Genomic DNA, 71,214 nt, shown 5'->3' on the forward strand with positions numbered 1-71,214 from the left:
CTCTCGACCCATATCCGACGCTTGCGCGCGATCCTAAGCCGGGTCTCATATACTGAAGTCAGCTCGAACCAAAACTTATACCTTAGCGACTGCGCCGTCGACGCAATTCTAACGCCGTGACTCACGCACCGAACCGATACCCAGGTCAGAAGATGTGGGCCCACGTTCATTTCGAGAAAAACGCTTGCGTTGCGAACTTCGAGGGAATCTCTATGACCTATCCCATCAATCAATCAATCATGTCAAGTACAAGCCATACCCCAAGTGCAACAATCCATCCCTTCCCATTCCCAAAGTCAACTCTCTCTCTCTCTCTCTCTCTCTCTCTCTCTCTCTCTCTCTCTCTCTCTCTCCACCCATTACTTCCTTACAACCTCATCACTCCACCCATCACCCATCACACCTCACCCCATCCCTTTACACTCATCACTTCCCTCTCTCTCATTCACTCTCTTCACTCCCAAGCAACAACATCCCACGTCCAAATCCCCTCTCTCCCAAAGCCAAGTGTGGCCCACCTTCTTACACTCTCATCTCTCATCCCCACCATCAAAATCCCATCAACCTCCATTAAAAGTGAAAACAAGGAGCTAAGGAGGCTAAGGTATCAAGGAGGAGTGCAAGAGGTGGGTGATCGACCGTTTAATTCCATTTTTAGGTCCCACTTATTGTGGGACCCACTTGATGTATGCATCGTATTTGAGAGGGCCCAATAGTGGCGGGGTCCCTCCCCTTCACGTGTATTTCTCTCTCTCTCTCTCTATATGATGATGATGATGAAGGGATGTGTGGCCCATCTAGTGTATGTGTGTCCCACCATGGAGTATATATTCTTAATCCATTTACCTTCATGTGGGACCCGTCATTTGGATGTGTTGGATTTACACCATCCAGCCCATTAGTGGACCCGGACAGAAGGAAAACACAAGTATCAGGTGATCCAAACAGGTGGGCCACGTACATGTGGGACCCACCATGATGCTTATGTTACATCCATGTCGTCCAGCGTCTAGGCTAACATGGAGTGCGTGTACTGACATGGGTGTGTACTAACAAGCTAACAAAAAAAAACTTAGATTTTTAAGCTTTTTGGGTAGGCCATTCAAGTAGGTCCCACCTTGATGTATAAATCAAATCCAAGCCGCCCATCCTTTTCCTCATATCATTTTAGGCATTAAGCCGAAATTTGAGACCTATCCGATTCTCGGGCGAGCCATACCATAGGAAATAGTGGTATTACTGTTAAAACCCACATTGATTCTTCTATTCGTCAAAAATACGTCGCATATTGGTCTCATTTGGTCAATCAGGGGCTGTAGAATACAATGGCCAGGTTGGATTTTTCAGATGCTGGCCTTATACGTGAAAAACTAGAGAATTTCAAAAAAATAAAAAAAAAAATGCAACAACTGATGCTGCTGCTGCTAGAAGGCACGCAGGCAGCACCTGCGCGCTTACGGACGAATGGATTGGGCTGGGACCACGAGTGCCAACCATGGACCCCACTATGATGTGTTAGAACATCAACACCGTGCAATCTGATGGCCCCCTTTGACCATGGGCCACCCCAAAAATCAGCCATGTACACAACTCAGGTGGCCCACATGACAGGGAACAATGTTGGGTTAAACGTCTGCCATTGAAACCCTTTTTGGGTCACGAAAGTTTTGTATCAATATGAAATTTGTTTTTCCACTTCACCTGGGTCCGTGTGACCTCTGAACAGATTGGGTGGAAAATAAACATTATGGTGGGCCCCACGTGGGACCCACTGATGTATGAGGTGTATCCACACCTTTCATCAATGTGGAACCCCACCATGAGGCATGTGATTTATCTATGCCGTCCACTTCTATGGGACCCACCATGATGCATGTGTTTCATCCAAACCGTCTAATCATTTTGGAGATTAGTTTAAGGCCTGTGATGGAATGAAAATTATATATAAGACAGATCTAGGATCAGGTAGACCACATTATAGAAAACAGTGGGTTTGAACGTCCACCATTAAACCCTTAGGAATTCTAATGGTGAAAATCCTTATCACCACTTATATTTGAGTGTGGCCCATTTGATATACATCTGGCCCATGTGGTGTGGCCTACTTACCATATTTATGGCCCATTGTTGAGGCCCATCTTGATTTGTATGAGGCCCGTTGTCGAGGCCGCCTTAAAAGATATGAGGCCCATGTTATAAGGCCCGTTGTGACGTATGCAAGGCCCATGCGATTAGGCCCGACTTGATGTATTTGTGGCCCGCCCACTGAGGCCTACTTTGATATATATGAGACCCATGGTATGAAGCCCATTTGACGTATTGGAGGCCCATGGGTCGAGGCCCAATAGGATGAACATAAGGTCCATTGTAGTGTGATTCCACCATGGTATATGTGTTGACAATTATAACGGGCTATGCCTTAGGAGTAATGATGGTTTGATATCCACATTGTAAAAATAATGTTGGTTAAATATCTGTATTATGACTCTCCCTAGGGCCCATTGATAGGCTCATACTTGTAGTGTGTAGTCTGTCTAGGCCCATCATCGTTATGAACAGAGCCCATCACCACATAACTTGTTTAGTATAGATCCATGATTCATGCTCATACGCATCATATGTATGCTTGATATGAGGAGTGACTGGTCATAGCATATGCCTTCTGGCAGATTGTTTAAGGGCTCCCTGATAGGTGGAGTTGCCCTTCATGAACGCGCGGTACGCGCAGGACTGTTGCATGACTGGTAGTGTGATTCATGCACTTCATATTTGTATGACATGATTACTATATGCTCTAGCGACATCAGGGTTATGACCTCTACAGACACATCATGGATGGCAGGATCGGATATTGAAAATATTCTTACTAAGCATCGGGGTGCCATAGATGTCCCTGGGTGAAAATTTCTAAACCCGATGGTACTAGAGGATGACTCCAACGTCGAGACGGAGTAGATATATGAGTGCACAAGGGCCAAATACCAGGAGGCCACGTCTCTCACTGTGTCGTGGTAGGTTGGAAAGAGGTGTGGCCTTACTCGCCCGAGATTAGGGGACAATACTAGGCTGAGTTTGACTATCTGGTGAATGGATCCGCTATCGACGTGCCGGATAGGTATTGGCAGACTATTGGCCAGACGGATAGTGAGGTTTCTTACGCTCACTTGGACTGTGCGGCTAGGAGAGCGATAATGCCATTTAGAGTGTATTAAACCCCGGTGATTATCTAGAATGAGAACTGTACTGATATATGATGAGGATTGACATGCTTGAACCATATCTCGCATCGCATGGTCTTGACATAGCCGATAACATTTATATCTTGCATCGCATAGTCTTGGTACGGCTGATTGCATTTATGTACTCATCAGCATGATTTCGCATTTCTCTGACCTTGCATTCTGAGCATGCTTATATTGCGCATACACTTACACCACCCTCTAAGCTTTCTATAAGCTTATGCACGATTGATGCGTGCAGGTGAGGCCAGGACGCAACCGTAGCCTTGTCGTAGTTGGAGTATGCAGCCGAGCTTTTGGAGTTTCTGTTATTATCATTTTCTTGTATTTCCCTTCATACATACTGTATTCAAAGTTTTTGATCATAGTGGATTTTGTGATGGTGTTCTTGTGGTTATTGTTCGTGGGTTATACTTATGGTTATGCTTATACTGAATCAAAATCATGCTTGAAATCCTCCTTATAAGATCACAGGATCGGAACCTGGTGTATAGATGCCGGGAGCCGAGAATGGGATACTACGGAGGCTGCCGGCGCCGGATTCGGCTATCGAAAATTTTGTGAGCCCGGTTTCTGAGTTTGGGGTGTTACAACCTCGGATTGATAAACCTCCAACCTGAAACTCGAAATTAGTCATCTCATATTCTACGAGCCGTATTTTTGAGGTACAGCGGCCCACCAACTCGATTATGTCAACTTATAGTGCAGGAGAGCTTCAATGGATGGTGTTCTTCCAAGCCGAGCCTCTCTACTTCCTATCCACTTAGCATATCAATAATATACTTACTCATGGGCTCGGGTCGTCGAGTAAGATCCGAACCATGAGGTCGGCTGAGATGGAAACCTGGTCAACAAGAGCAGTAACGCATGACTAGAGTTATGCCCGACGCACGATCTCTAGGTAACTACCAACTATCGCACCCGCGTAATCCTCGCATGATGGCTATAATCATGCCAAAATTACTGGACACATTCATTACGACCCTCAAGTATAAATTCAGGTCATTTCTAAGTAAGGTACGCAATATCTCACACTAGCACTCTACGCCACTTGGACCGAGTTTCCTTAGCTTGACTTAGGCATTGGAAAGTCCTTTGCTTGAGCCAAGGTCTCCTTTGTCTCCTTTTTGTGCAGGTCCAGGGTTCGCTCCGAGCACGTAGGGGTTGGTGTAGGGTGATCCAGATTATTGCATCAACATCTACCTTTCTTTTCGATTTTCGCATAATAATCTATTTCACTTTGATTTGTCAAATCTCTTGATTCCAAACTAAATTTAGATCTGTACTAAAATAAGTTTTTAAGCTTCTTCCATGATTTAAATGAAAAAAGAAGAAGAGACATGAGTGATTTTATTTTTATTTTTTTGAATTCAAAATATGGCTTTTATAAGCGCGTTGGCCCCGTATCAATGCCGAGACGTTCCATATCAGCTAATATGAGCCGATGGAGGTTGATATGGGTCAAACGTATCGCATATCGGCTCATGCCAATATATATACGATATGGCTAATATCGACCGATGCAATATGGATATTCATATATATACTCACTGCATGCATTGCATTAGCATTTCAAATGGATACATTTGTAAATTTCATCAAAATTTCTACTGACATATCATTGTAGAGTTCAAATTTGCAAATTTCATCATTTTTTCTGCTGACAGATCAACATAAAGTTCAGTCACTTCAAAGACATTCCCAAATCGGAGGCATGAGGGACTGGCTGATGCTTCTTCTTTCTTTGACTAATTTCAGAATTTTGATCTATAAAGGAGAGATGACAGAGACCATACATCTTCCCAGGGAAAGATCCGAGCCCAGCATTCGAGTTGGGCGACGGAACAACACCTCAGCAGAGCTATTTGCCAGGACAATGACCTCTAGCATTTAACTACAATATCTGAACGTCATGCCGGCCTCTTTTAAGTGGAAAAAAAATCTGTACATCTCCTCATCTCACAATCCGATCAAGAGTTCCATTTACATGCTGCTAATGTGGTTAAACCCATCATCACAATTTAGATACAACCACTGTCAAGTCCAACTCTTTAGGCTGGTTTAAAAATTGGATCCCCCCTTGCGGGAAGCCCTATCTGTCGATCGTTGGATTGGCACCATGTCACTGTCCCAAGCTGCCTGTTATAGCTGAAGAAGAACAAAACCAAATGCTTGTCAGAATGCCATTCAGAAAGCCTTTGGAAGCCATGACTGCAGTTCCACAGCCGAAAAGCCATGCGCGTAACGCCCTTGACAAGCTGAGAGATGCTGAGATATGGGGTACATTATGCTAGATACCTCCAGTGATAAAACGCTTCCTGGGTGTAACTTGAGGAACTGCAAGCCATACAATGCGAAAGCAAAATGTACTCCCTCTGACAGATTGCTGGTCCTGCTTAAGTAATCATGAACACAAAACAGTCAGAAAATGAAGCATGGAGTCTCTAGCATGAGACTTTTGCATGCCTAAAAAAGAAGTTAAAATACCACCAGAGCCGTACCTTGAAAGATATTACAACAGATCATGTTTGACACTTAGGCTGTGAATCAATCTCCAGTCCATTTCGAATCTGGTTTGCAACACCTCTAATCCATAACAAAGGCTTTGCAAGTTCAGAAAGATCTCAAAGTAGGCTCACTGTCCATTCAATAGCATTGGAAGTAGACAAATGGTTTTGTTGTTGTTGTTGTTGTTTTCGGGTAGGAGGATGGAGATGTGACTGGAACTTTATGTGATCGTCATGTACCACTCAACCTGAAAGGAGAATTTTATAGGATAGTTATAAGACCAGCCATGCTTTGAAGGACAGAACGTTGGCCACCTAAGGAACGACATGTTCATAAGATGAGTGTAGTAGAAATGAGGATGTTGAGATCATTGTTTGAAGTATACCTAATATTATCGAAATATCCCCAATATTATCCATATCTCTAGTTTGGCGATACCGATAACACTGGTAGTATCAGAAATTTCAAGTATTGGCAATGTATCACTAAGTATCACCGATGTGCCTATATTGCCCATGCATCGCCAATATTTTCTACTTTGTAAATTCCAGTGTTGCTTGTATCACCAATGTATCGGCTATATTTCAATAATATCGCCAATGTATTGATATCACCAAAGATCTGTTTATTATAAAAAAAAAAAAGAAAAAAGAAATCCATTAAATTTTTTTTTGGTGGGCACACAATTGTATATAATGTTCAATTTGTCGATGATAATATTGTGATATTGTCAATATCATAACACAGGCAATATCAAGACCACAATCTTTCGTTTCCTTTCTAGTTGTTGATGATTTCCCGGCGAAATATCGTGTGTTGTCGATATTCTGAAATATCGATGGAAGATTGGATAGATAGAAGCGATGGTTGGACTGATTTCTTACAACAACACATTCTTTTAGGCCCCCATTAAATGGAAACGTTTTATATATGTTTTTTTTTTTTTGCAAATTTTTATTCCTAAATATGCAAATGTGTATTTTATCATCTCTTGAAATTTTATTGAAAAATCCCACCATTTTCCCCATGTTTCCTCGCATTTCCAGTTATCGGCGATATCGATATTGTTTCCATATCCCCGGCCAGCCAAACTAATGCAGTACCCCTCTTGGGAGTAGGGCCTAACGACACCCCATTTAAAACACCCCACCCCTCGAACATCTCTCTCTCTCTCTCTCTCTCTCTCTCTCTCTTTCTCTCTCTCTCTAAATGCAGTCTTGAAGTGGAAGAAGAGTAATAGTTTATTTCCCCTTTTTTGTGGTATCTCTTGATCTTTGAGAGTGAGTGAGTCCTCTTGTATTTAGGTGAGTGAATCCACAACCTTGGGTGAGTGAATCCCCAAACCATATATAGTGTATTGTCATCTCCATTTTCAATCAAAGCAATCAATCTTCCCTTCTTCTCTATTTCTTACTTGTGCTGTGTCCGTTTTTGCCTTTCTTGTGTGTTGGATCGGCATCATTTTGTATAAGAGCAAGTCAATTTTCATGGTGCAAAGATGAGGCCAACGCCGTCATATGGTTCCACTCAAAGATGTCCATGTGCGTGCTGAAATGGAGGAATTGAAACAAGCCAACAACCACCTTCAACGTATGATGGAGGAGGTTTTGTGTAGGCTCCCCGATCAATGCCTTGCAAATGCACCAATGGAACCTCCTACACGTATGAGACCACCATTCAATGTCTCCAATATGTTAGATAACGACTCTTCAAGTTCTACGAAAGCTTTGTCATGACAAGCTTTGTTGCAATCAGGCAATGGAACGACTACACATGCTCTGGAAAATGCCAATAAGAGCATTCGGGTGGATGTTCCCGACTTTGATGGTAAACTCGATCTTGAATATTATTGTGATTGGGTCGTTTCTTTGAGTGGAAAGAATTGTTGGAAGAAAGGAAAGTCAATTTAGTTTCTACAAAACTCAAAAGGTCATGCTTTAGTTTGGTGGTAACAATACCAAGCCGTGAACGAAGGGGAACTCAATGAATTAATACATGGACCGAAATGAAATTAAAGTTAGGTGATAAATTCCTCCCTCACATGCCATAGTATAGTGTCATCCACGTATTGAAGATGGGTGATTGGTGGCACTCCACCTCCACTTTGAAGCCTCTGATTAGTGCCACTTCTTGGCCTTTGTCCAGCATCTTGCTCAATGCTATCATCACTACTAGAAACAAAAATGGAGAAAGTAGATCGCCTAGTCTTAAGTCTCTTGACGCCTTGAAGAAGCCTTTTGGAGATCCATTAACTAACACTGAAAACCTTGCAGAGCTCACATACTCTTTAATCCAACCTCTACTTTTTTGCTTGCAACCCAACCTTCCCCGCATCTAAATATCCCCAATCTACATTGTCAAAACCTTTTTCAATATCTAACTTGCAGCCAATTCCTCTCTTCCCTTCCTTGTGCCTCGAGTCTAGGCATTCATGCGCAATGAGGGCACTATCAAGTATGTCTTCCCCAAACAAATGCTCCTTATATGGCTTTATGTAGAATTGCTCGAAATTGTGTGGTGAGAAACTTTGCTAGTGTTTTGTACGGCCCTCCAATCAAGCTAATCGGGTGATAATACCGAAGACTCCCCACCCCTTCTTTCTTTGGGATAAGAGTAATAAACAAGGCTATTTTTGGAGAAAGGTGACCTCTCCTCCAAAATTCAAAAAGAAAACTAAATAGATCCTCCTTAATTAGTTCCCAAAAAAATTTGGGGAAAAAAAAGAAGCTAAGGGGAATCCATCAAGGCCTGAAGCTTTATAACAACCCCCTGGCAGATTCCACGGCCGCTTTCACCTCTGCTATCGATATTGGCTGCTCCAAGCATTCTGCGCATCCAATTGCGATAGCTGACTCAACAATAAATTATCCAACCGTGGCCTTTTCCAACCTTCATCTGATATAAGATTTTCGTAGAATTGCACAATGGCATTAATAACCAAAAAAGATTAATGTGTGGAATTAGCCCAAAGAAACCCAGTGGAGTTGCACCAAATGGGTCCTAGAGTCATCACACCACTAGTGTTTTGGATCCCCTCACAGGAAACAAGCATAAACTACTAAAATAACTCAGTCAATCAATAATCAAGTGTATCATGCCCCATACATACAGCCTTGAGCCTTTACATAGCTCTCTACCATCTGTATAATCTCCTAGAAATGAGTTTCTAGATCCTTCTTACTTGTTTAGACCAAATTGGTGCACATAGAGTAGTCTAATCCTACTTAAATTGCTAGTATTCTAATTAAAGAAGCTGAAAACTGCAAATAAAGAATCCAAATTCAACTTCAAGACTCTACATATCAGCTGTATAACGCTTTGTATACAGCCATAGAACTTTTCTGTACAGTTGTTATACAACTCTTAAACTAAGATAGCGACTGAAAATAGGGCACTAAAAATCACCCAGTTGGGTTTGTGGGTCCCACACACCAGTTACATTCCATAAATGATGGTTATGTTATGTGTGTGGTCAGGTGGGGTCCATCTTGGCTTTATTTGATACATGTGTGATCTGTGGGTGCCAATCTTAATCGGATTCCTTCTGGTGCCTAATTTGTGACCTTATCTGATGGCTTGAATGGCCCTGAGTCCCTGACTCATTATAAATAGTATATAATGATAACAAAAAATAAGAACAACATATATTGAGAAATTTTCTTAGTGGCAGTTTTGATGGCTAGTAGACACATCCGTGATCCATCAGATAACAATTTGTAGGAACTTGGGATCATCTGATCGAAGAAAGCATTTACAACTGCCAACATAAAATAAACTTTAATATGAACAGACACATGGGTATGAAAGGATAACAAGAAACGTACCGGGTTTCCCTTACTGAACTGATTGTATGTGGTCCTCATCAATCTTTCCTACAGCCTCAAGTATTGATGAGTAGGTGATGAGGTCATATTCAAATCCATTTAGGCTCATCTCTTTCATCAGCTTGGCAGCCTCTTCAAACATACCAGCACGGCTGAGAGCGCCAAGAACTGTGTTATAAGAGACAGCATCCGGTTTAGTCTTCAAGTGCTTCATTTTTGAGAGCATCTCCATGGCCCGTATTGGGCCACCCACCCTTGCCAATCCGTTCAAGATAATGTTATGGGAATTTATATCTGGGGCACATCCCTGTTCTTGCATTGCTCGAAGCAAGGAATGAGCTTCATCTATCATTCCAGCTCTCACCATCCCAGACATGAGAGCGTTGTAAGCATAGACATCCGGATTGCAACTGAGTTTCTTCATTTCATCAAAAAGATCCATAGCATCACTAAGACGCCCACATTTACCAAAATGTCTTATCATCACGGCATACACCCGAGAACTTGAAGATCCACAGTTTTCTTTTAGTTCCTGAAACAATTCATTTGCAGCTTCATAACGTTTTGCCTTTCCAAGAGCATCAATTAGGCTGCAGTAGGCAGCTGGGCAAGGAGGAAAACCCTTCTCATCCATCTCCTCAAGCAGCACCAATGCTTTCTCCACTTTATTGGTCTTGCAAAAACCATCAATGAGAATGGAGTAAGTATAGGCACTCGGAACAATCCCATTTTCTTTCATTTTCTCAAACCAGCGAGCTGCCTCTGACGCATGAGATTTTGATTCAAAGAGAGCTTTGATTACACTGTTATATGTCACCACATTGGGCACGCATTGAAGAGATCCCATTTCCTCAAACAGGTTGAGGGCATCACCCAAGCGACCCACCTTTCCTAAAATGTTGATTAAATTGTTCATAAGCACAACATCTGGTCTACAACCTTCCTTTTGCATATCAAGAAAGATTCCGTAAGCCTCTTCAACTCTTCCAGCTTTACCGAGCCCTTTAATCAACTCCGTGTACGTAAAAACACTTGGGGTACATTGCTTATCTTTCATTTGGTGAAACAAACCCAATGCCTTCTCAATCTTTCCCGACTTGAAAAATATACCCATCAAAGTGGTGTAGATCTTTGCCGTTGGTTGCATCCCATTTTCCTCCATCTCATCAAATAGCCTCACAGAAGAATCTTCACGACCCAGTTTCCCGAATGCCACAATCAGTGCACTGTAGGTTATGGTGTCAGGGAAGCAGTTACTTTCATTGCACATCTCATTATAAAGTTCATAGACCTTCTCATAATGACCCTCTTGCATCAACATCATTATCATGCAATTGTAAGTGTTTGCAGACGGTTTGCACTTTCGAGCCTTTATCTGGTAGAAGATTGAACATGCCTTATTCACCATCTTTGCCTTCCCTAAAACCCTAACAATCTCTGATAATTCGGTAGAGCTGATGACGCACGGGCTACGAACCATGTCTTGAATCGTCTTCCACATCTCGCCCATCAATCCAGCTTCTTCAAGGCAATGGATCAAGGCCATGTAAGTGGTTGAATTGTGCTCAAAATTCCTCTTCTTTCCGGCCCACTTGAAGAACTGGATTTTCACACCAATTTCAACATCGACCTTCATGACCTCGCGAACAAGTCGATGATCCACCTTCAACATCAGCACTTCCAGGGCCTTTTCTGCATCAGGACCCCACTTGAATATCTTCAAGATTCTCATGAACCTTTCATCCAGTGCACGGATCGAGCGATCATTTCTTGAAAGCTTTGGATTTCCAGGCGAGTTGTCAGAGAGGTTATCTTTGAGACTTGGAATTTGGAACATCCTTACAATTTCATTCTCTGCATAGTTCAGGACAATCAAAATTCAGCAAGACCTCATAATAACACAAACCAATGCAAATAATCAAAAACCTCTTATGGAATAATAATTACCCTCTTGCTTTGAACTTTAAATTGTATTACAAAATGCTTAGCCCAAATTGCATGTGCCAGCCTTTAATACAGGTGATTCCACCTTCCCCAATCGAGATGGCTTGGATTGTCCCCGCAAAAAAAAAAAAAAAGAAAAAAAGAAAAAAGAAAAAAGATCTTTGAAATTGTGTAATGATTACTTTCAAACTATTCGTTTAGACAGTAGTGTGTGTGTGTGTGTGCGCGCGCGTATAAACAGAGGTTGTTCTTTGCTTGATTTCTAGATTTTTCTTACAATTTCAATTATTCCATACATTTAGGGCCTGTTTGGATGCCTGTAACTTTTTTAAGTTGTAAGAAAGTTACATGTAACTTACAGGTGTAAGTAAGTTACAGGTAATCCTGTTTGGATATAAGTTGTAACTTACTTACAGGTAACTTACTTTTTGTGTTTGGATAACTTGTAACTTTATTACAGGTAATAAGTTCCATATTCACGCTAAGTAGAGCTTGAAATAGGGAATCGTTAAAAAATCAAATTTACACGTAAAAAAGATTGGATAAAATTATTCCATTTTATCAAGCCCATGTAAATGAATAGTTTGGTTGATTCTTAGGCTAAACAAATCAACAAGTGGGCCATAAAAGTGGGCTCACGTTTTCAAAATGCGTGTAATGTAGGGAAAAAAAAAACTTGAGGTAAGATATCCAAGCAAAAATTTCCCACAGGAGTGACTCTTGTTGACAAGGATCAGTTAAAGAGAAATCACAAGCATAGGAAGCTGCTTCCACCAAATTCTGCATTAGCAGTTAAAATCTCAAAGTGGGACATCATTAAAATGGACCAATATCAAGGGACTGTTAAAAATCAGATATCTTAACACTTCGATGTACCCTCGATTTCTCACCATTTGACAACAAGCAAGAATCCAGATGCAAATGGAACTTAGGACTGTTTGAGAATGGATATGTTAACAATGCAGTGGGCACTCAATTTCAAAACACCTAAAGACATGCAGGAATCTCAATGCAAATATAAATTGGGAGTGTTTAAAAAACCATATGTTAAAACAGATTTGGGACCTACATGGGGACAAGTTGCACTGACACAACAAGCCCCACTTATACAAAATGAACAATGGAATGTGGGGCCCCACTATGATGTATTTGTTTTATCCCCACCATCTATCCATTATTCTAGATCATTTTAAGAAATCAACCCAAAAATAGGGTACATCAAAATCTCAGGTGGACCAAATCACTAGAAACAGTGTTGATTGAAGGCCCACCATTAAATACTTTTGGTAGGCCACTAATGTTTTGGATCAAACTGATATTTGTTTTGTTCCCTTCATCCAGGTCTTTCTGACCTAATCAACAGGTTGGATGTGAAACAAACATTATAGTGGCCCAAGGAGTTTTTCAATGGTGGACTTTCAATCATTACTATTTTGTGTGGTGTGGTCCACTTGAGATTTAGATATGCCTCATTTTTGGAATCAAGCCCTAAAACAATCCAAAATAATGAATGGACGGCATGGATAAAACAAATACAGGATGGTGGACCCCACAGACCATCGGACATTACCCACGCCTCTAGCCAAACTGCCTCCATCAAACCCTGATGGAAAAAAAAAAAAGAAAAAAGGAAAGAAAGAAAGGGATTTTCTAACCCTGTTGAAGCTGGATCGGAGAGGGAGAAGGAGACTGGGAGAGGGAGAATGAGACTGAGAGAGGGAAACGGAGGCCTTCACTCCGTCTGAGAAGGTAGGTACGCTCCTTCAATGCAAGTGCGATTCTTCCCAACGATTTTCATTTCAAAATTTCCAACCGTTACCTGTATCTTTGATACAGGTAACTTGAAAAACGACTCAAGTGCCTATAAGATTTTCGCCTCTTTCTCTTGTAACAAAGTCACAGGTCGAGAGAAAGTTACCTGTGACTTTCCTCCCCCAAACACCAACTGCAACAAAGTTACATATTAGAAAAGTTACAGGCATCCCAACAGACCCTTATTTAAGATAACAAGAGCTCCAGATCTTCTCCCATCCACAGGAAAGACCACCAGATGAATGGTCTGGATCACCGGAATGCAGGCCCCACCTGTATATGCTAACCCAAACTGAAACATCACTAGTTTGGGCTAAACTGCTGGCAGCTCAGGTTGAGCACTGCATGATCCAACCAACAGTGCTAGGATTTCTGGAACAGCCAAAAGGATTTCTGTGGAATTTTCACAAAATTGCAAAATTCACAAAAATTGAACCCCGAACAAGACTTGTCCTTTGTTTCATAGAATTAGATTCTTCTTCTGAATTCAAAACCTAAACTTGAAAAATATATATATATTAAAAAGATAAAAATATATATTTTTCTTGTGGAATTAGATTCTCTTCTTCTTCTTCTTCTTCTTCTTTTTAAAATAAAAAAAAATCAGTTCCTTGACAATTCCTTGTGGAATTCGATTCTCCCTCCGAAATTTCAATCAAAATGTAGAGATTAGAGCAAGCAAAGAAAACTAAGAAAAATTATGTCCAAACTCTTAAATGTTTTCATCAAATTTAAAGTGAATCCTCCCATTAGAATATTCAAGGGCAAACGGAAACTAAAAGAAAATCATCCCAATCTCTCTGTATTTCAAGCGGAAACAGCTCTCATTAGTCCCCCTCGTGATTTTTCGACCAAAATACAGAAATTATATATAAAAAATGTAATTCAAAAGTACAAGAAAACCTAACCCGATATCGGCATGAAATCAAGTTAGAAGCTTCGAATCATTAAAAATAATAATAATAATAAAAATCATGCATTTCCGGCTAGGCAGACGATTGTCAAAGAAACAGAAGAGAAAGCTCTGAAATTCATGCAACGAAGAAGGAGATGAAAGAAATGCCTTTCACCTGTTTGTGGAAATCTCCCATAGAGATGAGGCGAGGATGAGAGCGCACGCTTGAAAAGGCACGACCTCAGAACCATATTCCCAATGCCAAAAGCATTCGGAATCTAAAACGCCGCTTGGAATGTCTTCTGAAGAAGGAAGACTCTTTCCTTAGGCTGCATGCAGAGAGTCGACAGTGACAGCAGCAAACCTTCGCTTCTGTTTCCTCGGACAAAATCAGAGGCGGACTGCTTGCAACCCGGACTCGACTTCGGTAGTGACCCCTCGAGCACCCACCTCGGTACAGGCCGGTGCAGGAAAAGCTCTGTGGGCCCCACCATGATGTATGTGTCTTATCCCCGCCGTCCACCCATTTTCACATCTCATTTTACAGCATTATTCCCAAAAAAAGAAAAAATGCAGATCCAAATCTCAGGTGGACCACACCAAAGGAAAAAGAGTTGAGTGAACGCCCACCATTAAAACTTCCTACGGTCCACTGTAATGTTTATTTGCCTTCCTATCTGTTGATTAGTTCACACAGACATGGATGAAGGAAAAGCACAAATATCGGCTCGATCCAAACTTTTGAAGCCACCAAGAGGTTTTTAACGGTGGGTGTTCGATCACCACTGTTTTGATGTAGCGTGGTCGACCTGAGATTTGGATCTACTTCATTTTTGGACTAGAGCCCTAGAATGAGATGAAAGAACAGGTTTACGGTGCGGATATAAAATACATACATCAAAGTGGACCTCACAGTGATGGATCCGTTGAATCCGCGCCATTTGGAGTGTTTGCGTATTAAGCTCCATACTCATTACTAAGCCAGAGTATGAAATAAGAGGGTGGCAAGGGGTGCGTACTACGCAGCATGCGCATCAAAGAAAGCCCGGGCAACAGAAAATCTTTGTTTCTGAAACGGATAGCTAGAAAAACAAGAGCGGAGGAGTCTGGGACTCTCTCTCTCTCTCTCTCTCTCTCTCTCTCTCTCTAGGGTTTCTGAGAAACGTCTCTCTCTCTCTCTCTCTCTCTCTCTCTCTCTCTCTCTCTCGATCTATCTATAAATTTCAGAAATGCTCGGTGGATCTTTCTCCATCTTATTTTCCTCTTCTTCCTTCCCATCCATTTCCAACACAGACTCTCCAATTTCATTTTCTCCTTCCAAAACCAGATGCTTCAACCCCTCCTTTCGAAATCCTGGATTTCCCAAACCCCTTTCTCTTTCTCCTTCTCCTTCTCCTCTCTCTACATCTGCCCGCTCTTCGAAGGCCGGAGCTATATCTATCGACGATGGCGGCCCTGACCAGTTCCTTGACAACAATTCGATCGCAGATTTCATGAGATTCGAAACGAAAAACGCCGATACTAGCCATGGAGAGTTGCAGACGGCTGTTGTCAGCTACCGGAAGCGGTTCCCGTGGTCCCTTCTCCATCCTTTCCTTCAGGTACCGCCCCCGACTCTCAGCCATTGATATTTCTTCCAGTTCTCAAGAATTGATTGTGATTAGTTTGGGATTCTGTTTCTGCAGGTCGATTTGGTTTCAACGATTCATATCGCAGATAAAGAGTATGTTTGTGTACTTATCCAAAAATTTGGAATTTTTATGGTTTGATTCTTCTTTCTTAGGGCACGTTTGGATGCTTGGAAAACTTTGGATGCTTGTAAGGTTTTCCATTTCTAAGTAAGTTACTTACAGGAGAAAGAAAGTTACAGGTAGTCCTGTTTGGATACTTAATGATAACTTAGTTCTTGTGTCTGGGTAACCTGTAAGTCCTGTAAGTTAGTTACAGGTAAGAAGCTGTATATTCACACCAACCAGAACTTGGAGTACGGAATCGTTTAAAAATCAGATTGACATATAAGAAAGCTTGGATAAAAATATATTATTTTGTTGAGCCCGTCTAGATGAATACTTGAGTTGATTCTTAAACTAAACTAATCATCAGTTGGGCTATAAAAGTGGCTCCACATATTCAAAATAAATGTAACGTAGAAGAAATTAAAAGAAGATGGAAGTGAAGAGAAATATGAACCATTTGATCAATGCAAGCATCATGCACGTATGACATTTGAGAATGGGTTGTAACAGTTACTTGCACACATTTCAGAATGGGCTATCATGCAAGCATCACTTCCCATCTGACAAATATGAACCATTTGATCAATGGCCATTAATTTGAGCAGTCAACATAATTTTCACAAAAGTGGTCCAATTGATATATGATCCATTCATTTATTTAAAAATAATAATAATTAAAGTTATATCTCAAATAGATCTAGAAAATTGGCAACCAAGAAAAACATAAACTCTCCTCAAAGAAAAATTACTTCTAATCAGAATGGAGGGTCAAAAATTAGTCCAATATGTTTAAGACACTATGGGCCATATGATGAGTAGATTGTCATGTTTTTTGGGCCCAAGCCCTGAAATCAGCTAGCAAAACTGATGGACACCATGGATCGAGACTTCAATAGATGACAATGGGTCCCACTGTCATGGCTTCACTGAATCGGACCACCCCATTTTCAATGGACACGGATTGTCTGCAACAATTACGTGGGGCCCACTGTGATGTTTGTGAGAAATATATCCCGTCCATCCGTTTTGCCAAATCATGTTAAGACATGGGCCCAAAATTAGGCAGATCCAAAACTCGAGTGGGTCGTAGGATAGGAAACATATTCAAATGAATGTGCATTGTTGAAAGATTCTTGGGATCATAGAAGTATTGGATCGGGCTAATATTTATGTGTTCGCGGTTCATCCCAATATGAATGACTTATGAACGGTATGGATGGCATAAAAATATCACGGTGGAAACTAGGGAGGTTTCAATGGTAGGCTTTTCCCTATCCACTTTCTCTTGTTATACGACCCACTTTAGTTTTGGATTTGCCTCATTTTTTGGCCCATCTCCTAATATGATCTGGAAAAATAGATGGACAGGTTAGATTTCTCACAAACATCACGGTGGGCCCCATTTAGCTTCCTATTTTAGGAACTTCCTGCGATAGCTAGGGTACAACCCCGTCCAATTTTAGATCAAAGTAAAGGAGGCGGGGGTTTTAAAATCCTAGCTGGAGAGAGAGAGAGAGACACCAACGAGCCGTCACTCTCTGTTTGACCAAGTTGGTGGCTCTTCATCAATGGTGTCCTTCCTACCGGCTACAAGCGTTTCTCCCAAGCATTTTCGGATTTCAAATTTCCATCCGTTAACCTGTTTCAAAGTTGTAGGTAACTTGAAACTCAGCCTCACTACCTGTGAGATTTTTGCAACCTTCTCCTGTAAGAAAGTTATAGGTTGAGAAAAAGTTACAAGTAACTTTCCTCTCCCAAACACCATCCGCAACAAAGTTACCTGTAACTTTGTTACATTTTATAGAAGTTACAAGCATCCAAACGGCCCCTTAGGGGGTGTTTGGAGCATGGGATTAGATAGGTTTAAGTGGGATGGAATTACCAAAATGTAATGATTACACTATGTCAGGGATTGTCGTCTAATCCCATGGCTTGGAGGCCATCCCAATTCATGTTTGGGAAAAAGGATTGGCTACTCATTTTGCCACTACCGGTTGGTGCTCTGTGGGCCCTACCATGATGTATATGTTTCATCCATGCCGTCCACCCATTCCTTCATGTCATTTTATGGTATGAGCCCAAAAATGAGTTTGATCCAAATCTCAAGTGGACCGCACAGTTGGCCGTGGGAGGTTTTTAATGGTGTAATTCAATCACTATTGTTTCTCATGGTGTGGTCCACTTGAGATTTATATCTACCTCATTTTTGGGATCAAACCGTAAATTATATTTCAAAAAAGATGGACTAGATGGATAAAACACATACATCATGTTGGGGTCTACAGAGCACCGACCACTAGCTACACGAAACCCAAAGTAGAATTGCAGAAAACCTTGCCCCGGCCTTGACTCCAAGAAGGGGCTTCACAACTCATACCTTATGTGAGTCCCAAACAGGACATTGCAACGATCCATGGGATCTTAAAACCCACTCCCACCTAATCCCATCTAAACCCATGCGCCAAACCCCCCCTTAGGTTGCATTTGGATGCACAAATGAATTAAATTGTGAAGATCCCGTATAGTCAAGATAAAATGATGAAGTAACCCTAATGAGGAAGTGGTCCTCAAATTGCGGCCTTCAACATCCAACTTCAAAGCAATTTGGGGCCCGATCCTTGAAATCTTTTTTTTGTTTTTTTTTAATAGAAACTTCCACCTTATTGGATAGTAAGGGATATGACACGTGCGTTGAAGAAGGTGATCAAGGAGAGATGGGATTTGGGAGAAAAGTCAAGAAGGGAAAGGGTGCCATGCGGGAGTGTTGGCAAAACACAGAGAGAGAAAAGGTGGGGGCTACTTGCAGATCGCAAACTACTTGCATAGAGAAATTGACTGGGTAAAAGTTTTGGTCATCAACGGACTTTTTATCGGGAAAATCTTAGCCATAGGTTGCCAAGCAGCCAATGCCCTCCAAATTACCAAATACCCTTATCATTAATTCAAATTTCTCGCCACATCCATTAGATATTTGGAACTTCAGAACCCTTCGGGGTCATTTGGTAGCTTGGATTTAAAATCTATGGAATCTGAGGCCGGTGGAATCGAGAGCATTTTGCAAATCAGCTTTGATGTAGGAATGCAACAAGGGCTCGATTTAGGGATTTTGGAGGAATAAAAATCCAAATCCTTCAAAATCCTTGCTACCAAACGACCCAAAAAACTGCCTTTCGAAGAAAAAAAAAAAGGACCCAAAAAACTGAAATGCCCACAAATCCCTCAAAATCTATGCTGCCAAACAACCCCTTGGAAAAGTAATTGCGTGGATAAGATTGTCTTCTGCTACTTACATTATACATAGCATAGATAACTGTAATTCAAATCAATAGTGCGTCCAAACACAACCCTCGTGTTGAGAATTGTCAAATTAATATCAAAGGCAGTTAGGACTGTATCATAAAATCACTTGTCTGTATTTTATTAAGTGATAATACATTTATCTGTTGGAAATTATATCAAAAAATGACCTGAGATGATCAGCTTATTGGAACTTCCAACTCTATGAATTTCATATAGAATCATGCATCTACAGGGTTCTTCAAGAATACTAAGAAAAGGTAGAGAAATATCCCAAACCACAATTCATTGCATTAAACAATAAAAAATATCTGCCAAATGCCAATGGATATTTTTTAAGAACCCCAACTTCCAACTGCTAACTTAAGCTGGAACTTGGAAACTATGTCTGAAGTTATTACCAGACAATTCTCTTGTAGACGTAGTTGCTAGAAATTTGAAGCTAATATAAAGGTCGTAATTTGATGACCCATGGTCTAACTGAAGGTATGGGGCCCTTGATAGAGCGGAATGGCGGAAGTAGCTGACCCCAAATAATTGGGATAAGGCGTAGATGATGTCATAATTTAAATATTAAAAAAAGTGGGTAGCTCAAAATTTACAGTCTTCAGTTCTTTTTTCTTGATTTTCTAGCTCCCCCTCCGATTGAAATTGGTTTTTGCAACTCATGAGAATCTAGTTTGGAATAATAGAAATTCAATGTTCAGGTATTTTGCAACTATTCAGAAGGAACTTGAACCCTATGACTGTGTCCTTTATGAGATGGTGGCCAGCAGGGAGAGTTTAGAGAATAGGAGAAATCCAGCTTCTACCACGAAACTAAAAGGTTCACGCAGTCGGGGCTTCAATATTCTTGGATGTATTCAGCGACAGATGGCTCGAATTCTTATGCTGGACTTCCAACTAGATTGTCTTGATTACCAGGCTGAGAATTGGTACCATGCAGACCTTGATTATGAGACCTTTAAGTCACTTCAGGTACTTTTCTTATTTTTCAGTGTTGCTTCCTTTTTTTAAAGAGCTAAAAAATGCATCTGCCCTGTATTAGCCCATTATGGGCCCATATCAGTCAATTATGGCCCTGTATCAGTCAATTGCAGCTCCATATTGGCCTGTTATGGATCATTTTTTATTTTTTATTTCAAATCAGGTGTTACGGCCCTGTATTGTGTAACAGGCACCACCGTAACCATTACATAATGGCCATAATGTATTGAATACCATTGTGAATACTCTTAAGGGAGCTGCCTTTAGTAACTTGTTTTTGGAGTTCCAAAATTGCTCGGCTACTTAATTCATGGAACATGAGCAGTTCCTAACCATGTTGTTGGTCCTTTTTATGGTTAATTGAGAATCAAGTCTTTATCCAGAGAGCAGATAATGTAGAGACAAAGATCAAGTTGTGAAGATCTTATATATCTAGCATGTAATGCTTGTCTGATTTTATTTTTTTGTTTTTTGGGTTGCTGCTTTAATATTCTTGGTATTTTTTGCAAGTATAAAATCATCAAAGCATGACCATTTTGCATGCGAGGGTCATTTTTCCTGTTTCTCACTTTTAGTTGGAAAACATAATTTCATAACACTGCCCTCTCATTCCTTTCAGCATGAAAGAGGTGAGAGCTTCTTCACATTTGCAAGAGACATGACTCTTAGATCTACAAAAGCCATGGTGCTACCAGCTTCTATACCAGAAGATCTTGGGCCTTGGAAGTCCAAACTTCTGTGGGCTTCCCGAGTGCTACCGATGCCTCTCGTCGGCCTTCTCATCATAGGAAGTGTCTGCACACAGGAGGAAAATCAGGCATCTGAATATCCAGAGCTAGAGGCATTGTCCAGACTCGATTTTGGTGCTGCAATGAAGGTCTTCTTGGCAAAAAGGCTAACCTCTGAGTAAGTAAAACCTGACTCTTCCTATATGGGTATCATATCTACAAGCAAATGATTAAATATCAAAACTTGCTGGGTGACTCAGAATTCAGTTAATCTGACTTGGTGTTGTCACTTGTCAGCTTGACGCATCGTTTAAAGTTTTGTCCAATGTGGTTGGGTTTCGTTGTAAGGGTTTGGTTTACAATGAAAAGAGTCATCACACCAATACGTGACCAAAACTGGAACCAACTAAGTTGGAATGAGCTGGGCTGAGTCATGCAGGTTTTAGTCCCCAGGCAAGTCCTGCTTCAAAACTGCTAATTAAATATGTGGCTCGAAGTACTCAATCCCTACTCTTGATTTCACAGTAATTGGTATGAATGAATTACTTCTGGACTGGAGCCAAATCAAACATAGAAATCAACAGTAGATCTTTTCCCTAGGTGAGTCCAGTTTTTGGACATCAAGTACAATAATAGATTAGTAGTTGTTGATTCGTTCTATTAGTCTAGCACGGTTCATTAACCAATTTTACGTTATGGCGAATTTGAAGCTTGGAAAACTGGAGCTTTTGATGGCTTGGGTTAGCTCAATGAGTTTTTAAGGCACCAGGCACACCAAAAGGTGGCCTCTGCTTGCACTAAAGGAAAGCCTTTGCAGGGCATAGCTTGGTCTTTAGTATTTTGGTTCTGATAGTGATTCTGTAGTGCGTATTGTATTCCTATATTATCAGGAATCGAAGACCTGGTCCACTCTCTTCACTGAATATGCTTTTAGTAACCATGTGCTGGTAGTGCATGCTTGACTCAAGTGGGAAGACCGAGGCTCAAATCCCACCAAGGTGTTTGGTCCTGTCTGAAGCAATTATGTATCTTGCCAGAAAAAGAAAGAAAAAGTAACCCATAAGGTTCAGATGTGACACTTGTCATCTCTTTGTTATCTACACTGTTTGCATTAAGCCACCAAAAAGTCCATCAGTGGCTCACGCCACTGTTATCATTTGATAAATTTCTGTTGACAACCCCATAGAAAATCATTGATTAATCTTACATTAACTCTGTCAAACACTTATGTATGATATCAGTGACAACCACTGTCCGGAAAACTTGACATGCTGCCTGCCATGTTTATACAGTTATATGATAATGGTTACCTCAACAGATGCCAGGTAGAACTGAGCCGTGTATCCGGTAGGATCCACGATGGAGATGAACAAATGCACATACTAGCGCGCACACATGGAGGGAGAGGGAAGGAGGGAGGGATGGAGATCCTAACTAACCAATTAGTGGCTAATTTTTTGGTTTTCCATCATTAGAGATTTGGATGGAATCTAGCTATTACCATATAGATATGAGAGTTGGTAATCCGCATCTACATGTGGACACACGCACCAACCTGGCAGATGGGGGACATCCAAGGCATTGGTCATCCGTCAGGTGGACCAATTGTATATATGTGACCTGGCTGAAAAATCTGACTGGTCAACTCATGTGGACCATACATTTATGAAAAAGGACCGATGATTTAAATATATATATATAATAAAATTAAAATTAAAATTAAAATTGCAAACCATCCACATACAACATATGTGTGGTCTGCGTGATGATGGGACTGGCCTGAGATTTGGATGAGATCATGTACAGGTGGGCACAACTGTGTATGTCAGCTGGCTGGAAAATAAGGGTAGGATGGATCATTAGAAAAACAAGAACTTGCTAAGCATCCATGTATGGCACACCTGTGTGCCCTGCCTGATGACAGGACCAGCCTGATACTTGGGCCAGGTCATCTACAAGGTGGGGCCCGCCTGGTACATGGCTTAGAAGTCCATGCTTTCTTGGATGACACTTGCAGCCAGTTCATCTACTTGTTTAGGTTTAAGTTTAACTCTATAAATATTCAAATATCATTGAACATTTTAATATTAAATATGTTCTATTTCATAAAAGCATGTGATACAAATAGTTCAATCTTGCTTTGAAAGAAAGAAAGAAAGCTATATCTGTATCAGCAGTCTGGAAACAACTCAATGGTTTCTTTCCTAATCTCTGTCAACTTGCATCAACATGCACGACTACTCTGAAACATTTGGGGAAGTGATCCAAGTTATTTCTTTGAAGGTTCACACAGGTGACAGCAGCCATCGAGGAGAGATCGGTCATCATTGGGGAAAGGAACAGAGTCGCAACAGAAGCACTGCAGCAGGCAATTGCCGATGGGCACAACAGAATTGCAGTGTTGTATGGGGGTGGACACATGCCGGACTTGGGTAGGCGGCTACGTGAGGAACTAGACCTGGTCCCCTCCCAGGTGCAGTGGATAACAGCTTGGTCGATAAGGAACCAGAAGCTCGAGATCCAGTCCCTGCCGTTTCTGAAAACTCTGGCCAAGATTTCAGGGTGGCCATTGAACAGGTACCAGACTCTGGCATTGCTCATCTTCTCGTCCATCCTTGCGGTAGATCTATGGTTCTGGGAGCTTTTCTTTGGCACAGTGGTGAACTGGACTGCTTGGGCTGCTTCTGAAGTGGGCCAATTTGCCGAGAATGTGTGGGTCATGTGATCTCAAGTATTGTGCAAGTAGGTGGCATTTTACGGTTATTTGATATTTATTATCTTCACATTCTTTCTTACAGGAGCTGAAAGCACACTGTATATATGTGTAAATACCTTCAAATTGCACCAGATAGCCTCCTATCCTTGCATTTCAAGGATCCACACATGCATGCAAATGCACATGACATTTCTCTATATTTGTTTGGTAGGAAATGGTATCAAAGGTTTTTAGTAGAAAGTAAGCTAGAAGAATGCACGTAGCATGCGCTTGCGTTCTATACCGTTCATCAGGTAAGTTGAGCAGTGAATGAATTATTGTTAAAAATTCAGGCTGGTTGGCTCACTGGGTGAGCCACATGATATTGGATGTGGAACGATTGGTCACCTTTTCCTCCAGACATTTTGTGTGGCCTGTCTGATTAACAGAGTCGACCCCTCTTTTTTTCAGGCCTGAACTCATTCATTGTGGGGCTGCCTGGTAACGACATGGATCAATCACAGCCGTTACATCTGCTGGGCCCGACTCTGAAGTGGGGGTGAGACCCACATTGCTGGGCCTGACTCTGAAATAGGGTTGAGACATACGTCGTCATCTCCAGACATCGCCATGCTTGTGTTGTGTCTGCACAATCTGGGTATTTAGCTTGAGAAGTCGCCCGCATCTCATGTGTGGCCCATTTGTTAAGTGGTCCGCTTCTTGTTTGGCCAGACGAGGTTCATGGTAAGCACCACCTGATAAGTGGCCTGGATCTGTAAACATGTGTGCCACATTGGCTCGTGTACTTCCCAAAATCGCCCCTGCTGCCTTCCTAAGAAGAATGCTGTCTACGTGGCTGGCTCCGGAGCTGAAATCTTCTAAATGGTGTCACTACAAAAGATATACAGAGATTAGCCGGTGGTGTCGTTGGCAGGCTCCAACCGGCAGGGACATGACAGAAAAAATCACTTTCATTTGGATCATCTCATCAATTGCCGGAAGATGGATGGCATGATCAAACTGACCAATGGATGGATGGTTATAATCAAGACTCGAGAGCAGTTGTATGATACTCCGGCTGCATATGACGCTTGACATGCAGGCACTTAAAACGTTATACACGTGGAATATAGTAACTCGAATAAAACTGATTAAATTGTGGAAAACACTATCTTTTGGAAAGTTCTAACCTCTTGAGTCGTGGACACTTGTGTTTAAAATAAAGTTATTGGATTTTTCATTTTGGACCGTCTAATGAATGTCCAGAAATCTAATAATTAGATGACTAGGTAATTTTTGGTTCATGATACATCTAAGAAGGTACCCATGGTTTGTACGGTGTATTTTGGATTACTTGCATGCCACGTATACAATTTCTCAGTAATTTCCAACTGCCTGCGTATCATCTATCACACTCTGCCTGAGTATCAAAGTATTTCTCTGTAATCAAAAGAGTAATGGTTGACATTCAACTGGCCAAATCCTCCGATCGGATGGTTAGGATTGTCTGATCAGAGAACAATAGCTTAAGGGGGCCTAATCCACACATGCGGAGATTAATGTGGATAATAAAATTCTTTCATGCGTAGGCCACTAAACTGATTGTGGCTCAAAAATCAGGCTGGGGAGGTTGTGGGCCACACATGTATACATAAATATCAGGTTGTGGGCAACGCGTGTATACTTAGAAATTGTCTACATTCAGCACATGCGTGCCATTCTCCTGATTACCCACACGTGCATCGCTTTCCAGCGATGGCAGGCCCACGCGATGGGCGGTCCAGATGTAGCACAGGCGACACGAGTGGGAAAAGGAGGACCCATTTCAATGTGTTCGACCTCGAGCAAAGCCACTCTCGACTCTTCTAACATTCACTGGGAGTAGCAGGGTGCTTATCCTTCACCCCATTTTCCTTCCAAGCACTCGCATCTCTCAATGTGATACGATGCTACTACACCACCTCCCTCGCTTCTCTTCTCCTGTCTCAATCTCCAAAACAGCAGCTACAGCAACACTCCCTATCTTCTTCTCCACTCTCTTCTCCAAACCCAATCCAAATCTCTCTCAAACCCCACTCATCTCAACCCCTCGTTGTTTTTCTTCCATTTCATCGGTACCCCAACACGCCGACATCGAAATTCCTCAGAATTCATCAATTTTCGAAGAAACCCAAATCGAATTCCACCCCAATTCGCCAGTTCCGGAAGAGACCCAGATCGAAATACCGCTTGAAAAGCTATTTATTCCGCCGGAAGTCGACATTTCAGCAGACGAGTCGGCGTTGAACAGAAGGGTGCTGAAGGGCTCCAACATAGTCCTGAGCAGGTATGCAAGGGACGCCCAGATATCGCAGGCTGAGTTTGTGAAGAGCAGCAAGCGGACGGAGGACTGCCCGTCTGACGGGCTGCCTGAGTTCGCTCTCGTCGGGCGTTCCAATGTCGGGAAGTCGTCGCTGCTCAACTCCCTCGTCAGGCGGAAGCGGCTCGCCCTCACGTCTAAGAAGCCCGGTCGGTCACATCACATGCTCTCTTTCACTTGCTCAGTTTCTTTCTTTCTTTCATTTTTTATTTTATATTTATTGCACTTCTCTCTCACTGCTTCTGCTTTTTGTGATTTCTCTGTTTATTTCTACATTCTGATATTGGTTAATTGATTGAAATATCTCTCCATAGATACCTATATTTGTTTGGTCATTCTGTTGCTGTTTTGGAGTGTGTCTTTTGGCTTGGGCATTTTCAATTTTGTGCAATTGTACAGATGGGACCACTTTCCAGTAATCCAGGCCGTTCATCTGGGGGGCCCATTATGGATGGGCAATGTCCCAGGAATCTCCTCTATAAGATGATCTAAAATGTCTGATTGTGAAAATGCATTGTTTAGCCAACAGACCACATTCAACAAGAAAAATAGTAGTGCACTGATTGTGTGGTTGAGATATTCCGATGTGTGTGTGGGCATGCTGGCTGAATGACCTGGTTCATGGAAAGGTGGAAAGGTGGGCCACTTGTAAGGTTTCTGCCTAAACATAAAGTGTCATTTCGATCCAGCCGATCGATCGGCCACCTTATGGATGCGTCAATGGCTAAATATCATATTGAAGGGGCACCCCTAACTGTTCTATCCATGATTTTTTCTTTTGGTTGATGCTTCAAACTTTTTTAGACAGTACAGAACTGAGTAATGGATTGATAGTTATGTACTTCTAGTCCTACTTGAACAACTAGCATTAGGAGAGATCCAAGTTTAAACCAAGATGATTTGGATTCCTCCAAGCATAGAGTTCCAAGGTTGCTTCCGTGAACTTTCACCCCCATTACAGGGACCAAAGCTATTGTATGCAAGATCCAAATGCTGTTGAAGGGCTTACTGAATTTAAGGTGGAAGAAGTTTGCCTGTTTACAGTTGGAAATCCGACTCTCTATTCTGCATCTACAGTTTGCGCACGACACTTTTGTTCTGTGTTGTGCAATGGATGCTTGAATATCAAATATAAACTAGATTATGAGATTTTTGAGGCTTGTTTCCTGGCTAAGGGTCAAATCTTGGGAAGAAATCTCTTGTGGGTATCAGGTTGGACGGAATGATGGAGGCACATCTTGCAAATATGTTGGCCTTCCATTAAGAGAAAATGACAGATCAACCTCTATTTGCAATCTGGTGCTTGAGATGTTCAAGAGGATACGTTTTTCTAAAGTGCAACTTCTCTTGTTAGGCTGCATTTCCTACTAATTTTTATCGGTGTGTGCTCTTAAATTTGATGAAGCGTATATGTATGAACTTATGAATGCACTGTTCCAAAAATTCAGAACCTTGTATAATTTTCACATGTTTTTACATGTAGTTAAAGAAGAAAATAATGTCTTTGTACTCTTTCACCCAATTTTCAAGCGACTTGAATATATAGACCACTAGCGGTCCTTTTGGATGTGACTGTTGCATTTAATACTTAAATTTTGTAGTACAAGTGTACAACTCCTATCTTCCCATTCTTCAGCAATTTCCTTTTAGAAATGACTAAGGAAGACTTCATCAATACTCGCAGGGAAGACCCAGTGTATCAATCATTTCCGAGTAAACGATTGTTGGTACCTTGTGGATTTGCCTGGATATGGGTAAGATCTCAAAGGCATTTTCTTCATAAATTCCATTCCTTAATGTTTGTTGTTAGTCTGTGTTACTTTGAGGCTAGCATCTTTCAGCAAATGTTTTGTGATTCTACACATCTTAAATGTGTTTCTTCTTTGATTGTTCTTATTGTTAACTTCACAAGGATTGAAAACAAAATATTTTAGCGGCAACTTCGATTAGTTTAGCATAACTTTGTTTACAGTAGGGGTGGCAATGGGACGGGTTCGTGTCAGTTCGAGCCTGATCCATTTACTAAATGATCTAAAAATTCCTGCCCGAACCCGACCCACATAAAAATTCAGTCCAAGCCTGACCCGACCCATCTAATTGTATTTGGGTCAGGTTCTACCTACCCAACGGTTTTAATACTGGCTTGAAGTTATGCCCCGCCCTGCCCAATTAGTGGATTCATGCAAACATACATACATCATGTGTATTTATATATACTTATGTCTAGTAATTTGTTTCGAGTTTTGGGCCAGGTCGGATCGGGTTATCTGGTCCAGCCCATTGATAGGCTACATGGGCAGGTCGGGTTGTCTAGGATACAACCCTAGTCAAATCCATTTACTTAAACAGGCCGCATTTTCTAACCCAAGCTTGACCCGTTACCTATTTAGCTTGGCACAACCCACGCATCAAAAGCAGGTCAGCTGAGTTGAGCAGTGGCCGACCCGACCCATTGTCACCCCTAGTATACAGTTTGGTTCTCTCCAGGTTGTTTCAAAATGGAACATCATTATATAACTGAAGTAATTGTAAACATTGCTTAATATATTCATTTGTTATATTATAAATATTTGTCAGTATTCATTAATATTTTTTTATAATAAATTGTTTTTTTCCAAAAACATCCCTGCATCTCTACAATTTCTTTAATTTTCACTTTCTTTTCTTTCTTTCTTTTTTTTTTTTCCTTTTTCTTTTGGTTTTTCGAAGAAAACAAAGCTAATCACATTGGCATTGTATATCATCAACAAATTAAGCTGTAATTACTTACCTGCGTGCTGCCATTTTGTTACATTCAACAAACACTAAAACAGTGATCTGAAGATGTGAGCAATCAAAGTGGCTTCCTCAAAAAACGCAGTGGCATTTTGTAAATTCCTGTTGCTTATATCATTGTATGCTACTTAGCTGAGGTTATCTTGTTGAAGAGAGTCTTCCTAACACCAAATTTGGATTTTGGACTTATTGTATGACCACTCTACCATTTTCTTTGTTGCGCTAGCACCTACTGGATACTAACACACATCATTAGAATGATTTTGATTGTCATTTTGTCATTATGCCTTTAAATACTGCCTATTTATCACCCTTGGATGAAGTCTTTACTAATGAATTTTATTGTAAAACATGGTAGAACTTAAATGTTTTGAAAATTCCAATTCTTAATTTTAAGCCTCCATCCAGATTAGCCCATGTTTTTCAAAAGACGAAGAAAAATCTACTTCCTAATCATACTTGAAGTAGATTTGTTGATTGTTGTTGTTGTCAATTGCCCAACACGAGGAGTCACTCCCATATCTATCCCAGATCAAGAGAGATTAGAGGCTTCAATTTGTATCTTGGTAGGGGCTAGATCAGACCAGAGCAATCCATCTGGCGGACCCCACACAGGCAAGTGTGGACACGTGTGGACCTGAGGGTGTGGCCCACCAACTCTCCCTCCTTCACCCTTTTCTCTAGCTTATGGTGCTCATGGACGTCCAAGTTTTCTCCCTCTTCCTTCAAGATAGGTTCTTATATAAGGAAGGGCTAGGGTTTTAGGAGGAGCACACCATATGGTGCTTTACCACCTTGTAGACATCTGTGAATCCTAATGTGAATGATGTTTGTTTTCCTTCCTAATCCATGCACCCAACTCTCTAAATCCCTCCACTATCAATGGTCATCATCCCTAGGCAATCTCCATGCCACCCAAGGTATGGATCAAATTAAGCATGATTTAAAACAAATCAATGGTTAATAACAAAAAAAAATAATGATTGAAAAACCTTGACTAACCAATTAGAAACCTTAGAGGTGCCAGTCATCCTTTTAGACATTTGATGGACGGTCCAAACCTTAAGATCAATTGCATATTTATGTCCTGGGTAAACCAAGCGGATCCCATGTTGAATTGTGTGCACTTTGAAGACCTTGATGAAGATACCAAGCTACACCCACTTTCACTGGCAATGCAATTGCCTCAGCCAAAGCCTCTCCATTCATACATCCTTAGGTCATGGGGATTTGACGGACCAAGTGCAATCACAAGCCTATTCAAGTATGGGCATGATGGGTATCCCAAGCTTGATACTTGCAAGCGATCCTTGCAATGCAGTAACCAGGGGCTCCTTACAAGGAACCATTCATGGCACACGTAAACACTCACATGGCGTAGGGAAGAAGGCAAACTGACACCAAGTTGACCCCAGTGGGCGAAGACTATCCATCCCGACACCAAGCCAGTACCCTCACATGAGATGACCATCCAATCATATTCCGGGTATGCTTAGGAACCTGTATGTTCATGGCTAGGGCAATGAGATTCATGGATCACCAAGCTACTGTAGCTATCAAGCCGTTTTATCAAATCTCAAATGCCCAAGAGTATCAGAGGGTATACGTAACCTCTCAAAACCCCACATAAACATGTTCCATAAGACTTGACTCAAAAAATGCATCATGTCATTAATTGAGGTCTAATAACATTGGTTTTCTAGGGCACAACCCCAACATTTGTTATTGCTCATTGCCATGCATATGTCAATGTTGGAAATTAATTCTTCGAGTAGGGGTGGCAATGGCCCGGCCCCAGCCTAGGCCTAGCCTGGCTCAGTCCTAGCCCCGTAAGCCTTGGCCCCAATTAGGCTGAAATTGGCCTGGCCATAGCCCTAGCCAAATTGGACTGAAAGGCCTAGCCTTATAGGGCCAGACCAGGGTTAGTCTGTAAGGAAAAGATTTAAATGATGCAAGGATTGAAACATCTAAGAACTCTTTTTTGGCATTCTCGTATCCACAACAAGTCCCATATATAAATGGTTTGGATCATTGAAACATGATCCAGCAAATATCTGTAAACTAAATACTTAGGGTGAATGGGAATCTACACCCAGATCCATAGCTCAACTGGCAGACTGAGTGGAGATACCTCGTTTCAACACTTGAGGTCTTGGTATCGATCCCTAGCGGGGGTGGCTAACATGGAGTGTGTGTACTGGCATGGGTGTGTACTAACAAGCTAACCCAAAAAAAAGAAAAAGGGGTGAATGGGAATCTCTCTCAAAAGTTTTTAAATGGTACGTTCTTTTTCTATAATGGTGCTCAACTTGATGGTTGGACCAGATCATTCTGCGTTGGCCTGGGCGTAGCCCAGCCTGGACACGGAGCTTAGATTTCAATCTTGTACCCTGCACTGGGGCCAAGTTTAGGGGCCCAAGCCCTGGCCAGACAGGACAGGATCTCCGAGCCCGTTGCCACCCCTAACTTAAAAGACACTGACTAGTACAGACATTAATTAGAAAGTATACGCATATAGTCAATATTTCAAAATGAAAAAGATAAAGAATGACCTTAAAATTTTGCAAAAGCAATTAGAAGAACTCACAGTTGCTTCTTACCTGTGTGTTGGCATATATGGTCATCCAACATGGGTGGCAGTTCTAAAGTATTCCATCCTAACTCTAGCTATCCACGCAGTCTCTTATGCTTGCAACATTCTTAAACAGGTATGCAGCTGCACCTCATGAAGTCCGAATTGATTGGGCCCAGTTCACCAAAGACTACTTCCTCAACCGAGAGACCCTGGTCTCAGTGTTTCTCCTTATCGATGCCAGCATTCCCGCCAAAAAGATAGATCTTGAATATGCCAGTTGGCTAGGCCAGAATCAGGTAAACCTTTCCCAGCATGTCGATGGTTAACAGCCCAACATAAAATGCATGTTCTTGGTGATTTTTCTGGTGGTTTCCCACTGCTGTCATTTCTGAAAATTGAGCTTTTGTTTTTAGTTGTGACTTCTTCTTTTTTCCCTGATGTGTATTGGGTGGTGGGCCTTGAATATGCATATAGAGGTGGTACTCGGGTGGGTTGGGTCGGGTTGAGGGTCAACCCAAGCCTGACCCGACATCTAGAGGATCCAACCTGCAACCAAATCAACCCGAGCTGCCAACCCAAATTCCTCAGTGCTTGACACAACCCGACCCAAATACATGTGATTATTCCCATCCCAACTTAACCCGACCTGAATTTGCTAACCTGAACCCAACACGATTTCAAAGTTGGTTGCCATTTTGCAACCCGAACCCAACCCGAGGACCTTGACAACCCGACCTAACCCAACTCTAACTTTGGTTGGGTCAATCAGTTCGGCGTGACCTGAGCCCAAGTTGCAGCCCTAGATATGCATTTCCATGGATGAAAGTTGTTTTCAGTTCACTTTTGGTTGTTTTGGGATACTTGTCTTCTCTAACGGAAGCTCCAATTTGCATTCCAAGGAAAAATTACTGGTAATGGTAGTTTTTTTTTTTTTTTTTTTCCCTTTATCAGATCCCAATGACTCTTATCTTTACAAAATGCGACAAGCGGAAGAAGAAGAGGAAAGGCGGTAAGAGGCCAGAAGAGAACGTAGAAGATTTCCAGAGCTTGATACGGGAATTCTTCCAGGCGACTCCCCCTTGGATCATGACTAGCAGTGTTACCAACATGGGTCGTGATGAGATGCTATTACACATGGCTCAGCTAAGGAACTACTGGCTCAAGCACTAGAATGGAAATCGTACTCCGCTTTTGAGGTTTCTCCCCTTTTTGCTCTTTGATCAATATTATCATGCAGTAGATATTGCCCATGTCTGAGATTACTGGAATGCTAACCTTGAATCATCTTTCCACCGCTAAAGAGATATCCCTTGAAATGGGTCTTTGCTAACTGATCTCTTTGGTAATGCAAGCATCCCATTTTACTAGAATCATTTAAAGTCACGGGAGATGCGATGCATGTGGTGAAAATGTTGTAGATTATGAATACAGCGACGGGTTATCAAGATGATGAGTGGGAGCAAATTATCTGATTAGGGTTGTGAATTTTGATCTAAGAGTTATGTGATAAACTGGCGGAGCATAAATATCCATATGCCTAAATGATGTTTGGGCAGCGTGCACTTACTTCAACATAAAACATTCATGGCTCCTGGCTGTTTGGTTGATGGTTGTTACGGCTGCCAGTGGGTGTGGATGGCCTGTTGGACTTGGGCTGGAATGCTAGGCCTGATGGCCATGCCTAGGCCTAAGATTTATGCCTACTTCTTAATTGTACTGGGTTGGGCTGTGTCTGTCTGCCCTGCAATGGCCATTTATATTTAAGGGTTTTTTTTTTGTTTTTTTTTTCCGGTATATTGTGCATGGTGACGCACACCTAATAAAACAGCCTGTACATAAGTTGGCTGTCAGGCTGGGGCTTGGGCTGGTCACACTCATCATGGGTTAGGCTTGGGCGTGTTTGTTTTCGCCCATCGTGGTCCTGTGTCTGAGGTGGACTGGCTCAGGCCTTGGTTATACTTTGTAGGTCAAGCTTGGACAGACCTTGGTCCGTTGGCAATCCTAATGGCCACCAAATGTACAGTATGAAATGGACAATAAGCAATAGTCCACAATTTATAGACTCAACATCCATTAATGGGTTGTTACAGTCAACTGATCGATGCTATTTTGGGACCATATTATGGATTTTGTCATGAAACGCAGTGGAATTTAAAGTTTTTTTGAAAAATCCAATTCTTAATTATAGTAAGATTCTGTCTAGATTATTCCATGGTTCTCAAAAAGAAGAAAATCTACTCTAATCATGCCTGAAGTAGATTCGTCGATTGTTTTTTATGGCCATTCTTACGACACGGGGAGTCTCTCCTAGATATATCTAGGATAAGGAGAGATGAGAGCTTCAGTTTGTATCTTGGTAAGAGTTGGACTGGACTAGAGTAGAGATGTCTATATGACGGATCCCACATAGGCATGTGTACATCGTGCATCGTGTAGACCGGAGTGTGTGGCTCTAGCTCTCTAAGATAAGATCTTATGTGGAGCTAGCCGTAACAAACTTCCTAATCCATGTATCTCGACCATTCAAATCCCTCCACTATTCTTGGTCACCATCCCAAGGCAATTACAATGCCACCAAAGGTACGGATCAAATTAGATTTCAACCATTGGATGTCCATCAAGTATGATTATGAACAAATCAACAGTTGAAAAACTAATATTAAATAATTAGAAACCTCAGGGGTGTTGGCCAACCTTTTAAGCACCTGATGGACAAGCCTCAAGATTTACCATCTATTCATGTCCCTTATAAACCAGGTGGATCCTACTTCAAGAACCCTGGTGAAGACACCCACTTTCAGCAGCAATGCAATAGCCTTGTAAGGAGAGTTAGAGCATGATCAATCCAAATTTCTCCATTCATATATTCTTGAGTCATAAAAATTTAACAGAGCTAGTGTAACCACAAGCCTATTCAAGTTTGGGCATGATAGGTCTTCGAGGCTTGATACTTACAAGTGATTCTTACCAATGTGAGTGACCAAAGGCCCTATACAAGGAATCATCTATGGCACTTACACACTCGCATGGGGTAGAGAAGAAGGCAAACTAACACCAAGGGGTTGTTTGGGAAAACTTATTTTCCGCACTTATTGTGGAAATTTGATATTTTTGGTGATTTTCACTGTTTCAGATAGTTTAGCAAATCCAACTTATTGAGTGCTTAAATTAATTTTCACTGAAAATATGAGCATTTTCTTAAGGCCCCCTCCACTCTATAATGAAGGTTGAATGCTAAAAGTAAAATTTCTTTTCATTTTTTACTAAAATATCCCTAAAATTATTTCAAAAGTACAATTCAGCACTTAAATTAATTTCTTGAGCTTATTTTCCAATTTATCAAGCGTCACTCAAGTTGCCTTTGATGGGCAGAGACTATCCATCCTAACACCAAGCCAACCATCCAATTATGTTGTAGCATACTCAAGAATCTATGGTTATGGCTAGGGCAATGAGAACCATGGATCACAACTTTTCCTTGGCTACCAAGCTGGTGCGTCCAATCCCGAGTGCCCAAAAGTGTTAAGAGGCTATACCTATCAAGCAGATATAAACATGTTATATAGGAATCAAAGAAATTGCATCATATCATTAATTTAGGTCTAATCATATTGATTTTTTAGGGCGCAACCCCAACACCATAGAAGAGACCCTTAATTTGAACATTCAATTTTCAATAAATCCCTGTGATTTGAATGCTTTAGCTTGTGATGTATGTATGCCAACATTTGTGGTGGTTGCATGCTTATGCAGTCGTGCTTGAGTTGATGTAGGAAACATTCATGCTAAACCATTTATCTACTATTGATCTAATGGCCCATGATCATGATGTTCAAAGGCCCAAATGTTCGAGGAACCATGCATGGGCCATCTTTCCTTTTTCTTTTTTCTTTGGAGGATCATGATTGCGATAACCTGAAGAGTGGGCCACCATCGTGGATCCCTCATAAAGATTTCTTTAAATGAGTGACTCCTAATTTAACATGGTTTTATTAAAGATACTCTCCTGATTTTAGTTATTTGGATAAGGTAAATTCCATTTTGTTTTTCCATCACTTTTCTTGCAGGGTACCAAATGATGTGGAATAACATAAAAGTGGTCTCATTTGAAATCCTGTTGAATTATCTTTCCAACTATCTGAAAATCATGCAGTTATGATGCCATTGGAGTAGGCTATGGTCAATTTTCTGAACATGTCTATGGCTGTAACGACATTACAAGTTAGAGTTGGGTATGATTGAATCTCATTTATTGGTTTTTCTTAAAGCTTAAATCTAATTGGTAGATAACTAGTAGGTCATGTCATACAGTAATTGGGGTTTCAAAAAAGGCATAAATACTCTCCTATGAGAGGACACAGATAGGTATTGTTATTCTTTTGAATTTCTTATCTCTGATTTATCTTGGGCAAGTGTTTTCAATAAATGAGATGCCAGAATTGTGTTTTCTGCTTGATTTTTCCTTTTGCTGTACATGTTATCTGTTGCATTCTTGAACAAAAGACATCAGGCATCACTTTGCCAGAGCATCAATGTGAAAAGGTATTCAATGGACAAAGAATTTGGATTTGTTTTCAGACTTTTTCGCATAAATAAACATGCATCAATGTCTTAAAATACAGAAATCAACAGATCTATTTTCAACTCTTTAGAGGAAATAAAGCAACCATTTGATCAACCTTTTGGCATTTCACAAGAATTCATGATTAAAGGAAAAAAAAATTCACTAAAAACCAAACACGCAGATCTAATGAAATCGTAAGTTTTTCATTTCTTGAGGATTCCAACACACCCACACACACCACAATGGGTACTCGAAGCCATGACCTTAGTGTGAGATTATTTTTAGATGACTAGCTTCTCTAGTAGAGGTGTACATGAACCGAGCTAGCTCAGTTAGCTCGCTTAACTCGACTCGAAAAAGCTCAATTCGACTCGGTTTGAAGCTAAGTTCTAGCCGAGTCGAGCTGATTTTTTTAGCTCGAAAATGAGTTCGAGCTGGCCTCAGCTCGACTCGACTCGGATTGAACCCAGCTCAAATTGAACTCAGATCGAACCAGTTTGGTGACTCGGTTACTTTGATATTGATGTTGCTCACCAAGTGTTTGATGAAATGACTCAAAGAAGTGTGGCTGGTGGCAAGGAAGGTATGTATATGAAACCAACACCTTTTTTTCTTGATTTTTATGTTGCTCAGAAGGTGTTTGATAAAATACCTGTAAAACCATTGCTGCTGTCTCAAATACAGTGAGATTTTGAAGGTGCGGTCCAGGTGTTTGTGAAAATGCTGCAATGGCGAACTCGGCTCGAATTGGCCTGAGCTGCTAGCCGAACTAGCCACTCAGGCTCAAGGACCGAGTCAAACCGAGTTCGAGCTGAGGTCAGCTAGTGGCCAAGCCAAGCCAAGTTGAGCTGAGGCCAGCTCCACTCGGTTCGACTCAATGTACACCCCTACTCTCTAGTCATGCGGGCGTTCCTACTGAGCATAAAGTGGCCAGAACGCTCATGAGATCCACCCCGTTCATCATGTGCACTGTCTCATGTTCACCTTGGAAATTAAAAATAAATTAATTAATAGGGTTGGTCTATCTGTTCAGATAGGCCGCACTCATTAGCTATTCTGAAACTCAGATGGACCGCACAGCATGAATTTAGAGGTTTAAGGTCCACCAAGTCGCCTATCCAGGTCGGCGAATCAACATCAATGGCCCACCTGGATTTCATCCATATCAAGTCATTCATCCAAGCACCCCCCCTAGTAATAAATATTGCCCATAGCCCGCTTACCCGAAATCGAATTACGGGCTGAGTTACTCAGTACACTCTTATCAGACTGAGTAAACTCTGTTGGGCTCAACGTGAATGGATGTTGTTTATCCATGCCGTCCATCCATTTTTCCAGATAATTTTAGGGGTTGAACCGAAAATCGAAGCATATCCAAAGTTAAAGTGGACCATACCACAGGAAACCGTGGAAGTATTGATTTCCACCATTGAAACCTTTCTAAGGCCTACGGTGATTGTTATTTGTCATCCAACCTGTTCATAAGATCAGGTAGACATGGATGAAGGGAAAACACAAATATCATCTTGATCTAAAATTTCTGTGGCCCCCAAAAACTTTTCAACTGTAAACGTTCAATTCACACTGTTTCCAGTGGTGTGGTCCACTTGAGCTTCAGATATGGGTTCATTTTTGGGCTAAATCCCTAAAATTATCTGGTAAAATGGATGTACAGAGTGGATAAAATGCATGAATGACTGTGGGTAGGGCTAAAAGTCGGTCGGGTTGGTGCTCAACCCTAGCCCAACCCAAGTTCTTATACCTCAACCCTACCCCAACCCGACCCAACCTCGGGTTGGGAATTCTCAACCCAAGCTCAACCCAAGCAGGCTTGGCTGGGTTGGTCGGGTAGATATATGCTAATATTTTCATTATTACATTAGTCTATATTTTCAATACACATTTTTTTTGTACCTATAATTTTATTAATTATATATGTAGTTATTTATAGAAAGGAAGTTTATTTTTTTTCTAAACAAACAAGTTTAAATATAGGACAACTACTCCTTTAAAAGTCGTACTATGTATCAAGCAATTTATTTGAGAGAGAGAAATCCAATGTATCTTCTTAGCTAGTTATCGGAAATGAAGTGGACCAATGAAACTCGTTGGCATTGTAATTTTCCGTGCCTTCAACATAGAGAATCCGCACTCAATTATAATTAATTTATAAGGAACTTGTATATTGATCGGGTATGGGTTGGGTCAGGCAACCCAAGACCTCAACCTGAGCCCAACCCAAGTTTTATCGGGTTGGTGTTTGTATGGCCCAAGCCCGAGACCAAACCCAATACATCCTGCCCAAGCCCAACCCAATGTCGGGTCAGTCAGGTTCAACCCGCCCAACTTTCAGCCCTAACTGTGGGCCCCACAACTCAGTACGCACACCGACGCTGCCAGGCAAATAGTGGTCCATTCCTTCTTAGGGAAGGACCACAGCAGCCTGATTTAATTATATTAGGGTAAGTTACTGACCACCACGTGGGGAGAACATACACACATCATGTGCGCTGCCTCATCGAAACTTACAATTGGTAGGTGATAGGCCACACACTAAGGAAGAATTGGGACAGGACACTGACCCTTTTTTTAAATATATGCCATCCAATACTCACCAAAGTAAAGGTACTTTCCACTTAGCAAAGATAACTGATAAACCCATACATAAACACCGTGGGTTCCTCAGAGCCCCGAGCTTGAGGCGACGAGGTGACCCCCAACGTAATAGTTACACGTCCCTTTCATTCTTCCATGCGTGTTCTCTTATTAGATAAGTGCCAGCGTAAACTTTTGCGTTTCTTAGGGAAGGATTGATAGTCGAACAAGGAAAGAAATCTTGGCTACCGGGCAATACTAGAAGTGAATCTCTTCCCCACTCTCTAACCCCACATTGGTACATGCACCCATGTAACCATCCATTGTGTCCAAGAGACAAATCATATGGTTAAAATTATTTCCTTTCAGAAATATTTTTTTTTTCTTTAAACAATGCTTAGCAATCCAAAACAGTCCCAACAATTTGATGGTTTAGATTAGAGGTTAGGCACTGATCAAACAAATAGGATCTTACTCATCATTGGGCCGAGCGGATGACATGGGCAATGGTTGATTTGAGCCCCCATTGGGGGGGTCCGATGAGAAGGGATTTGACCACCCTGCATAGTTGATTTGCAAAATGAGTTCAGCTCTAACCAAGTCTGGCATAGTTGATTCACAGAAAATAGGTCTAGGTTGGACCACCTGGCATAGTTGCTGTGGACCAAGATTGAGGTGTTGTTATCCAATGGTCTGAATGCATCTTCTTCTCTCTTTTTTCATCTCCGCTTTTTTAGACTAACTAGTGTCATTTCAGACTATTTACCTCCTAGCCGAAATTGGGGACTCGGGGCTGGGGTGGGCAAGGAAGCTAGTGAAGAAGCCTCGAGATTACCAGGTGGTTATTAGAAGGAGAATGCTGGCTGCTAGGGTAAGCGAATAGGAGCTTTGACAATAGCCCCAGTGGCAATGCTCCCTCAAGGAATGCTTGTCGAATAAAAAAAAAAGGATCATGTATACACTCTCCTAATGAGACACAATATGACCACACCAACAAGATAACCTCCAGATGCATTCATGCTTCTAGCTCTAGCGGCATGGTTTTAGAAAGACCTCTGGATTACGTTAACAATCCAAAAACAGAGTAAACATAATAACATGTTCTACCATGCATGGGATTCTAACATCCCACATCAAATTTTAGATACTCTCAGTCACTCTCATGTAATAATGAACTGTGTATCAATCTGAATTTAGACCAAGAAAATATCAGTAGTCATTCTCAAATGCCATATCCCTTCAATCCATATAAGATATAAATTTAAATTGAAAAAAAGACTCCTATATTAGTAACAGTGGCAAAACATTATAGTTCCATTTTCAAGTTGACTCATATCCATCCAAGAAACAGTATCGTTGGCATAAATTCATAAGCAGGCAGTCATTCTGTCCTTGCGGTCAATTCAATAACACAACTAGACTCATCAGATAGAGCAGGCATTTGCCTTGTTATAAAACATCAATAGCATGTTCCAGTTGTTCAACCTAAAAATCACAACCTCACAGTTATATATATATATAAAAAAAAACAACTTATTTTGTCCATATAGGTAGTATTGAGATGCTTCCAATAGAACTTATAGATCGGGAGACAACATGGGGGTGTACTTGAAAAGTGTTGTGTGATCCATATTGAGGATGGGAAGATTGCTGAGATGTCTCCAATAGGGTTACGTAGAGGTAGATGAAGTGGATATGTACTTCTTCAATGAGTGGTGTGATCATTTGCTTCATGAAATTGGAGGCACTGTTTGGTTGCCACTCAAAAACGAGTTCATCTTGTTTAAGTTGACAGCACTTGTGTATTAGAGATTTTAGTAAGAATTTGAATTAGAGATTTTCACTGCAGAATAGTTTTACCAAAAAGTGCCTGGATGTTTTGACATTACAGGAACATGCTTTTATGAAGGTTGAAATGACCAACAGGATTGTGGGGTCCACTTGTTTGTATGACATCCAACCCTTCCAACAGGTGTACCCCATTTGTGAAGATCAGATAAATAAAAAATCCCACCATAAACGAATTACACCATCCAGAAAACTATAAACTGACGTGGTCCACCTGATGTTGGATTTTAGTTTATCTAATAATTATGATTTGGTGTACCTGTTGAATGGGTTGGATGTCACACGGCACGTGGGTCCACAAAGCACTATTCCAATGGATTTTAGAAAAGCATGATTTTGTGCTTACCAAACATTCAGCCACTTTCTGGTAAAATCAGAATTCCTAAGGAATTCTGCATAAAATATCTCTTTATATAATCTTGATAACCCATAATTTATGTAAACCATGATCTCCAATACATAATAACTGTTACCTAACAAGAGAGGAACTCATTTTAAGTGGCAATCAAATAGGGCCTAAAGAAAATTTTATGAGACACTACCTGGCTATGCTATTTGGGGCAAAATAGTTGGGTTGCTGGAAGGTAACACAGTAGACATTGAGTGCAGAAGTGAGGATGTTGAGATGGATGGATGTGGAAAGAATGGGAAGCATAGTGATGCAGTTAGAACCCCCACTTGGTTGTGTGCATTGTAAGAGATCTAGTGTGAGTCCCACGTGATCATCACATGTGTGAATCATCATGACCAACCATATGACCCCAAATGGGGAAGAAAGTTATGTTTAATTAATTGCTTTAAAAGCGGAAGGGAGCAAAGAATAAAACTACCCTCACTTGAAAAGGCTGTCTATTTAAAGCAATTATGTGCTATGATCAAAACCCAGTTCGATAAGAGTCAAAGAGCAGGTAGATGCCTAAAATTGAGTTAACCTTGTTTTAGTTTACAGTAATTATGTAATAGAGACCAAGATCTCTAATACATAATTATTGTTAACATGAACTCGTTATGTAATAGAGACCAATATCTCTAATACATAATTATTGTTAACACGAACTCATTACATACTAGAGATCGAGATCTATAATACATAATGCATATTATACGCAGAACATCATTTTGCACTCACAAATAGTCTTAGGAACTTTGATTATTAAAGGATAAAACCGTCATTCGAAAAATGTAGCTACTTGGCAAGAGAATTCTTATCCCGTTGCATAAGGCGCCATTAACGACCTAGTTAAGTTCACTCTCTTTCATTTCTTTTAATATGTGTAGCATGTATCGACTCTCATCTTCTCTGCATGTAGCCGCACGAAACGTCTAACTAGGGAGGTCATGCGACAAAGGCTACATAGAGCCCACCCTAGTGACCATATGACATCTACTCCTTACATATGTTGTGTCAGCTCATGTTAGTACGCCAACCAAATATTAGGCCAATGGATGATTCAAGTGAACCACAACAAGGGAAATAGTGAGGATAGACTGCCATTCGTTCCCTTATTTCTATCTTGTAACACGCACATGCGTTTAACCCCTACCTCCCTCCGCCTCTCTCCTTTTTTTATCTCCCCTCGGAATCACTCCCTTATCTCTCTCTATCCCGTCCTCACTCTATGTGCTTTGCACATGCCATACCCCTAGCTACTATTACCTAAATTGAGATTAACTCATTTTTAGGCATCTACCAAACAAGGGCTAAATGTATAAAGATCTAACTTTGGATAGGCATCATTTGAACATCTCTCAAACTTCTTATCCTCTTCGAATTTAAAGTGACATGCCCCTACACTACAACAAAATTTAGTTGAAAGGAGGAACCACCATATGCTTTATAAGGTGAGTGCAACGAGTCGGTGGTGTACAAGAAGTAATAAACGACATTTAAAACGCACATCTCACATTAAAAGCCTACCAAAGATAGCATTTTTAAGGGCATCCTAGATGCCCACGCCTCTTCCCACCTTCAACCCTAGCCACTATATGCCATTCACAAACACTAGGTGCCACTTTCCAACTTCCAAAACTATTTCTACAACCAATAAATAATAGCCATCCAGGTCTAACCCCTTAAATCTAAATCCAATGCTAATCATTTGAACACAACATCATTAAATCTACACCCTGGCTAGGAACCCAATCAGCCCTTTCGACCTTCCTATCTTAGTCATCCATCCTCAAACCTTAAATCTACCTCCGCTTTCCCTGATGACTGGGATTTTGGGATGGAAATCAAAAGGAAAAAAAAAAAAAAAAGGAAGAAGATAAGAAAATGGAAGACAAGGAACTTGATACATTCGTTTGGAAATTGCCCATCGAACATACCTCGCTTTGGAACTTGTATAATACCACTTTTGATGCAAATTAAACTTGCCCATCAAAATACACTGCTTTGCTACTGTTTTGAATCGTAATATCTAAATGTCCATACGTAATAACCTCAAATAATTTACCAAAGAAGAAAATGAAGATACAAAGATGGGGGATAATTTGCTACAACCCAATAGCCAAGAAGTTGGTATCCACTCCAACTCCCCTCTCTACGAATAGACAACTGAGTCCTCAAGATACAAACTTGTTTATTTTTGGCAAACATAATGAAGTTACATGTTCTCAAGTGCCTTTACAATGTTGGATGCATAACATAAACCCTAGCGGCATGAAAACTTTTGTTCTCCTGTCATTGAAGCTCTAAATTGGTCAAATCACCCAGATAATCCACAGTGGGTGCCATCCCATGCTTGCCAACACATCAATTTTAGAACTGGTTGATATGTTCTCAACTGATGAGTGATGACATTTTAACCTTGATTGTGATACTATTTATGCAAGCATATACTAATTTAAAGGCATTATTTTCAATAGAGGCATGGCACATGCAATGCACATGGCATGAGAGCCTAAAGAGACAAGGAAGAGAGACTCCGAGGTGAGAGAGAGAAAAGGAGAGGCGAAGAAAAAGGTGGGGGCTACACACAGGTGCGTGCTACACAACAAAAGAAGAGAATGGTTGGCGAATCATCCTCACTATTTCCCTTGTTGTGGCCCACTCAATTTTTTGATCCGCCTAATTTTTTGGATTGATGTTCTAGCATGAGCCAACGCAACATATGTATGGAGTGTATGTTAGACAGCCTTCGGGGTTGGCCCACGAAGTGTTTGCCGCAGAGTCTCCCCAATTAGATACTTTGTGCAAGCTATACGCAAAGAAGATGAGAGTCCGATACAGGCTACACGCATTAAAAGAAGTGAATGGAAGCGAGTTCAATCTAAGCCGTTCATGGTGACTTCTGTAGTAAAATCTGAATCGTCCCTTGCCAAGTAGCTATATTTTTATATATGGTTTTACCCTCTAATAACCCAAATTCCTAAAACTAATTGCAAGTGCAAAAATGTCTATAATTACTACCATTATATGTAGTATACAAATGAAAGCATACATAAATCCCTACAAACCACACCTTTCATCTTTTGTTTCCAGCTATTCATTTACAAAACAGCCATATACAAATATAGCAGTCTTGCAACTTTCACTAAACTGTTTCTCAACTACATGTAGAGCTGTACACGAGTCGAGCTTGGCCCAGCTCAGCTCAACTCAGCCAGCAGGCTACCTTAGATCGAACTCGGCTCGGCTCAGTCCTTGAGTCTAACTAGCCATCTCAGCTTGGCTCAGTCAGCAGCTCGGGCCAGCTCAAGCCGAGTTTGAGTTCGAGCCTATGACCTGAGTTCGAGTATAGGTTTTAGGATTTTTAATATAGATAATATATAATATATTATATATAATATATAATTTACTTAAATATATAAATATTCATAAAATATTTATATTAAGTAAACCCAATCCGAGTCGAATTGATTCGAACCGAGTCAAGTTCCGAGCCAAGTCAAGTTCGGTCCAGCTCGGACTCGGCTTGAAATGTTTTCGAGCTCAAAAAATCAGCTCGGCTCGGAATGTTTTCGAGCTGAGTCGAGTTCGAGCCGAGTCGAGCAGGTTAACCGAGCTAACTCGGTTCGTGTACAGCTCTAACTACATGGATTACATGCTAATGTACCCTGTATACAGTATATACATCGGTGTAAATTGGGCGTACTGCATACAGCATATGCTTAAACAATACAACCAACTGACACTTAAAATATCTTAACAGTAAGAACAAAACAGATGATGCATGAAGCAGTTTAACTAAGTCTTATCATTAGCTCCCACAATTCGATTAATTAAAAAACCAAGCATTTCGATTGTCATTAATAATACTCAATTCTCCAAAAAATGGAAGTAGTCTATAGCAATTGAGTAAAACTCATCAAACAAAGATCCAAAACTGAGTTTCTAGAATTCATGGAAATTAAATAAAAACAGGGTGCCAAGATTACACCCGAAACACCTGTTTTAATGCATTAAAACGAAGCAGCAGCAGTGCTCTTCCTTGGAGCTGCTTGGGTACCTGAAAATGGATAGTAAAAGAAACACATGTTCAAGAGAATTCGAGAGATGAAAAACGAAAGACGAAATAGCCTAAATCCAAATCAACGACAACAGACCATTCTCGATGAAATTCAATTTACCTTCTCTGAAATTGCTCTTGAATCTGCGAGGCAAGTGACGGAGATACCTCATCCTTCCGGTTCCAGTAGTCTTGCGCCGGATCGCCTTCACGCTCCAGTTATCTACATGACCGCATTGCCGAACATGAAAATCAGTCCTTTTTTTTAAAGGACAGATAAGAGGTGAGAAATCAAACAGCTGAAAACAGATTATAACATGAGAGCGAGATTGCTCGGACAGCTTACATTTGCGGATCCTGGCAGCAGGATAGCCGCAAGCGGCGCATCTGCTCTTCTGCAGATGGAAGCTACGGCGGCCGCAGCGCACGCAGAGGGTGTGGGTCTTGTTCCTCCTCTTTCCGAAGCTTCCCGTTCCTTTGCCCTGTTTGCATTAAAGAATCTAAGGTTTTAAACAAATCTGAGAGTGAAAATACAAGAAACATAGGGCTTTTTACAGCTCGAAATGGGAGGGACAGAGATGGAGAAAATAAATCTAGGGTTTTTGGCAGTTCAAAATGAGATAGAGAGGAAGATTACCATTTTCGCAGCTGGAGAAACCCTAGCCCTTTCGAGGAGGACGCTATGTTGGCTCGTTTGGGCTTTTATACGGGTTGGAAAGCAGTGAGTTCTTTTTTAGGGTTTTGAGGAGGGGTATATGTGCATACGTGCGGAAGGGGCGTGGATTGCGTGCGACCCGAACTCAAGTTCCTTCGATCGGAAGCTAGGTGGGCCCTCTGTGATGTTTGTGCGAAATCCACGCCGTCCATCCCTTTTTACACCTTATTTTAGGATGGGAGACTAAAAATGAGTCAGATCCAAAACGAACTCCATTGGGCCACAGGACAGGAAACCGTAGAGATTGAACTTTCATTGTTTTTAAACATTGGTAGGGCCACCGAAGTTCTCCAACAGGGCATTACGTTTGTGTTTTCAGCTATCTCACTATAAATGACTTAATAAACGGTTTGGATGGTATATAAATATTTCTAAAATTAAATAGGTTCAAACTACAGGCATTCTCCTTTTTTTTATTGTTTCCCATGCCGTGGTCTATTTGACTTTTGCGGGTACCTTAAACTTTTATTTTTATTTATTTATTTATTTTTTTGTGTCCTACATGGGGTTGCACGATCCAGTCGAACCAAGTCCATCTGGCCTAAGTTTGACTTGGCTTGGCCACTAGCTTACCCCGGCTTCAATTAGGCTCAGCTTGGTTCGTTCAGTAGCTTGGGCCAATTAGAGCCGAGTTCGAGCTAAGATCGAGCGGAGTTCTCTTGTGCAACATTTTCACAAACACATGGAATGCATCTTCAAAATCTCACTGCATGTAAAGCAGCAGCAATAGTTTTACAAGTATTTTATCAAACACCTTCTAAACAATATAAAAACTCGAAAAAAAATGGTATTTGTTTCATATACTTACCTTCCTTACCACCGGCCACACTTCATTAAGTCATTTCATCAAACACTTGGTGAGCAACATCAATATCAAAGTAAGCGAGTCATCGAACTGGTTTGATCCGAGTTTGATTCGAGTTGGGTTTGATCTGAGTTAAGTCGAGCTAGGGCTAGATCGAACTCATTTTCAAGCTCAAAAAATCAGCTGGACTCGGCTCAAACTCAGCTTCAAACCAAGTTGAATCAAGCTTTTTCGAGTCGAGTTGAGTGAGCTAACCTAGCTAGCTCGGTTCATGTATACCCCTACTCCTACCGTAAAGCGTAGTGGCAAAACGCATGGAAAGGGTGGATTCATCACAAACATGGGGACTTCACCTAGCTTCTGAATGTCGGAACTTTTTAGAGGCTAATATCCCTGAGGACCCACTATGTGGTGCCCAATGTGGTGTATGCATTTTTCCATCAATTTTTCAGGTCGTTTTAGGTCATAAGCCTAAAAACTAAGGTACCCTTTGGTAAACTAAAAAAGTAAAGTTTGAAAATTAATTTAATTGTTGAAAGGTTAAACTATCGAATTTATATACTTATAGGTATTGAAATTTTCATTTACTGATATACGAAAATAAGTTTTTTTTCACAAAAACTTGTTTGGTAAAAACAAATCATAAATGTCTAAAAAGTTGATAATTTGTTATATTTATCAATCTTATCTCAAATTTTATCTTTAATATAATATAAGACAAAACTTGCTATTGCCTTGCAACTAAATTTGGCACATCTATGTCCCATCCATATACATCTCTTAAACATGATCATTAATTACCATGTGTTATACTCTGCTTGATAAAATAATCATAACCCTTTGATAATATTAATCACCAAGTCTCGTTGAATTAAATAAATATAATTTATTCACCATCTTAAAAAATCAAACACCTTTTTACATCTCTTGGATGTTCTCCAAAGTGACACGCTTGTAAAAATGGAAGTATTGAGTGCAAAGTTCTAAGGCATATCAATGTATGTCCCCATCAAACCAACGTTTCTAATCATTAGATCATGGGTCCCGCTTGTATAAATTGCACTTTTATCTCAGCCCAACTGTAACACCCTGAAAATCGGGGGTCGTGCATACGCTCGACTCCCGAGTTCCCGGAGTCACTTATAACCAGTTTTCATTAATATACGATTAATCCAGTCTAAATGCGCATTCTGGAATTTTCTGGAATATGAAGCACAACCACACAAGTCTACTGAAATGGAAGAAAAATAACTATACCTATATATACATGATCAAAAGAATACAAACGGGCGCACAAGGTGACGCCCAACAAAATCACAAAAAGAATGGCATGTCCCAAGGAATAAAGCTGAGCCGCTGCTCGGCGATCCAACGACCCATCTACTAATCCGATGGGATCCTGCTCAACAACTGGAAGGGAACTCGTCCTCCTCCTCAAGACTCGCATCACCAGGCTCCACGAAACCTGTATCACCTGCATCTATAAACGGGTCTGGTTGGTGTTTTAAAACACCGTCCCAGAGTGGGAGTGAGTGATCAACTCAGTATATGCTATTAGCCATAAGTTGCAACAAGCATCAATTGTAATAAGAATTTAATGAAAAGCAATCAATCATAAACATCTATCTAGTCTTGTTAATGTGCATGCATGCAGGATGATATGATGTATGCCCTCACCACAACGCTCCCTCGTGCAACAACATCTAACGATCGCCAATGTCAACACTCCCTCAATGCGACATCGACTGCCGAGTCACCAATCTAGCTAATGCCATGCAACGATGATGTTAACCGAGTTCTTAGTTAAGTCCATTCATCCAGCAGATTTGGGAATCTGATACACCCCACGTATCAAATGCCCTGAACTAGTTGCGAGGCCAAGACCCCCCAATATGTGAGGCCGAGACCCCGCGATCCTTAACCCCGTCGGGTTTCCCCCATCCCCGACTTCAAGCACATGGGGGGTGCTGAATATGGGGTCGCTCGCGATCACTACGGGGAGGCGCGTCACCCCAGCGTAGGCCGACAGCTCGGACATAGTATCCCATTCCACCATGCCCGGCTCACGAGACTGTGGATCAATATTCCATCCGGTATTGATGGGCTATAACGGTGGTGGGGTGTTTTAGTTTCTATACATATGTGAGCAAACAAGGTTAACAACTAGGTGGGTTAGCCAGTGGACTAAACCGCACGAGCTCAGGCAAGTATGTGGCGGAACGACATCGGGTACAAGTGACCCATGTAGCCTGACTACTGCCGCCCACACATACTCGTTCAAACCCATGGGTTTAGCCTCAAGGTGGTCCTACCAACGGAACCACCTTCGCTCTCCTCATGTTCCTGACCAACCCAAGGGTAGGAATAATGACTCATAGCATGCCAACTACCAATGTAACATCAAATATATTCAACACCATATTCTCATGTTACTCAACATACAACTCAAATTTCTCTAGCAAGCAACTATTAATATCATGAATAAAGTGTAGGTGTGTGGTGTGGGTTAGTGAGGAAGTTAACACTTCCTCCATGTTGAGAAATCATATGTACAAGAGCAATAAATCATACACAAGATGAAGCAACACATATGAGAAGAAGAAATCAACCATACATGAGCATGTAACCATCCATACACTAGATTATGAGAGAGGCAAGATTAACATCAAAGAGAAATAAACATGCAATTCATACAATTCCAACAATATGTCATTCCTAGGTTTTTCTAGATTCTTCCATACAACACACCAAGCAAACAAAATCATTAAACTCCAACTATAATTGGTGCTAGGCCACCTAAGGATAATAGTCCGCACCTATGGATCGTTGAGATCTTGGAAAACGACCTAGAAGCGCCAAACTCGATGTTGATCGGCCGGAATCCTAAGACAATGCACTTGCATGTTAGGATTTCATGCATTTCCTAACTCAAACCCAAAGATTACCAAAAATGATAGGTGCTTACCTCCCCATTCGGATAGAAATGGCTTGTAGTTGTGTATATGGGAAAGGGAAGATATTTCTCTAAGGCCCCAAGCTTCCTTGGGCCTCACCTCCTACCACACACCCCTTTCCTTTCTTCTTCCTCTCTCTTTCTCCTCCTTTCTCCTCTTCCTCTTCTCCCTTTCTCTCTTTTCTCTCTTCTCTCTTTCCTTTTTCTAGGGCAAATTCGTATGGGGAGAGGGGTGCCCCAAATGAGGCCTTTATATAGTGTCAGGTTTGGTGTAAATGGCCCTATGGGATGGGTTTTCACTATACTAGACCTATGAGAGGGTCTTTCTAGCCTCTAGGGCCCACTATGGGGTGTGCAAGTCAATATACACAGTTGGATAGCTAGCCCTAATGATGATCTACGTATGGATATGATCGGCCCGCCATTTGGATGCGCCGATCGACAGATATGATAAGAAGTCTATTCAACGGTCACCGATAGTCGATTAGGGCCGCAGCTATATGGATATGAGCAGAGAAATATTCTTACTCCATGGGTAAAGTTTGGTCGCAAACCGACGGTCCGAAATTCTCAACTTTGCATAAGAATGGATGACTCAATTCGCTTAAGTTCCAACTCATTCCCTTAGAGTATTTGCACTTCTCATGCACTCATCCTTTAGCTCAAGTTGACCGGTTCTGGACCGTACCCAGGTCCGATTCCCGCGATGGACGTCAAGCCCAATGAGATGGACATTATTCTATAGTTTTGGAACCAGTGGTCCATCAACGAGCGGTCTAGAACTTGTTTGGATAACCGGGGCAGTTCTGGTGGTCCTCTGACTATGAAACTTATAGGATAAGTGCTTCATGGCCCGATAAAGGGCCATGCAAAATTTGGGGATGATCAGATATGAGGTTTGGTCGCACGGGTCTGATTCGCGATTAACGGTCACCGTGCCACGATCGGGTCCTAGAGTTTGTGGACGGGTGTAGGAAAATACATTAGACCCTCATCGTAAATTATGAAGAAATCCGACGGCTGAAATGTCTTACATTTCAGTTTTTATTTACACGTGCCAGATTCCAATTTTGGCATTGGTGGGGCGCATCTGGCAAGTGCCAGATTCCACTTCTGGGTGTCCACTGGGTCCGTGGTCCGCGATGGTCCCCAAGCCCAGTGAGATCTATGTTCCCTTGAATTTTTATGATTTTCTAACCTTCCCGTGTCGCGGTATAGCCCGCACAGGCTGTCGTTAAGTGTAAACGGCTATCTGGCTTGGAGGCTCGCACCAGGTTCTATCAAGGCTCGTCTGGTCTATTCAATTTGGGCTAATCTTGGTCTAATTTATTTGTGATACCTCACTATGAGTGGCTTAAATAAACAGTCCTGTGGCAAATCTTACGTGGACGCCCCAGGACACTGTTCTGGTTGGGTGGGACGTTACACTACACCTGATGTTCAAGTGATTGGGCGGATTCATTGGCTTTCTACGGCTGATTAATCGGACTAGTGCGGTTATTTACTGGTACACTCTTGTATAAACTATCATTAAGTGCTAATGATCATTAAGTGATGTTATAAGTTAATTAAATTTTTTTAAAAAATTCAAGAATTTTTGGAAATCCAAAACAGTGAAAATCGAGGATGTTACACCAACATTATACCATACCTCTTAATATGCGTAGGCATCACATGAAACAATGGTCATTAACTATTAAAAACTTTTTTTGTGGGCCATGGAAGTTATGGATCACGCTAATTGTTTGATGGCATGAGCCTAAGGAGGCATATTAAAGGCTCAAATGGACCGCACCTTAGGAAGTTGTGGAGATTGGGTTCCTACCGTTGAAAACTTCTGAAGGCCTACTGTGATGTTTATTTGCCATCCAACATGTTCATATGCTTACACAGACGGGAAAAAAAAAATCAGCTTGATCCACTTCCAAGCCCTCTAAAAAGTTTTCAATGTATGAATGCTGGAATTTGGCGTTCACGTTGATTTATATTTGCTTTGGGGCTGTATGAGCTGATTTGGCGTGTTGATGCAATAGAATTGGAGTCGCCACTAGCTAATTAGTTCGAAATCCTGCAATCTGCTAGAACCTACAGAATCTGTAGAAGCCAGAGAATCCGGAGACTCTTTCGCTTTCAATTGACTCATGATCCGCAACCCGAGATTCTAAGGACCTTAATTACAAAGAAGGAAGGTGTTAGGCATCCTCTCTATCCATACAGGTGTACGGTATCTACTCTGTGTGGTAAGATGATCTTAAGAGATAAGATAATAGGATATAAAATATTAAAATGAAACTAGCGGACTCAAATTTATGACGTAGCAGGGTTCGGGATCCCGACAGGCCACAGATCATACGTCCAAAAAATGTCTGGAGGAGAAATGAGGTTAAGAGGAGATGTGATGATACTAGTATTATATGTAAGAAGACTAGGCTACCATGAAATTCTGATGTGACGGGATCCGGAGTTCCGACAAGTCACAAATCATACATTCAATGGAAACCTGAAGGAATAAGGGGGTTGAGAGGGGAAGTAATGATGCGATTTGACAAAGTATGAATGTTATCGATGATGGCTCGATCTTTGGCTTGCACTTTTAAATGCTTTGATGTTTGGGTGCACCATGGTTGGAAAGGATTGATCTAAGTGGGATTGGTAGGGTAAAAGATGGTTGAGGAGGCTTAAGGGGAGGGGGCTGGAAAATATGAGAGCTTGGGCATTCAAGCACTCCCTCTCACTCTCACTCACTTTCTTTCTTTCTCTCCCTTACTCTCATTCTCATTGTTGGCTGGTAGTTGTTGGTGTGAAATGAAGAGAGGAGGGAGGTATTTAAAATCCATTGGGATGACTTTTATGTAATTTGAGGGTTTATAAAGGGTAAATGATAATGTAACAATTTTGGATTGGTAGATAGAAGAGAGATGTCACATGACGCTTTTTTATAAGTTGATGAGCTTGGTAATATGGTAAATAGCAAGCATTTTAAGGGTAGAGTGGCTCTTAAGAGAGTTTTCCTCTAGGGGAGCAACAATTGTTGCTTCATGCACATTTTCCAAGAGGGGGCGATAATTGGATTATCGCTCCTAACTATACTTGTTCGAAATTCAATCAAGCGGTAATTGGATTATTGCCGGTGGTAATCCAATTACCACCTCACTCTGTTTGCTTTCGTGGTTTAGCCGATGAGCTTATTCGGGCCTGGAGAGTGGCTGAGGGCCCATTTTTAGAGATTTATCTCGAAGATGGCTCAAATATGTCTCAACTTTGGCTGATGGCTCGACTTGGATAATGGCTCGGGTTCAGTTAGGTTTTAGGATAATGGCTCAGGTTCAACAGGGGTTTGGGATAATGGCTTGGGTTCGACTAAGGTTTGGGTTGGGCTTATAAATGGCTAGGATTTTAAGCAGGGTTTAGGGTTTAAGTTTAATTTCTAACGATCATCCACGCTTTATCAAGTTGCTGGCTCATGTAGGGGTGTCTACACAATGGTAAGCTTTCAATCTCACTACTTCTTGTGGTACGGTCTACTCGAGCCTTCAACCTACCTCATGTTCTGGCTCTTACCTTAAATTCATTTGTTATAATGGATAGATATCTAGAATAAAACATATACATCATGGTGGGCTCCACAAATCCCTTGACAAGACCGTCTGTCCTTAGCTACTCAATCCACATATTGCCTATGACCCGACACATATATTCTAGTACCCTAAGGTTATGTGGGGCCTATAGAGATGTACATGACAAATCCACTCCATCCATCTAACTTGCAAGTCTGTGATAGTATAAGAGTTTAAAGTTCAAGCAAATCCAAAACTCAAGTGAGCCATACCACACGAAACTGTGGGGATTGAACACTTAGGTGACAAAAGTTTTATATCAATACAATATTTTTGCCTATAATTTTTTTGAGTGGTAATAACCCTATCACCAAGTAGTGGGGATTGAATGCCTGGGGCCCTTTTCATTGTTTCTTTTAGCATGGACAACTTGAGCTTTGTCTCAGTCTCATTTTGGGGTTCATAGCTTAAAATGATCTTTCAAAATGGATGGACAGCATGGATAAAACCCACACATCACGATGGGGCCCACAAAGCTCTACCTATATGCGTCTAGTAGAAGGCAGCCCGCTTAGTTACGTGGGTGACAATTTAGTGGGTGTTACCCTGATCTTGTGGGGCTCACCTTGATGTATTTTTTGTATATCCACCCCATTCATTTATTTTAACATCTCATTTTAGGACATGATTCCAAAATTTAGGAAGATCCAATTCTTAGGTGGACCATATGACTAAAACACAATGATGAATGACCATTAAAATCTTTTTTGTGGGCTAGAAAAGTTTTGGATCAAACTATATTTATATTTGTTATGGGTAAAAATAGATTGACCGAAGAAAAAAGGTTAGCTCAAACATTTGTGCTCGTCATGTGATCAACCAACACCACTTTCAAAAATCATATGTTCCACTAGACATAACTTGCATGTTTGACTTTGGCATCGGAAGGTCCCCTGCAGCAACCAAGTCTCCATCCATCTTCTCCATAACTGGCGATCTAAAGAGGACGTCCATATTTTTGCATCAACAATATTTTCTCTTCGTCCAAGACTTCTTCACATTATGAAGAGGTTAGATTACCAAGAAACAATACGAAAACCTTATGATGGGTCTTTGGAAATTTTAATGGTAAGGCCCTCAATCACTACTGTTTCATGTGATGTGGTCCACTTGATATTTGGATCTTAATAAAATTTCGAACCCTTCTTAAAATGGGCTGGAGAAGCCAATGGACTGTGGATATGCAAAAAATCATCAAGGTGTGCCCATGGTAAGGGCAACACCTAATCTACTCCATTTTCATTCGACTTCGATGGATCCGGGTTTTACGGGCACACCACTGGATGGTGCTCTATGGGCCCCCCCATAATATATGCATTTTATCCACACCGTCCATCAATTTGGTGAGATTATTTTAGGGCAAGAGCCCAAAAACGAGGCAAATCCAAAGTTCAAGTGGACCACACTACATAGAGCAATGGAATTGAACATCTACCTTTTAAACATCTCAGGGCCATAGAAGTTGTAGATATGATTTTTATGTTTTTCCTTCAGCAGGTCTGTGTGACCTTATATCCGTGTGACCTTATGAACGGTATGGATGGCAAATAAACATTCCGGTGGGTCTTAAAAAGTCTTAAAAAAAAATGGAAAATCTCACATTCAAATGAAGAGAAGATTAACATAAGAAATGAGTGACTTGAAAACCTGGAATGAAAATTTGGTCATTTAAAAAAGTTCATGGAAATATTTTAGTCAAAATTCAATAAAAATTCTAAAAGAAAAATGACTTGCCACATTTCGCAATAATTTTTAAACCAAATTGCATGGCTAAAAAAGCCCCCTAAAATTTAAGTAATTTTTCCAATAAAGCACTTAATGTCTTTGATTAGCAAACTATTTTAATTATTAAAATCACTAAAAATAATATTTCTCAGTAATAAGTCATGAACTTAAATTTTACCAAATAGACTCTCACTCAAAACCAGCTTCACGTGGATTTGAATTCGACGGGAACCTTCCCTATTAAGGTTGGTACTGGCAATGCTCCATGGGCATATTATAATGTATGTGTTTTATCCACATTGTCTATCTATTTTGCTACCTCATTTTAGAAGATGAGACAAAAATAAGAGTCGTTTGGCACCATGGATTGGAGGGGATTTCAAATCCCCTTAGTTGTTTGGGAGCATAAAGTAAGGGGGGGTTTCAAATTGAGAGGGTTTCTAATCTCCTCTTTGAGGGGGTTTGCAATTCATGGTGAGAGCTTGGATTACACCTAAAATCATTTCAATAGTTGTAGATGTAACATGTGTGTCACTGTACACTATCATTCTATTGGGCACATGGCCCACTAATGATGATCAACACCGTCCAAACATTGTTTATGTAAATCAGCACCATCCAAACATTGTCCATATTAATCAACGATTAAAATCATTGGTTAGTCACTCAGACATGATTTTGTGCTTGCGGTCCATCGAAGACTTGAAATTTCATCATTTTCAGGCAAAGCATGTGTTTCAGTGGGCTTATCACAACCATAGTGTTAAAAATGATATATCTCACTAATTAGAGATATTAAAGTTGATTTAGTAATTAAATTCAAACCCTTGTAATATACCATGCATTTTTATTTTTGAATTAAAGTTGATTCACACTCCAGGGTACTAAACGCACAGGGAGTATTGCAAATCCAGGGGTTTCCAATCCTTAGGGATCCAAATTCAGGGGGTTCCAAATCCACGCTCCCCAAACAGGCCCTAAAACTCCCCAGGGCCTACTGTAATGTTTATTTGATATCCAGTATTTTGATAAGATCAGGTGGACATAAATGAAGGAAAACATAAATATTAACTTGATCTAACAATTTTGTGACCCTAACAAGTTTTTAACTGTGGGTGTTCAATCACTCACGTTACCTGTGGTGTGGTCCATACGAGGATAGAGGGCATGGATTAGACGCATAAATCATGGTGCCGGATCGGATTTGCTGTCTCCCCTGCCACCAGTCAATGGTTGATGGTCGGTGCTCTGTGGGCCAGTATTATGTATGTGTTTCATCCATGCCATTCATCTGTTTTTCTAGACCATTTTAGGACATGGGACTAAAAATGAGGTATATCCCAGTCTCAAGTAGACGACACTACAAGAAGCAGTGTTGAATTAACGTTGACCATTACAAACTTTTTGGGGGCCATAAAAGTTCTGGATCAAGCTGATCTTTGTATTTTCCCTTCATCTAGGTCTGTATGAGCTAATCGACAGATTGAATGACAAATAAACAGTACAGCGGGCCTTAGGTGGATTTTAATGGTAGATATCCAATCACTATTGTTTTCCTGTTGTGTGGTACACCTGAGATTTATATCCCTTTTATATTTTCTACTAAGCCCTAAAATGATCTATAAAAATGGATGAACGGCATGGATGAAACACATACATCATGGTGGGGCTCACAGAGCACCGACCACCAGTCACCGGGCTAGTGGCAGGGGGAGTAGCCAATCCGTTTCCGCCGGATACCATTCCTTGTCAAGGGCCCGATGGTTGCACCTGTCCTGCGGGACACGAATTGCCTATTGATACTGCTACTGGATGGTATTGTGAGCCCCACCATGACATAAGTGTTTTATCCACGCCGTTTATCTATTTTTCCTGCTCATTTTAGTTCATCAGCCGAAAAATGAGGCAGTTCGAAATCTCACATGAACCACACCACAGGAAACATTAGTGATGAACGCCCACCATTAAAAACTTCTTGGGGCCACAAGTTTTGGATCGATCTGAAATATCTTTCCCTTCATGCAAGTCTTTGTGACCTCATTGAAAGATTGGATGGCAAATAACACTGTAGTAAGTCCTAAGAATTTTTAACGGAAGGTGGTCATTCACCACTGTTTTTCAGTAGCGGGGTACCCCTAAGATTTGGATCTGTCTCTTTTTTGAGCTCAGGTCCTTAATTTTATGATCCAAAATGGATGGACGGTGTGGATAAAACACAGATACATAATTGTGGGGTCCATAGAGCACACCGGCACGACTTGACTGCACGTGGTACCAACAATCGAGACGATCCTGAGACGCAGCGTGTGTAAAACGAACTCCGGCGGACCACACTAATTCGGTACTCCTCTTTTCCTCCTCAAGCGTGCATCTCGTGGTATTCACCTTGCCTCTGCCATCTTTATATCTCGGACTCTCCCCTCAGAGGTCATCAACTGTCTACTCGAAAACAGAGAGAGAGAGAGAGAGAGGCATCGATTGTCGATCGGATCAATGGACGATATTGACGAAGAAATGGCCCCGGCCAAAGAGGAGGAAGAAGAGGAGTTCCAACCTTCCTATCCACAGAACGAAGAAGATGAAGGTGTCCTAACAAAGATAGGGCTGAAGAAGAAGCTTCTCCGAGTTGGAGAAGGTTGGGAATCTCCTGAAAAAGGAGATGAAATCACTGGTACCTCTCTCTCTCTCTCTGTCTCCTCATTTCTCTTTCTGGATTTTCTTGATTTTCCTCTCCCTATGTGTTTCTGCTCTCTCTCCCTCTCTATCCCCTCACTTCTTTCCTCAATCCTCCATCTGGGTTATGTTTTTTCAACTGCTCTCTCTCTCTCTCTCTCCCCTCACTTCTTTCCTCAATTCTCCATTTGGGTTATGTTTTTTCAACTGCTTGGAGATGAATCTGTCGCAACGTCAGTCTGTTTCTGTCGGGGCGCGCTCTGGCGCCACTAAGCTTACGGTGGGACCAGCATATGTGGAACCCAGTGTTATGATCAAGGAATCCAAGCCGTACATAAGATGAGTCACCTCAGAAAATCCCCCGCAACCAAAAATCAGCCCGACCCAAAACTCAGATGGGCCACATCACAGGGTAATGTCCACCGTTGATGTTCGTGGGGGCCCCACTGTGTTGTGTATATATAATCAAGGCCGTTCAGACCCTTCGGGCTGAATTTTGTGTTTCGGGGATATTTTTAGCTGACCCATCCGATAGACGGTTTGGATGGTGTCAATACATCACTTGGGTCCCACATCTGCCCTGTGGGTACCACTGGAGCAGGTCCCATTTCTGCTCTATGCATGAATCTCCATTTTCAGGGTTTTGTCGAGGTTTATGAAAAATTGGTGGGAAGAATCGAATTCCCCAAGTTCGTGTGGCAGACGTGCGTGGCACGCTCGCGTGCACATTCACGTGTGCGCGTGCGCGTGCGTATGTTGCACGTGTAATCCGTGCACGAATTGCAATCTTCTGTATGGGGCCTGCTCTAGTGGTAGCAGAACCAACGTATGTTACAATGTTACTGGGCAGATGTATGGCCCCCGTGCATGGGTGGGCCACAGCACAGTGAATAAGTGGGAGGGGAACCCACCCTTGATTTGCATAGGGCCCCACCGTGCACTGTATACGGAATCCAGGCCGTTCAGTCTTCAGAACCTTCCATCTGGCCTGGATGAAGGATAAGACAAAAATTCAGGTGGGCCCATTCAAAATCAAGGGTGGGTGTTCCCTCTCACCTTGTTTCCTATGCTGTGGCCTACCTGAGTTTTGGATCCGTCTGATTTTTTTGGGTCCTCGGGTGTTGGTGAGGTGGCCCATCTGATGGATGGGTTGGATGTAATATATAAATTACATGACCCCCACGTCTGCCTTTTAAGCATTACCCATGTCATGATCTTTCCTCGTTTTTAATGTAGTGCCCCTTTTAGTTGATTTGTTAGTTGGTACATCTCTACTATGTTTCTCTATATATCCATGTTTTTCCATGCATCAAGGTGACAAATCTCAACTCGGTTTCTTGGGATATTTTCAAAATTTTAAAAAAAAATTATTGTAAATTATATATATATAAACACATTCATTCATGCTTTTACTATTTTTAGTTAATATCATAATAATATTGTGCTATTTTAAAATTTGTCAAGAGTATGAAAATATTGTGATAATATCTTTTTGTGAATTTCTCCAAATATTATCCTAAGATTTGAAAATCTTGGCCATATATGTTACACTGCATGCATCTGTATGTGCCGTTCGCCTTTGTATTTGCTTCACCCTAATTCCATGGGTATAATCAAATTTCTCTATGCAGTGCACTATACCGTTACTGTCTTGGGTGGGACGCAATTCGCCTCCAGCAAGGATGAGGGAAAGCCGTTGGTTGCATTCGTAGGATGGGGTATGTATGACAGGATGCTTTTTTTTTTTTTTTTTTCTTTGTCAACTATCGTATTTTACGTCCTAAATAGCATTTTGATGTTGTTGAGTGTGATCTTAATGGGCTATATTGTTAAATTCCTTCAACTTACTATTCTTCAAATGGCATTGTGAATCAATCTTGGGGGCTGTTTGGCTGCTGCCCATTTATCAGTTCTTATTGGTTCTGCTGAATGGAGTGAAACTATCTGAAAAATAGCTCTTAGGCTCTTTTGCAAATTATATATACAAAAAAATCATTTGGGAAAGTGGTGATTTACTGCCAGAATGAACATGCGTGGGATCCAAACCATCCAGCTGAAGTTCCATCATGTGATTGTGCCCCACTGAAAATAAGGCCTGTTGGATGATTAGGTAGGCCATAGCAGTGGACTGGATCTGAACCATAGGTGGACATTCTAACAGGTGCTTACACATCCTTTTGCGCCTGTTGGAAAAAGTAAAATGGAACGGGTTTCAGTGGCTCACAAACAGGCTTGTCATGATTCAACTGGATTCCTATTTGTCATATTTATTAAAACAGATGAAACTGAACTGTGGGTAATGTTCAATGGCGGATTTCTTCTGGTGTTGTTTATTTCCTGTAATTTACTACTCTTCCTACTTATCATTTGAATAAACTCCTATCGGAATGGATTGTGATTCATCTTGATTTGTATCTGTCTCTTATCGATTGAAGTGGATGAAACAAAATTATGGGTAATGTTCAAAGATGGATTTCTTTCCATTGCCTAATGTCTAGGATTCTCCATATATTTCCTTAATGAAGAATGCTCAATAGTTGGTTAGTGCATATGCCATTATTTGCAGATTTTGATTTTTCTTAATATTTTATTGATTTAATATAAAAAAACTAAAAAGGTTCATGTGATTTATGATATGCTTTTGCACCCATTTCAATTATTCACAAGCAGATACTAATGTTCAGAACATTACTATCAACTTAATACCACAGATGGAAGAAATAAAGAAAAGAATTCCATGAAGCTACTGCCTATAGGAATGCCGAATATCCGTTTTGTATCGAAGTTTCAAGGAGCTACCTTTCCTGTCCAGGAAAGAAAGTGAGCTAGTCGATTTAGGAGTACGGCAGTTCAATCAGTTGCTTAAGCTGACTGTTATGAAATGAATGAGAACTATTACAAAACAATTATTCCGCATGCAACTAGAATTGCAACTTGGGCAGGTTGGTTCGGGTCAACCTGAGCCTGACCCGAGCCCAAGAGGACCGAACCCAATTTCCAATCCTAGGTGCCGAACCTGAACCCAACCCAAAGTCCTCTATACTCAACCCTAACCCAACTCAACCTGGTCCACATAGATGTGGTTATTCACAACCCGACCCAAATTTTCTCAACCCGATTTCAAATCGGGTTGGAGTTTTCCAACCTTAACTCAACCAAAGGACCCTAACAACAGATCCAAGCCAACCCGAACTCAGGTTGGGTGAGTTGGGCGACATACAACTAGGCAATTTCTATGGGGTTTTGATTCGAGCCAGAAAGCATCATGGCCTATGATGCCCACGTATAGATACTGATTTGGACATGAAAGACATGCTATCATCCCATAGGATACTCCTTTGCCATGGGGAAATTGTTGCACGTCCAAAAAGTAACAGACCCAATGCAATTGGAGTTCGTCAAACCTTATCGTAAAAAGTATCCATGCAGTATCTTGTACCTGTATCAGTATCGACATGATATGATGTCAATACCTGATCTGGCTATGCTAGATTATGGCCCATATGTTCCATACCTTCAACCCTCTCATCATCTTTCTCCTCTTCTACTGAAATCTAAATTGCTTAAGTAACTGTGGCTTACTTGATTACTTATGCAGATAATGTACTTAAAGGATGTGAGGATGGCCTTATTACAATGAGGAAGGGAGAGATTGCTCTGTTCACGGTGCCTCCTGAAATTAATCATGGAATTCAAAATATTTTCCCGAGCATTCCCACCGGTGTGACTTTACTGTTTGAAGTTGAAATGATATCATGGTTTAGAGTTGTCGACGTTTGTGGAGATGGAGGTGTCATGAAGAAGATTACACTCAAAAGTGAGATATTAGACCGACCACAGAAAAAAGATGAAGTGACAGGTAATTCTGGCTACAAAGAAAGATATCCAAATTGGTACTTTAAATCCTGCTTGAAAGTCCCTGGAAATCAGGGTTAATTCTGCTCTTTTAGTGGAGTGAACCTGCCTGGCATTTGGGGGTTCGGGAAACAAGAATTACATCACATAGGCTCCCATTTCCCACTTTTCTCTGTTCCAAATTGCGGTTTGAGATAAATAGCTTCAGTTCATTCTTATGCTGAAAGGAAGTCCTTACTTTTATTTGTACTTCATGGCAGTGAAATATGAGGTGAAACTTGAGGATGGTAGCCTTGTAGCAAGAACACCCGATGATGGCATTGAGTTCCTTGTAAATGACGGTAATGGCATTGTCTATATTTTATGTTTTTATTGTTGTAAACGTTTGATGGAATGACTCTAATGTAGTGTTTGATGTTTTGTCAGGTCACCTGTGTCCTGCCATTGCAAAGGCAGTAGTAACCATGAGGAGAGGAGAAAAGGCTATTTTACGAGTAGCACCTGAATGTAGGTCCATGTTTTTGGTCCTTCCATCTGCATCTTGATTTGTGGTAGTAGAGACATTTCTTTTTCCCAAGAAGAAGAATATGGTGTTTTATTCATACTTCTGATGATACTTTCTAATCTAGTTGTGTGAGCTTCTCCACTTTGGGTTCTGAGTAGCGCCTGGATGTATTTCCATGTTTTGATCATTTTTTCCATCTTTTACATACAGGTTTTTAACTTGTAGGGGCATTTCTTTTTCCCAAGAATAGGAAAGCATGCTCTTTTGTTTAGATTTCTTCTGAGTATTTTTATCTTTAGTTGTCGGAGCTTCTCTGCTTACGACCTCACCTTTGCCAGAAGCTTGGGCCTCTTTGCTATGTTACAAGCAAGACTAAAATCATTGAGACCCTATGTAGAATACTTCTCTTCATTTTTGGTAGAGGGGTTGCCTGCTCTCCTAGCTTCCTAATGGCCTGTTTGAACACACCCTCCCAAAAAGGCTGTTTGATGCCTAAACGCCATTTTGATCCAACAACAGTTGAACTCGTGCATTTGGATGCACTTTGCGAACCTCCTACGCGTCTCTCACTTGACAAAATAGGCTCTAAAACGCCGTCTCGGATTGGTTTTTGCTGAGTTGACCCAAAGTCAAGCTTGAGACCTCTGTTTTTAGAAACCCCCTTTGAGGGAGTATGTCCAACGGGCCCTAACTCGTATGAATGTCAAAACACCATTACATTCCCCATTGGCAATGTCCCTTCCATTAAAAACCATATTTCACGCTCTGGTATTGTTTGGGATTTTGGGCATGCTTGCATTCTTCTATCATTTCATTTATCATATGCCGCCTCTTACTGTACCCTTCAACAAATTGAGATACTTTAATTACATGCTATTATTCATTAGTATTGCATCCACTGTTTCGATTAACAACATCTTAGCAATGGACATCACACGGGCTACCCTACCTCATATCATTTTGCCCACCTCAAAATGTTGGTCAGTTCTCAATGGTTCTCACACACGATATCTCCAACAATTCCTACCTCTCAGCCAGAGTACTGAAAACATGGTTCCCTCTTAATATTGAGGGTTTTATTCAAACATATGTAAAGTCCGGGCTATTTATCATGCAGGACCCACCACCAGAATATGTCTTGTTCCAATAAATCAGGCCACTCCACCCATCAGGTGGGCCACATGTATAATGAGTATATGCTGTTGGTTATATCGGTCTTTTTTTTCCCCTAATGAGTTGACCAGCCTGATTTTTTGCTAGTCTATGCGCACAGTAGGCCTCGCCTGGTGATCGGCCCAGATCTTGCATGTATGCCATAAACAAAACCCTTCAATCTCATATGATGATATGAGTGAGCCCCATTTGCTTTGCTCTCTTAGCCAAGTCAAATGAAAAATCTGTCAATTTCTAACTTCCAAGTTTTGAATCAGTATGCAGAGTCCCCAATCCAAATTGATGATGCACAAATCGAAGACGAGTTCTTGAATATTTGCTCTAAACACTGACATTGTTGGGCTTTTTCTAGGACATTGTCATCCTTTTGTCATTGACATTTGCATCAACATCTTACTCTATATGATTTTGAGTTTTCTTCTACTTCATATGACATATCCCATGTTTTTGTACCATCCTGATCTGCAGATGCACTTGGCAGTCTGGGGAGACCTGCACAAGATGGTCTTTCGGCAGTTCCACCCAATTCTGTCGTTGTTATCTACTTGGAATTGGTTGCTTTCAAACTTCTTGAATATGTGACAGAGGATATGAAGGTTATCAAGAAAATCACTGATCCTGTAGACACCTCCTTCTTGAAGCCAAACAGTGGAACCAATGCCCACAGTGAGTGAATCTTACCTGACCCCGAACCCAAAGGATCTGCATAATATTCTCATACTGTCATTTTGTACGAGGGGGGCCCATGGTTCAGTGATCCAGTCTGTTGATTTCACATTACAATAGTGGTTGGATGATGCTCCAAAATGGCTTGATGGTACAATCCTAACCGTTCAATTGGTGTTCAATGAATAGACAGTTAAGAAAAGAAGCACCATGGTCATCCAAATTCAACTGCAAAAAACACCATGATTGGATGGCTAGGATCTTTCAATCTGGGAGATTTTTCAGGAATGGTTCATTCTGGATGGGCCCCTTAGATCAATGGTCTGGATTGTTAAACCACGGGCATAGTGTACAAACTGAAAGTCAGGGTGCTATTCATATTCTCAGGTCAAGGATCATATATTCCTCAATTCACTAACTCATATTTGTGTGGATTATCTATTCACAGCTGCTAAAATCATTTTGGTATTTGCAAATCGCAGTTAGGTACATTGGTAAGCTTGCAGATGGCACAATCTTCGACAAAAAGGGATACGATGGGGAGGAACCTTTAGAATTCATAGTGGATGAAGGTAAGTCATCGATAGTCATACTATTTTCAGTCCAGATGAGGACTAGATGCTGAAGATATTGCATGTCTTTGCAGAGCAAGTCGTCCCTGGCCTTGATCTGGCAGCTGCCACCATGAGAAAAGGAGAGCGTGCTCTTGTCATTGTTGGTCATGAGTATGGCTTTGGAAACACTGAGACTACAACTAACTTGGCTGTGGTTCCTCCACTTTCGACTTTGTACTATGAAGTAGAGATGGTAGACTTCACTAAGGTATGTGCAGTTCAATGAATATGTTATTTGATACAAACTATATTCATAAGGTTTCGTGTTGTCTGTCTGCACAGTTTGCGTGGTTTGCTAAATTTCTGGTGTAATTTGAGAGAGAAATAGAGTAAACTAGTAAATCTCTACTATATATAAGACGAGTATCAGGGGACAATTTTATCCCTGCAATTAGTTTTTCTATGGCCGACAACCTTAGACATTCCTTAGACATGGAAGACATTTCAAATGAAGGTATGGGCATTTTGGGAACTGAAAAATGTTTGTGGCTGGCTCAGATTTCACCAGCCTAAAAGCTTGCAATGGCTTAGATTCAAGCAGCCTTTGGACAATTTTATGATTTTACCCTTACAATTAGTTACAAAAGAGCCTTTCTCAAGGGTACTCGTGTTCTTCTCACTTCTTCCTGCAGCCCACAACCACTCCTGCTTTCTGCGTGTAGCCTGCATGGAAGGTGAGTGCCCATGCGACGGTGGCTCCCTGGGGCCTACTGTGGTGACTGTGTTAAATCCACTCCATACATCTGTTGTGCTGGTTCAATTTATAGACTCAGACCAAAATTTAGGTGGATTGGACACTTGAATTAGCAAAGTTGAAACCCGGCAATGGTCAAACTGAGATGCTTTTGAACATACATTCATGTTTGGCAGTCTGGCTCATTGTTGTTGTCATATTTTAAAATTTTAAAATAAAGGTAGCACACAATGCTTCCCTAAAACATCTATGGTTTATGTATGTTTTGTATGGGGAGCTCATGGTTTAGTATTCCAAACCACTATATGATAGGACCCGCTATCAATGCTCCCTGCAGCAAAAATCTCTTAGACTGGAAGATTGTAAACATTAGATTTTGAGCTGTTTTTCAGTTGAGTATTTACTGTTGTTGTGTCTTCTTTCTTAGCCATCTATTTTTTGGTCATCCATAGAAGGGTTGGGACTTCTCCATCTGGGAGCTTTTCAGTGCATGGGCCATCCAAAGTGGGGTTGATGATGTCAATGGTTTTGATTATTGAACCATGGGCCCCACCTGGACAAACTAGAAACCCAAATGGTACTGATCAGAAGTGAGTTTCTTTCAGCCGCTCAATTGCTTGTTAGTTTTAGACTCTCCACAGGTATCGATGCCCACTACTTCATTGGGTCATCCTGAATCTACTGTTTTTTCAATTTGGTATGACATGGTCCAGGTTAAGGAGTCATGGGACATGGAGCCTGAAGAAAAGATTGAATACGCCTGCAAAAGGAAAGAGGAAGGTAATGCTTATTTCAAAGCTGGAAAGTATGCTCGAGCTTCCCTGAGATATGACATGGTAAGTTATTTTCTCTTGATCCATACTATTTATTTATCTCCTGTTCATCCATCCTCCCTCCCTCTCTCTCCATGAACTGTTCGATGTGAGATATTTCATGCAGTATCGCATCAGATAATTTAAGTTATAGTGTGTTTGGAAAGATTTATTACATTATGGTTTTTTGTTCCTTTTTTCATGAGGTTTTCTAATCCTTTACGCATGTGGATCCCACACCATTCATGGTACATGTAGATCTAAGATGTCCATCTGATGGAACTCATTGTGTACATGCACTGGTTGTCAAATGTGGATCCCTGGGCAGACTTTTTTAACCATTGATTTTTCTTGCGGTGTGGCCTACATGATGAGAGACCATGGCTGGTATTTGGTAAAGGTACATACACAGCGGGTCCCACCTGATATATGGCTTGTATCTTGCACATGTGGCAGCAGTACGGTAGCTCACACAGTACTGCCTTGTAATTAATTACATTTTGATTAACAGAAATTCAAGGTATCGACACACTTTTGTTGAATCAACATCTTGGGTCATCTTGGAATCATCTGACTTTTGTTTAAATCTCCTTCACTGTGTATCTTTTGTTATCTGGAAAATCTCAAGGGCCTTCTTTTGCATTGCTGCACTTCATTTCAGTTTTACTAACTTCCGCTGCTTGCTTATTTACTCAGGCTGTAAAATATGTGGAATTTGAGAGCACTTTCAACGAAGAGCAGAAAAAGCTTGGGAAGTTTTTCAAGGTCACCTGCACTCTTAATGATGCGGCATGCAAACTAAAGTTGAAGGAGTTTAGAGAAGCTGCTAAGCTGTGCTCAAAGGTAATTGGCTTACCGAGTTACAACCCCTTTGCTTTGACCTTGTAATTGTTCACTCCCCAAGTATAGGGTTGTGATGTAGTAATAAACTCGGTAAGACCGAGGTCAAATCCCAAGGGACTGATATCTGTACGTTGTCTGAAACTAACTAGAACTAGAACTAGAATGAGATGAAATCTAAATTGAGTTGTAATTTGAGGAATAATTGTGAAATATTAATATAAAATTTAAGGAATTCAGAGGAGGGAAACTAGGGATTCAGAGGATCCACTTGTAGAGATCAGGGAGATCATATGCCTGCATCAAAAACTCAACTGGACTTAGAGTCCCATCTACATCTAGTTGAAGAATGTAATCATGGAAATCAAACTGAACTTACTTGATATAGTTTTCAAGAGATGAAAGGTATATGAATTAGAATGGATTCCATCACCAAACCATGCCCAGGAGACAGAATTAAACTAATTACTAGTCAAACAACATGATATGAAGATGAGGAAGGATACCGTCATCCGACCATGCCCAGGAGACGATGGTGAACAACAGGGCTTCCTGACGTCATAAACATAAAAAGGAAAAAGAATACTCAAAGCCATTGCAGATCTATTGTAACTTTAGTCACAACAAACCATTAAAAATTGAAAGTATTCCTATTAATTAGACTAAAATCAATGTCAGTTCAATCTAAACAAAAGGGCATAACAAAAAGTCTCACATCATGCTACAAGCTTTACCTCTTAGCCTTAGCTAAGAGGTTTAGCCTGACATGGGAAGGCTAGATCTCTCAAAACTCATAATAAAAGACAATAAAGCAAAACAAAATAAGAGCTAAGCATGTATGCCGGAGTTGCACAGCCGCTTTCTATCAAAAACTATACAATCCACTACGGCTATCTATTAAAAGCAAGCTTCAACAACTAATTGCAATACTAGAAAGTATCCGAAAAGTGGATATGGAAAACCTAGGTCGGATCCTATGGGTAGGGAAACTTCGCACATGAGTCCAATATAAGTAAGTTGTTTGTTTTGCACGGTTAATTTCTGAGGAAATGTTGTTAGAAAAGTGTATTTTTGATCTTCTGTTGATGAGGCCCGCAGAGCTTTTTACTTCACCGTCGGTTGTCTTGTTTAGACGGTTTAAAACCGATCTTTATTAAATTCTGCCATTCTGCCACCTAGGTTTGGGTGAGAGAATCCTTGGGTTCCAAATGGACGGTTCAGATTGGACCTTTGGTGCGTGATGGTGGGCCACAAGGGTTGATCGCAACTCCCTGTTGCGAAACAGAGCCTTCGCCACGCGTCTTCTGTTGTGGTTGTTGGGGCCATGATCGATACATACGGAGAAATCCATTCCGTCCATTCGACTCCTTGTGGAAAACCATTCTGGAATGGATTATTTTGGCTCATATTAATGTGGCCCACAGGATTTCGCTCGCTACCCTCTATCCTACGATTTACGGTGAAGATTGCCTGAGTGCATACGTGGGACCAAGAAGAAAGCTAGGCGAGGGTTTTTCCCCACCTCTGGAGGGTATGGACGGTCCTGATCATTGGTGTGATGGACGTTGTGGACCCACAAGGATCACACAGAGAACCCTTGTTTGTCCGTTCGCAGCAACTGAGAAGGAAATTGCTGTTTTTTTGAAGAAGAGATGGGTCCAAGGTCGGTGCATATGAGAACACTTGTACACAGTGCCCACATCATGCAAGATGGGGTCCTCTGTGATGTTTATGAGCAATCCAATCCATCCATTCATTTAGTCTCCCTTAACAGAAATTCAAGGTATCGACACACTTTTGTTGAATCAACATCTTGGGTCATCTTGGAATCATCTGACTTTTGTTTAAATCTCCTTCACTGTGTATCTTTTGTTATCTGGAAAATCTCAAGGGCCTTCTTTTGCATTGCTGCACTTCATTTCAGTTTTACTAACTTCCGCTGCTTGCTTATTTACTCAGGCTGTAAAATATGTGGAATTTGAGAGCACTTTCAACGAAGAGCAGAAAAAGCTTGGGAAGTTTTTCAAGGTCACCTGCACTCTTAACGATGCGGCATGCAAACTAAAGTTGAAGGAGTTTAGAGAAGCTGCTAAGCTGTGCTCAAAGGTAATTGGCTTACCAAGTTACAACCCCTTTGCTTTGACCTTGTAATGTGTTAGATTATGGGCACATTTGGGATTTGGGCCCAGAGCATTTATATGGGCTTGTAAGGTATGGGCTAAGGCCGACACGTTGGATATTGGGATTTAATAATAAAATTTGTGGGAGTGAGATCTTTCAGTTCTCACTCACTAATCTCTCTAATCAAAGTTAATACCAATCTTAACATGGTATCGGAGCTGATTGGGAAATAAAAGCTGAAGCGACTTAACAGTAGATGCTTCAGAAATTTGAAAGTCAATTTGATTGGGGTTTTTAAGAGGGCTTTCCTCCTGTTTAGAGATTGGGCGCCTTAATCTCAAGGGTCCAGGGGTTCTCGGGGTTTCCTTTGGAGTTCTCCCAGCTTCAGAGCTAGGTTGTTGTACTTTATTCACTGTTCTTATTTCCTTTTCTGTTTTTTAGTTGTTCTGTTCTTTTGGTTTTGGCTTTTGTCTAATAAGAATTTTCACCTTTCAAAAAAAAAAAGACGAAGTGTCTTGACTGACATATGAGCTAAGCATGTATGCCGGAGTTGCACAGCCGCTTTCTATCAAAAACTATACAATCCACTACGGCTATCTATTAAAAGCAAGCTTCAACAACTAATTGCAATACTAGAAAGTATCCGAAAAGTGGATATGGAAAACCTAGGTTGGATCCTATGGGTAGGGAAACTTCGCACATGAGTCCAATATAAGTTGTTTGTTTTGCACGGTTAATTTCTGAGGAAATGTTGAGAGGTCAGTGGTCAACAGTGAGAGACATCCCTCATTTCCATGGAAATGCCCATGGATTAGCTTTCTAGGTAGAAATCAATGGACTTATTTTCTGAGGAAAAGCATAATAATGACTTAATTTTGCAACTGCTTTTTACAATACAAACAATGGAAAACACCACGTTTGTGGAAATCAATTTCATTTCCAACCATTTCCAGCTTCCCAAGCCCCTAAAATTCAGTAGTTTGAGGTGTTTAAGATCAGTTAGGCTGCTTTTGGTGGGTATGAAACCCATGACGTAAATGTTGTTGCTGTTTCATGTATTCACGGGTTGGCTTGACTGCCCACTCCCCATCCTCCATCCGCATTGCACATGGGAATTTTCTATTTTACCCATCTGTCATTGCCCCTTTTCTTTTCAATCTTACGCTCTTTCGATACAGGTATTGCAGTTGGAGCCTCACAACATCAAAGCACTTTTCCGGAGAGCTGAGGCCTACCTAGAGACCACTGATCTTGACCTAGCAGAATTGGATTTGAAGAAGGCACTTGAGATCGAACCTGATAACGGGTAGGCATATATTTTTTGCACTTCAAAAGTCTATGAGATATATTACATTTTAATCAGTGAAAAATGGCCCCCTAGTTGCCAATCAGCATAAGAAAAAAAAGTGGGTCCCATGCACTCGTTTATACTTGGTATTTTGCAATGATGAAAGGTTAAATTCCAATTTTCTTGCAGCTGTAGATACCGGAAAATTCTTACTTAATATAAGGCAATCCCCAAACATTATTTTTTTACACATGCACACACACCCACACACTTACGCCGTGGTGGGATTTCACCACCTATGGGTACTCGAACCCTTGACCTAGTGTTGAAACTCTTGTGAGTCTACCACCGGGGTAAGAGTAAGGACCCAGGCAATCCACAAACATGCGCACACACTTTGTATTCTTTTCTGTCTACTTTTCAGTAATAAAAGATGTTTTTCCAATGTTCTATGTTTAGAGAATGGAGATACCAATTGCATCTCACAGGAATAAGAGAACCTTTTTTTTTTTTTTTTCTTTTCTTTTCTTTTCTTTTTTTTGGTTTGTGACTGTGTATGTATGCATTTATACATGCATTATATTGGCATTTCTCCATTTTTTTTTTCTTGAGGTTGTGGAAAGAAGAAAGAAGAAATGCTGACTGTTGTTATGGATTATACGTGCAAACCGTACATTCATGCATCCATCTGTCCATGCATGTGCTTGCCAAGTTGCTTGTTATGTGTGCATGATCCATATCATCCATCTGGTGGGTGCCACTGTAATGGCAGTGGTTTTAAAAATAAGGCTGGTCCAATCATCAGATGGGCCACGAGTGCATGTAAATATGGGCTTGTAACAAGTTGATCGAAGACCCACAGTCAATGTATGCATGTGACCCACCTGATGACCAGACCAGCCTGATTTTCTGGCCACAGTCACTGCAAGGCCCATCCAGGTTCTGACAACACATGATATACATTCTTGAATGGCTATATAGCAGGGCACTTTACACATTCCATTTATCATTGATAAAATGGCAATCCTACATTTGAAATTGTAAAACATCTTTTCTTTATTATTCTTTTTGTATCATGGTTAAATAACTTGGCAACTCAGATTAACTTGTTCTGTCTGGAGTTGAGTTGCAACTCATCTGGGGTGCATTGGCCCGGCATTCCTGAGTCTTAAAATCATTCTTTCTATACATACAACACATGTATATGTGCTCGAGATGTGATGGGGTCTCTCTGCAATTTTCAGGGAAGTGAATCAACAGCTTGCCAAAGTGAAGAAGTTACAGTCCTACTATGATAAGAAGGAAACCAAGCTTTACGCAAACATG

At 41.0% G+C, this 71,214-nt stretch overlaps 5 protein-coding genes across 9 annotated transcripts in view; 3 read left to right on the forward strand and 2 right to left on the reverse strand.

Moving 5' to 3' along the window:
- Window positions 1-4,809: 4,809 nt before the first annotated feature.
- Window positions 4,810-14,648, reverse strand: LOC131223084 (pentatricopeptide repeat-containing protein At3g16010). 3 transcript variants are annotated; one of them, XR_009160283.1, is made up of 4 exons: window positions 14,398-14,647; window positions 9,572-11,425; window positions 5,741-5,994; window positions 4,810-5,631 (listed from the first exon to the last, which is right to left on the reverse strand). XR_009160283.1 is itself a non-coding variant. In XM_058218372.1 (3 exons), the coding sequence occupies exons 1-2, from the start codon at window positions 14,471-14,473 to the stop codon at window positions 9,582-9,584; spliced, it is 1,920 nt and encodes a 639-aa protein (XP_058074355.1). In that variant the 5' UTR covers window positions 14,474-14,648; the 3' UTR covers window positions 4,810-5,634; window positions 9,572-9,581. The 3 variants fall into 3 exon arrangements, 1 of the variants encoding a protein (XP_058074355.1); XR_009160284.1 differs by having other exon boundaries at window positions 4,810-5,634; XM_058218372.1 differs by lacking the exon at window positions 5,741-5,994 and having other exon boundaries at window positions 4,810-5,634; window positions 14,398-14,648.
- Window positions 14,649-15,241: 593 nt separating this feature from the next.
- Window positions 15,242-23,883, forward strand: LOC131223086 (uncharacterized). Of its 3 annotated transcripts, XM_058218374.1 has the most exons (6): window positions 15,242-15,399; window positions 15,436-15,823; window positions 15,908-15,945; window positions 19,948-20,233; window positions 20,862-21,148; window positions 23,254-23,883. In XM_058218374.1, the coding sequence occupies exons 2-6, from the start codon at window positions 15,452-15,454 to the stop codon at window positions 23,693-23,695; spliced, it is 1,425 nt and encodes a 474-aa protein (XP_058074357.1). In that variant the 5' UTR covers window positions 15,242-15,399; window positions 15,436-15,451; the 3' UTR covers window positions 23,696-23,883. The 3 variants fall into 3 exon arrangements, with proteins under 3 accessions (XP_058074357.1, XP_058074356.1, XP_058074358.1); XM_058218373.1 differs by lacking the exon at window positions 15,242-15,399 and having other exon boundaries at window positions 15,406-15,823; XM_058218375.1 differs by lacking the exon at window positions 15,242-15,399 and having other exon boundaries at window positions 15,406-15,823; window positions 19,963-20,233.
- Window positions 23,884-25,367: 1,484 nt separating this feature from the next.
- On the forward strand, window positions 25,368-32,849 carry LOC131223087 (GTP-binding protein At2g22870). Its single transcript, XM_058218376.1, has 4 exons — window positions 25,368-26,173; window positions 27,709-27,778; window positions 31,508-31,670; window positions 32,326-32,849. The coding sequence occupies exons 1-4, from the start codon at window positions 25,612-25,614 to the stop codon at window positions 32,542-32,544; spliced, it is 1,014 nt and encodes a 337-aa protein (XP_058074359.1). The 5' UTR covers window positions 25,368-25,611; the 3' UTR covers window positions 32,545-32,849.
- Window positions 32,850-44,601: 11,752 nt separating this feature from the next.
- Window positions 44,602-45,602, reverse strand: LOC131223088 (large ribosomal subunit protein eL37x-like). Its single transcript, XM_058218377.1, has 4 exons — window positions 45,470-45,602; window positions 45,179-45,314; window positions 44,954-45,055; window positions 44,602-44,832 (listed from the first exon to the last, which is right to left on the reverse strand). The coding sequence occupies exons 1-4, from the start codon at window positions 45,470-45,472 to the stop codon at window positions 44,786-44,788; spliced, it is 288 nt and encodes a 95-aa protein (XP_058074360.1). The 5' UTR covers window positions 45,473-45,602; the 3' UTR covers window positions 44,602-44,785.
- Window positions 45,603-57,069: 11,467 nt separating this feature from the next.
- Window positions 57,070-71,214, forward strand: part of LOC131223089 (peptidyl-prolyl cis-trans isomerase FKBP65-like) — a 14,370-nt gene continuing 225 nt past the window's right edge. Inside the window, exons 1-12 of the mRNA XM_058218378.1 lie at window positions 57,070-57,318; window positions 58,952-59,038; window positions 60,919-61,179; window positions 61,436-61,516; window positions 61,602-61,682; window positions 63,322-63,519; window positions 64,002-64,091; window positions 64,166-64,341; window positions 65,541-65,663; window positions 66,336-66,482; window positions 69,779-69,906; window positions 71,133-71,214. The exon at window positions 71,133-71,214 is cut by the window's right edge and continues 225 nt beyond it. Of these exons, the coding sequence (XP_058074361.1) occupies window positions 57,141-57,318; window positions 58,952-59,038; window positions 60,919-61,179; window positions 61,436-61,516; window positions 61,602-61,682; window positions 63,322-63,519; window positions 64,002-64,091; window positions 64,166-64,341; window positions 65,541-65,663; window positions 66,336-66,482; window positions 69,779-69,906; window positions 71,133-71,214 (1,632 nt within the window). The 5' untranslated portion in view covers window positions 57,070-57,140. The remainder of the gene's footprint in view (window positions 57,319-58,951; window positions 59,039-60,918; window positions 61,180-61,435; window positions 61,517-61,601; window positions 61,683-63,321; window positions 63,520-64,001; window positions 64,092-64,165; window positions 64,342-65,540; window positions 65,664-66,335; window positions 66,483-69,778; window positions 69,907-71,132) is intronic.

Source organism: Magnolia sinica, chromosome 13 (assembly GCF_029962835.1).
Source record: "Magnolia sinica isolate HGM2019 chromosome 13, MsV1, whole genome shotgun sequence".
In the NCBI taxonomy this organism is placed as follows: domain Eukaryota; kingdom Viridiplantae; phylum Streptophyta; class Magnoliopsida; order Magnoliales; family Magnoliaceae; genus Magnolia; species Magnolia sinica.

Excerpts from the sequence above, each read along its gene's own strand:
- LOC131223084 (XM_058218372.1), bottom strand. The coding sequence starts at position 14,473 with ATGGTTCTGAGGTCGTGCCTTTTCAAGCGTGCGCTCTCATCCTCGCCT. Across the intron at positions 11,426-14,397 it reads TGGGAGATTTCCACAAACAG|AGAATGAAATTGTAAGGATG; the intron begins GTGAAAGGCATT and ends TGAACTATGCAG.
- LOC131223088 (XM_058218377.1), bottom strand. Across the intron at positions 45,056-45,178 it reads TGCTGCCAGGATCCGCAAAT|ATAACTGGAGCGTGAAGGCG; the intron begins GTAAGCTGTCCG and ends GCGGTCATGTAG. Across the intron at positions 44,833-44,953 it reads CAAGAGCAATTTCAGAGAAG|GTACCCAAGCAGCTCCAAGG; the intron begins GTAAATTGAATT and ends ATCCATTTTCAG.
- LOC131223087 (XM_058218376.1), top strand. The coding sequence starts at position 25,612 with ATGCTACTACACCACCTCCCTCGCTTCTCTTCTCCTGTCTCAATCTCC. Across the intron at positions 26,174-27,708 it reads CCTCACGTCTAAGAAGCCCG|GGAAGACCCAGTGTATCAAT; the intron begins GTCGGTCACATC and ends CAATACTCGCAG. Across the intron at positions 27,779-31,507 it reads GTGGATTTGCCTGGATATGG|GTATGCAGCTGCACCTCATG; the intron begins GTAAGATCTCAA and ends ATTCTTAAACAG.
- LOC131223086 (XM_058218374.1), top strand. The coding sequence starts at position 15,452 with ATGCTCGGTGGATCTTTCTCCATCTTATTTTCCTCTTCTTCCTTCCCA. Across the intron at positions 15,946-19,947 it reads ATTCATATCGCAGATAAAGA|AAATTCAATGTTCAGGTATT; the intron begins GTATGTTTGTGT and ends TTGGAATAATAG. Across the intron at positions 20,234-20,861 it reads AGACCTTTAAGTCACTTCAG|CATGAAAGAGGTGAGAGCTT; the intron begins GTACTTTTCTTA and ends CATTCCTTTCAG.